General features: G+C 38.1%; 1 protein-coding gene across 1 annotated transcript; it reads left to right on the top strand.

The window, feature by feature from the left end:
• Positions 1–15,413: 15,413 nt before the first annotated feature.
• Positions 15,414–55,840, top strand: nab1b (NGFI-A binding protein 1b (EGR1 binding protein 1)). Its single transcript, XM_060828006.1, has 8 exons — positions 15,414–15,887; positions 22,380–23,213; positions 25,858–25,991; positions 26,106–26,157; positions 30,576–30,695; positions 47,543–47,708; positions 49,962–50,114; positions 53,708–55,840. The coding sequence occupies exons 2-8, from the start codon at positions 22,395–22,397 to the stop codon at positions 53,812–53,814; spliced, it is 1,551 nt and encodes a 516-aa protein (XP_060683989.1). The 5' UTR covers positions 15,414–15,887; positions 22,380–22,394; the 3' UTR covers positions 53,815–55,840.
• The last annotated feature ends 16,249 nt before the right edge of the window (positions 55,841–72,089 follow it).

Genomic DNA, 72,089 nt, shown 5'->3' on the forward strand with positions numbered 1-72,089 from the left:
TCATGTCTGATCTGAATTTCCTCATATCTACTTTTCTGAGTGGACCTTTGATTTCTCTACTGATGAAGAATCTATCCATCTCAGCCTTAAATATACTCAAGGGCCCTGCCCCCACAGCTCTCTGTAGCAAGGAGTTCCACAGACTCACAACATGCTGAAAGAAGAAATTCATCCTCACCTCAGTCTTAAATTGGCACCCTTTAATTCTAAATCTATGCTCTCTCCTCCTGGACTATCCCATAGGGAGAAACATCCCCTCAGCATTAACACCGTCAAGGTCCTTGAGAATCCTCTATGTTTCATTGAGATCACTTCTGATTCTTCTGAAATTCAGTGCATAGAATCTCAAACTGTCTAGCTTTTGCTCAAAAGACAATCCCTCTACACTAGCGATCATCCTAGTGAAACTTCTGTGAACTGCCTCCAATGAAATAATGTCACTCCTTAAATAAGGGGATCAAAGTTGCTCACTGTACTTCATACAGTTTCACCAGCCACCTTGTACAATTGCAGCAAAACTTCCCTCAAACTCCCTTGAATTAAAGGCCAACATTCCCTAAGCGATGGCCAAGTGCTATTACCACCTGACTGTTAAAACACAAAATCAGCTAATGTCTGGGAACCTGGGTTCAAATCTCACCTTGGCAGATGTTCAAACTTGAATTAAATTTTAAAAACGTGGAATTAACAACCTACTATTGACCATGGAACCATTGTTGATTGTTAGGCAGCATCGAAGGAACAGGAAATTCGACGTTTCGGGCCAGAGCCCTTCATCAGGAAATTCCTTCATTCCTGATGAAGGGCTCTGGCCCGAAACGTCAAATTTCCTGTTCCTTGGATGCTGCCTAACCTGCTGTGCTTTAACCAGCAACACATTTTCAGCTCTGATCTCCAGCATCTGCAGACCTCACTTTTTACTTACTAACCATTGTTGATTGCCAGGAAAATCCCATCTGTTTCACAAATGTCCTTTGGGAAGAAAATCTGCCATTCTCACTTGGTTTAGCCTTCATGTGACTCAACTGCCCATCAAGTCACTCATTTGTATCAATTGCTATGAAGTCTCAACAAAGAAATTAAACTAAGTGAACCTGGCATTGAACTAGGCACTGGACAAGATAACAGCAAAAACTGCTCTCTCACCCTGCAAAGTCCTCCTTACTAATATTAGGGGGCTAATGCGAAAAATTGGGAGAGTTGTCTCACAGTCTAGTCAAGCAACAGCTGGACATAGTCATACTCACCAAATCATATCTTATCAGCATCCCCGGATATGTCCTGTCTCACCTATAGGTCAGACCCAGTAGTGGTGGCAGAACCATGATTTACAGGTAGGAGGAAGTTGCCGTGGGAGTCCTCAACATTACCTTTGGACCCCATGAAGTCACATAGCTACAGGTTAAACATTGGCAAGAAAACCTCCTTGATTACCATGTACTGTCCTCCCTTGGCTAATGAATCACTCCTAAATTTTGAGCAACACTAGAAGGAAGCACAGAGGGCAGTAAGACTAGAAAGTGTACTCTAGGAGGGGGATTTCAATGTTCAACACCAAGAGGGGCTCAACAATAGAACGACAGATTGATTTGTTCAGGTTTTAAAGGACATTGCCGCTAGACTGGATTTGCAGCAGGTGGTGAGGGAACCGATATGAGGGAAAAATATACTTGACCCCATCCTTACCAACCAGTAGATGCATCTGTCCATGATAGTATCAGTAATAGTGACCACTGCACTGTCCTTGTGGCGATGAAAGCCTGCCTTCACATTGAGAAACCCTCCATCATGTTATGTGGCATTATCGCCATGCTAAATGGGACAGATTTCAAACAGATCTAGCAATTCAAGACTGGGCATCCATGAGGCACTGTGGGCCATCAACAACAGCTGAATTGTACTCCAGCACAATCTGTAACCTCATGGTCCGGCATGTCTCTGACTAAACCATAACCATCAAGCTACAGGATTAATCCCAGTTTAATGGAAAGTGCAGAAGAGTATGCCATGAGCTGCACTAGACATAGCTAAAAATAAGTGTCTACCTGGTGAAGCTACCAAACAGAACTACTTGCATGCCAAACAACATATACAGCAAGCAACAGATAAAGCTGAATAATTCCATAAACAATTGATTGGCTCTAAGATCTGCAAACTTGCCACGTCTAGTCATAAATGGTGGTGAACAATTAATGTAATGGAGGAGGAGGCTCCTCAACTATCCCCATTCTCAGTGGAAGAGCCCAACATGTTAGTGCAAAAGATGAGATGGAAGCATTTTCAGCAATCTACAAGCAGATGTGCCAATTGGATGATCCATCTCAGCCTCCTCCAGTGGTCCCTATTATCTCAGTATTCAGCCAATTTGATTCACTTCAAGAAATGGTCAGATGCATCGGATACTGCAAAGGCTACGTCAATATGTTATGGTCCAGAATGCTGTTGGGGTCCAGAACATGCCACTATGCTGGTCAAGCTGTTCCAATACAGTTACAACTCTAGTATATACTCAACAGTGTGCAAAATTGGCCAAGCATATTCTGTACACAAAAAGCAGGTAAAATGCAACCCATCCAATCCACTACCCCACCAGTCTGCTCTCGATTATCAGTAAAGAGATGGAAGGTGTCATCAACAGTGCTGTCAAGCAGTACTTGCTTAGCAATAACCTGCTTTTTATTGATGCCCGATTTGAGTTCTGCCAAGGCCACTCAGCTCCTGACCACATTAGAGCCTTGGTTCAAACATGGAAAAAAAGAGTTGAGTTCCAGAGGTAATGCTCAGGGGACTTAATTGTGTTTAGCCCCATTAGTTTGTCTAATACTACTTTACTAGTCATGGTGATGGTTCTTAGTTCTTCCCCTGTATTCTGTAGTCTTACTGTGATATTCACAGTAGGTGGTGAGGGAACCGATATGAGGGAAAAATATACTTGACCCCATCCTTACCAACCAGTAGATGCATCTGTCCATAGCCTTTCTCACCGTTTATATCCCATTTTTTCCAAAAGAAATTCTATTTACATCCCATGATGGGAAAACAAGATGTAATTTTGTAGTAATGCAGCCAACCAATATTACAAACTGAATATGGAAAATGGTTGGCTTTAAAAAGAAAATTACTTTAGTTCCTTGGGGCTGGTAAAAGTTTGGGGTGGAATGCAGGCAGAGGCAATGGGATTTTGAAGATACCTTGCAGAATTTAACTTCAGGACATCTTTAACAAACGCTTTTGACAAGCTTTCCTCATGTCGATTTGGTAGGATAGGAGCTGGGAGCAATTCGCCAGTATGCCTAACATCATGTGTGAGGAAGAGTCTAGGATGCACATGACAGATAGCCACTCCGTAGGGGGTCTTATCATATGTAGATAATTTTGTTGGACCTGGATGAATCTCCTAATCCTCCTAGACCTCAAGCTATATCGTAAAAGATCCTTGCTGTTGGATTTGGCCTTTCTTGCTTCTTTTTACATGCCTAGATTAATGATGCTGAGTGAGTCTGTCTTCCATGAGTTAAAAATGAAAATCCTTCTAAAGAGACACAAACTTCTTACGAAATTTTAAGTGACTGACAACTTCATGTGTCCACCCCTCAAATCGCCCCTATTAAAACTGTTGGGAGTTGGATTTGAGATTTTAATTCTTTATCTTCTCACTTGACTCATCCAACTCACCCTTAAAGATTAAAATGTTTAATCTGCTTATCTCTGCCCATCTTTCATATCCTTTATTCCTGTAAACTCGTTTCTTCAATCTTTTTCATGCCTTTTTATATTAACTTTGTTTCTCTCATTTGTTTTGAAGATAGAACCAATTAGATAATTACTGGAGTGGGACTATTCGGCGCAGCTATTTTGGCGCGAGTGATTCGGCGCGGCCGGTTTGGCGCAGCCCATTTTGGCACAGACTCATTTTGGCGCAGAACTGTTTTGGAGTTTGTTAAAATAAAATGTAACCCATTAAAATGCCATCAACAATTTTGTTGTCAAAATGTGGAAAGGAAAAGTGCACCAGATATCTGCATCAAACACCCACTGAACTGTTACAGCATGGATTAGATGAATAGGAGTGGTGTATCATGATTCTTGCATCAGTTGATCATTCACAATGTCTCCTACAAAAGGCTGCTTTCTGGATTCTAAACATCAGGCTGAATAATATACTAACAAATTAATCTCGTCAGCATATAAAATACAGAGATTAGATTAGATTACTTACAGTGTGGAAACAGGCCCTTCGGCCCAACAAGTCCACACCGACCCGCCGAAGCGAAACCCACCCATACCCCTACATTTACCCTTTACCTAACACTATGGACAATTTAGCATGGCCAATTCACCTGACCCGCACATCTTTGGACTGTGGGAGGAAACCGGAGCACCCGGAGGAAACCCACGCAGACACGGGGAGAACGTGCAAACTCCACACAGTTAGTCGCCTGAGTCGGGAATTGAAGTCTCAGGCGCTGTGAGGCAGCAGTGCTAACCTCAAATATATCAAATTAAATAATTTAACCTGTCGATATTGAAGATTAATATCAACTCCAGTAATCAAATCCAAGCTAAACTTTGGGATAACTGAAATAATCTTCACTCTTATTACTAAACAGGAGTTCTTGAAAATAACTATACTTTCTGGATTCCAAATGTGAGTGCAAACTTTATGCTAAATTGTAAAATTTTAAACTGGATACAAACTATCCATATTTATCTTGGGACACATTCATACATTTTGTTCTGTTCACACCTGCATCTGCTACAAAGATGAAAGAAAGCAATAAAAAACAGAAAGATTATCTAGCATCACTGGAAACAACAATAGCTAACCCAGCCTTGTTTATCCTGGATGGCCCCCTTTTCTGTCATCTGAAGGCTTGCATCAACATTTGGAGAGTTGACCCACAAACTAGTTCAAGCAACAGCCTAACATAGTCATAATCAGGGTTCATACCTTACAAAGACCCAGATAACATCTTCGCCATTCTTGAACCAGCAGGACAGACTCAGCAGGGGTCACAGAGCAGTGGCATACAGTTTTGAGAGATTTTCCCTGAAAGTAACCCAATATTGACCCCAGGCCCCACAAAGTCTCATGGAATCAAGTCGAACAAATGCAAGGCTATCTTCTGCTCATTATTACTTACTTCTTCTTGTTTGATGAATCAGTACTCTTCCTTGTTGAACACCACTTGGGGGAAGTACTGAAGGAATTAGGGCTCAGAACGTTACCTGTGTGGAAGACTTTAATATCTATCAGCAAGAATAGCTCAGTAGCAACACTACTGATCAAGTTGGGTAAGTCCTAAAGGATATAGCTGCTAGTGTGGGTCTGTGCACTTAGTGAGGGAACCACCTCGACCTCAGCCTCATCAATCTACCTGTTGTAAAATCATCTATCCAAGATGGTTTTGGTTGGAGTGACCACTGAACAGTAACTGCGAAATGAAGTATCGTCCTCACATACGTTGTGTGGCACTAAAGCTGTGCGAAATAGAATAGACTTCGAACAAATCTGGTGACTTCAAACTAGGCATCTGTGAGCTGCTTTGAGCCATCAGTACCAGCAGAATTGTATTAAACTACTATCTGTAATTTCAGGGCGACCAAAAGAAACAGCAGTTGAATAACCTGGGGAACCACTTCATCCCTCTTCACCAGAGAGTTAACAATTTAGGGTATCTCATCTAAAACCATAATGTATCTGGGAACCTTGCTTGGAATCTGGTGGGAATGAATTTCATCTGCCACTTGCCTGCCTACTCACTTAGCCTGTCTAAATCTCCTTGAAGATTTTTTTTGCATCCTCTTTACAATACACATTCCCACAAAAATTCGTATCATCTGCAAACTTGAAAAATATTACAATTGACCACCACATCCAAATATAGATTGTGAAAGCAAAGTGATTTGGCCTTTTTTGCTTCTTTTACATGTAGTACCCTTTGATTACAACCTGCCAATCTGAGAATTACCCATTTATTCCTCAACTCTGCTTTCTACCTAACCAACCTTAATCTGCTTGTATATTACTGCCATCCTATGCACTTTAATTTTGTTTAATCTTCTATGCAGAACTGTTTCAAAATCCTTCTGAAAATCCAAACAAACTATATCCACTAGTTTCCCCCTTATTGACTCTACTAATTATATCCTCAAAAAGCTGTTTCTCAAACAGGTTTGTCAAACATGAGATTGACATAAATCTCTGTTGACGCTACCCAACCTATTTTCTAAGTATCCAACCTTTATAATGATTCAAGTATTTTCCCTACTATTGATATCCATCTGACAGGTCTTAGTTCCCTGTTTCCTGTCTCTGTCTCTTTTTCCTTTCTTCAAAATGTGTTGCGTTTAAAATCTTACCTTCAGTGGTACTATTGCGAGGTACCATTGCAAAATCAATAGACTTTTGAAAGCTGGTTATCAATTATTCACAATATGTTGAAAGCCATCTATTTCAACACTTTACAGTGAAGGCTATCATGTCCCAAGAATTTATCAACTTTCTGTCCCATTAATTTCTACAGTATGACCTTTTTATTTATACTAGCTTATTTCAGTTCCACACTCTCAGTGGAGTCTTGAATCTTAGTTATTTCAGGGAGACCTCATATTTTTCTTCTGTTAAGAAAGATGCAGTACTTCCTTAACTTCTCTGCCATTTCTCCATTTCTTATATAAAGAATGACATGGGGTGGATGGTATTAGGGCTGGTTGAGGTAATGAAGTTGGTTAGGTATAGTGAAATGGCAGGAACAATTGGTTGATATGACTGATTATTTTAAACACATTATATTGAAAATAAATATTAACCAGGTTTAAATGAAAACATTTGAGAAAAGCTGCCAAGTGCAACAAAATAACGCATCAGCATACATTCTACAGATAAAGAAGATTTTAACAGTGAAAAGCCCCCATTATTTCCACATTATCTAACTCCAAGAGATATAACATCACACAAACTTAGTCTTGAGGTAAAAAGCATTTATAATGTTGCTTGTAAACTGGAACTTTTATCCAGGATTTTGATAAGGCGCAATATTGGTAGTTAGAAAGTTATTTTCTTTGATTTGTTAGATATTGAAATTATAATAGGCAGATTTCAGGGAAACAATCAGCACAGACAGAAACATGTATGTATGGTCATACTGCCATTTCAGAGACATGGCTGCAATATCTTGAAGTAGTACATTCCAGGATCAAACAACGAGGGAGTTATTTCAGAAATGCTCATATGCAAGGAGACTGGATTAATTCATGATCTCATTGTAAAGGAGCCTCAAGCCAAAACTGATCATAACCTGAGAGAAGTTCACATTCAGCTTGTGGGTAAAATATGTGGGTCTAAAACTAGTGTCTTTAACTCAAATAAGAACAGTTACAAGGACAAAAGGACAGAGTTAGCATAAATGAATTGGGAAAATAGGTTAAAAGGCAGGACAGCAAAGAAACATTGATAGAATTTTAAGGAGATAGCCCTTAAGTTTCAGAAATTATATATTTCATTGAAAAGGAAAAAGTCTTTGAGAAGGAGGCACCATCTGTCATTCACTAAGGAAGTTAAGGATAATATCAAATTGAAACAAAGGCATATAATACTATGGAAGTTAGTGACAGATCAAAAAATTGGACAGAGTTTAGAACACAGTAAAGAATGGCTAAAATGATAAAAAGGGAGAAATTAAAGTGTGAAAAAAAAATTTATAAACTAGAAATATGGAAACAGTAAGAGTTTCTACGTGTTTAAAAATGAGAAGAGTAACTTAAGCCAATAGAGTCGTGTTGTCATAGAGATGTACAGCTCGTCCATGCCGACCAGATATTCCAACCCAATCTAGTCCCACTTGCCAGCACCCAACGCATATCCCTCCAAACCCTTTCTATTCATATACCAATCCAGATGCCTTTTAAATGTTGCAATTGTATTAGCTTCCACTACTTTCTCTGGCAGCTCATTTCATACATGCATCACGCTCTGAATGATAAATTTGCCCCTTAGGTTTCTTTTATATCTTTCCCCTCTCACCTTAAACCTATGCCCTCTAGTCTGGACTCCCCCACCCCAGGGAAAAGACTTTGTCTATTTATCCTATCCATGCCCCTCGTGATTTTGTAAACCTCTATAAGGTCACCCCTCAGCCTCCAATGCTCCAGGGAAAACAGCCCCAGCCTGTTCAGCCTCTCCCCAACCTCAAATTGTCCAACACTGGCAACATCCTTGTAAATTGTTTCTGAACCCTTTCAAGTTTCACAACGTCTTTCCAATGTTCACTTAGAGGGTGAAAATAAGGAATTAATAATGGGAATCAAAGAAATGGCAGAAATATTGAACAGTTATTTGTGTCTGTCTTCACTATAAAAGATAGAAAAATGACTAAGAATATCTGAAAACCAAAAGGTAAAAGGGAAGGAGGAACTAAAACAATCACAAGGAAACACATACTGGAAAACTCCTAGAACTAGAGATTGATAAATCCCCTGAATCTGATGGCCTGCATCCTGTGATTTTAATTAGAAACAGAAATAGTGGATGCATTGGTTATAGCACTTCCAAACAGACTAGATTCTAGAAAGGTCCCAGCAGACCACAAAATAGCAAACATGACACATTTATTCATGTAAGGTGGGACACCGAAAGCAGCAGATGAAAAGGCAATCTTGGTCAGTGGGAAATGTTACTATCTACTGTTAAGATGTATTATTAGGAAACTTTAAAAAATCATACATAGTCCAATCAACAGTCATCATGGTTTTGTGAAAGGACAATCATATTTGATTACTTTATTAGTGTTCCTTAAGGAAGTAACAGCAAGGTACATTAATGGGTTTCTCAGGCTTCAACATATTAGCATGAGGTAACATATTATCATAGATAGGGGATTAGTTAGCTAACAAAGAGAGTCAGGATATATAATTTTTGGGGTGGGAAATTTCAACTAGTGGAATTCCACAAGGATCAGTGCTGGGGCCATTGAGTCATAGAGTCATACAACACGGAAACAGGCCCTTCAGTTCAACCAGTCTATGCTGACCATAATCTCAAACTAAACTAGTCTCACCTGCCTGCCCTTGGCCCAATTCCTCCTAACATTTCTTAATGTACTTATCCAAATGTCTTTTAAACATTGTAACTGTTCCTGCATCCACCACTTTCTTTGAAACTTCATTCCACACATGAACCACTCTCTGTGCAAAAATGTTGCTTCTTGTGTCTTTTTAAAATCTTTCTCCACTCAAAAATATGGCCCCCAGTCTTGAAATTTCCACATCCTAAAGAAAAGACACCTGCCATTCACCTTACCTATACCCTTCATGATTTTAAATACCTATATAAGGTCACCTCTCAATCACCTACACTCCAGTGAAAGAAGTCTCAGCCTCTCCTTATAACTCAGATCCCTTATTTCCAGCAATATCTTGGTAAATCTTCTCCGAACTATCTCCAGCTTAATAAGATTCTTCCTATAACAGGGTAACCAGAACTGGACTCAGTCCTCCAGAAGAGGCCTCACCAACTTCCTGTACAACCTCAATATGTCATCCCACCTCCTATACTCAAAGGACTGAGCAATAAAGGCAAGCATGCTAAATACCTTCTTAACCACCCTGTCTATATGTGACACAAACTTTAAAGAATTATGTACCTGAATCACTCAGTCTCTCTGTTCTACAACAGTACCCAAGGCCCTACTTTTAATTGTATAAGGTCTGCCATGTTTGTTTTCCAAAAATACAATATCTTGCATTTATCCAAATTAAACTCCATCTGTCACTCTCAGCCTATTGACCTAATTGTCAAAGATCTCTTTGTAATCTTAGATAACCTTCTTCACTGTCCACTAAAACACCAATTTTGATATTATTCACAAACTTACTAACCATGCTTTTTATATTCTCATCTAAATCATTTATATAAATGATAAACAAAAGTGGACCCAACGCCGATCCCTATGAAACATGACTGGTAACAAGCCTCCAATTTGAAAAACAAACCCTCCACCAACATTATAACTCCTGTTATTAAGCCAATTTTGTGTCCAATTGACAAGCTCACTCTGAATCCCATGTGATCTAACCTTACTAATTAGTTTACCATGCAGAACCTTGTCAAAGGTGTTACTAAAGTCCAAGTAAACAACGTCTACTGGCTTCAACTACTTAAACCAAATCAAGGCTTTGATTAAAAGGACCAATTATATAATAGCTGAATTTGCTGATGACACAAAGAAAGTAATTTTCAAGAGTGTATATAAAATTCTACAAATGGATTCAGATAGAACATAGAGCAGTACAACACAAGAACAGTCACTTCAACGAGGTCTCCACCGACCACGATGCCATTCTTAACAAATCCTATCTGCCTACACATGGTCCATATCCCTCTATTCCCTGCCTGGTCATGTGTGTCCAAATGCCTGTTAAACACTACTAGAATAACTGCTTCTACCACCTTACTGGCAGCTACCAAGGTGTAAATGCTTGCCTTGCAAATCTTCTTTAAACATTCCCCCTTCACCTTAAACCAATGCCCTCTCGTGAGTGACATTTTCATCTTTGGAAAAAGACTCCAACTGTCCATCCTCTATGCCTCACATAATTTTATATACTTCTATTTGGTCACCCCTCAGTCACTGATGCTAGTAAAACAATGCAAATTTATCCAACCTCTCCTTATAGTTAATATATTCCAGTCCATGCAACAACCGAGCACCTATCCATTGCACCCACTCCAAGACTCCTTGATCAGAACTGCAAACAGTACTCCAAATGAGGCCTAATTAAAGTTTTATACAGCTGCAACATGCCTTGCCAACATTTATACTCAATGCGCTGACTAATGAAGACAAGGATACTGTATGCCTTCTTTAACACCGTACTGAATTCTGTTGCCACTTTCAAGGAGCTATGGACTTATATCCCAAAATGCTCCTCAGAGTTCTGCCATTCACTGTATACTTTCCTCTTGCATTTGACCTCCCTTTATGCATTACCCCACACTTTTCTGTATTAAACTTTTTCTGTAACTTCTCTGCCCAAATGTTCAACTAATATATATCCTATTGCATCCTTTGGCAACTGTCCTCACTGTCTACAACTCCACCAGTTTTTGTGTCTTCTGCAAATTTACTAATCAGACCCACCTGCATTTTCTTCCAAATCAGTTATAGATTATAAGTAGAGGTCCCAAAAATGATCCTCTTGGAATGCCACTGGTCACAGACCTCCAATCAGAAATGACCCTTCCACAACTTGCCTTCTATGGCTAAGTCAATTCTGTATCTAACTTACCAACTCACCAACTTACCAAGTGAGTGGTCAAAAAATTAGCAGATTGAGTATATTGTGGGAAAATATGAGCTTGCTCACTTTGGCATGAATAGAAAAGCAGTATATTATTTGAAATTAGACAGACTGCAGAATTCTAGGGTACATAGTGATCTGATACATTAACGTTTGTATGCTGATTCTAGAGTGACTAAGAAGGAAAACTGACTGTTGGCATCTATTTCAAGGGGAATCAAATATAAGAATAAGGAAGTGTTGCTGCCGATCGGTCTTACTTAGACAAGATCTGGAGTTTGTGTAGAGTTTTAATTTCTTTACTGAAGAAATCCTGTAGTCTAGAGGAAGTTCATTCAACTGATTCCTGGAATGAAATGTTTATCTTATGATAGGTTCAGTAGGTTGGGCTTATACTCACTAAGCTGAAAAGAACGAGATGTACGCTTACTGAAATATATTGGATCCAGAATGAACTTGACAGGGTCAATGCAGAGATGTTGTTTCCTTTTAAAGAGGAGTCTAGAACTAGGGAACTATATGAGTTTACCCATTTGAAGCTGAGAAGATTAGTTTGGATCATTGAATACAATCAAAGTTGATTTGGATAGATTTGATAAATGAGGGAGTTAAGGATAATGGGGAACAGATAAGGAAGTAGGGTTGAGGCCACAATCAGACTGAATAGTGAAGCAAGCACAAGGGCCCTGCTCCTAGTCCTGATTGATGTGTTTTTAATTTTTTTTTCATTTGTTCATTAGAATACAAAATAATGTTTTTAAAACATATAAATATATTACTGGAAAAAGATGTTCACTAAAATAGGAAATGTATAAAACTTACCACATGTATCTTTATTATAAGCTTCTCCAACAGAATGCAATGATCATGACAACAATGAACACCCATTTACAAATACTCCAGGAAGCAACATGGAAGAGGATGTGTATTTTCTAATGCAGGAAGTACACTGCAGTACATCATGGACATCTTCTGTATTTCAGTTTTGTTGTAATCATTTTGGAATTTTTCATTTTTTGTTATTTTTTCTGAAAATTGCAGAGGAATGTACATTGGACTTGCATTAGAAATTTGGCTTTGTATACATAAATTAATTCATGAATGGTGAAGATGTGAATGGCAAACTTTATTATAATTTTTAAAATTCTGTATTCAAAGACCTACTGTTGCAATAAGGATTATATTTTGATTGCAAATATTTTGCCGGTCTCTGCTAGAGTACATAGTGAAAAGCTAAGGCCACAAGACAGATCTTGTACACCACTAGTGAAATTTGCCAATTTTATTATATTTTCATGATTCCTAGAGCCTCCTACCATCTAACCCATTCCCTATACAGGTACAGATTGCTTTCTATTCTATTCTACTCATTTTTAGCAGTCTTTTATATGGATATATATCAAGCACCTTCTGGAAGTTTATATGAGTCATATCCATAGCCATTGACTTATTTACCACATTAGTTTCAATAGGGTCATGAAACATAACTCATACTTTACAAATCAATACTGTCTCTCTGACCAGTTCATACTTATCCAAGTGCTTAATCACTCTGTCCCGAATAATAGATTCTTCTCCACAACAAATATTAAACTAATAGGCCTATAATGTGCTTGTTTATACATTCAATCCTCTGTAAATAACAGAATGGTAATAATAACTTTCTAAATCACAGGTACAATTCCAAAATCAAGAGAATTTTGAAACTTTATCATGTAAGTATCCACAATTTCCTTACTTATTTAATACATTAAGGTTGAAACCATCAGATCCTGACAGAGTCTCTTTTTAATGTAATTATTTATTCCATTTCTATTTTCAAAACTTGTATTAAATTTAGTAAGTTCTTCGACATGAGCTGAAAAAGGCAGGAACATAGAAACAAGATTAGTTAATTCAGCCCCTTGAGCATGATCCACCATTCAATGAGATTATGGTCGCTATGTAGCCTAACTCCATATACTTGCTTTTGGCCCATAAAGCCTTAATACTTTTGCTTAACAAACATTTATCCATCTAGGATTTAAAATTAACAACAGTTCATGCATTCACTGCCATTTGTGGAAGAGGCCCAAACATGCACCATCCATTGTGTGTAAAAGTGTTCCTAACATCTCCCGTGAATGATCTGACCCTAATTATCCTGAAGGGCTTATGCCCGAAACATCGAATCTCCTGTTCCTTGGATACTGCCTGACCTGCCACGCTTTTCCAGCAACACATTTTCAGCTCTGATCTCCAGCATCTGCAGACCTCACTTTCTCCTGACCCTAATTATCAGTCTATACTGCTAGTTCCAGAAACCCACATCAATAGAAATAGTTTATCTTTATCTATCCTGTCTTTTCCTGATAATATTTTGAAAACTTTGATTAGATCACCCCTTTACTATCTGAATTCTAGAGAAATAGGCATAATTTGTATAATCGCTCCTCATAACAATCCCTGGAGTGCAGATATCATTCTGGTAAACCTCCATTGTACTCCGTCCAATGCCAATATATTTTTCCTAAGATCTAGCCCCACCGATCTGCTCACAGTATTCCAAGTGAGACAAACAGGGTTTTGTATAGCTGCAGCATAACTTCTACATCTTTGTTTCTTGATTATGTTCTGCATTTGTTCCTGATGTTTTAAAGATCCATGCACCTAAATCCTCAAGTCTCTTTGGACATTGACTGTATTTAATTTCATACAATTTAAGAAGTACCCTGTTCTATCCTTTTTCAGTCCAAAATGGAGAACCTTGCATTTGCTTACATTGAACTCCATCTGCCACATTTTGCCTGTTCACATCATAAATTATAATGGGATATTGATAGACTATTATCTACACTGTCTACAATACCATTCAGTCGTACTGGTAACCAGAGGTTTAGATTAACAGAAAGATAGTTTTTAGTGGTGCATGAATTGACATTGTAATAGGGACCATGATTTCATAATCAATATTTAAATTATCACAAACAAATGTAATTTTTAAAATCCAAAGTCAACTCAAATTCACTGCTCAGTAATGTCACAAGTAGATCTAAAACAGTGCTCAGAAGTATTTACCAAGATATTCAATAAATGTTATTGCTGGCAGTAATTTATGGCTCACTGTTTTCATCCGCAGAGTTTGCCAAGTTAGCTTCAACTCTTTATTTATAAAAAAAACTTTTAAAAGTCCGTGCAGTCCTGTACAGAGAGGAGGTGGTTTCCACGGTGCTATGAAAGTGAAGACTTTTTCTTTGTAGCACCACTTTCTCTGATATGTTCTTCACCTGTTATATGATAAATAGCAAAAAAAAAGAGGCAATACAATAAAAAGAGCTAGGATCACTAATATGAGACTGACAAGTCCCTGGAATAACAGAAATACGTTCTATAACTTCTGGACTGTGTGACAACATTCATTTGAACATTGCCAGTTTTATCGTCTATAATTTTGTATCGAAATAAAATTGGGGATGGATGCTTTGCAGAATTCCAATGAAGCACTTATGAAAACTCGGTTTGTGGCATTTTCAATATAAGGCGAATTTAACTCCGGAAACATTTCAAAGGGTCCCATCGTCTGCAGCTGTGTGATTCCTCTGGGTGTTTATCAATACAAACGTGGCATGCTACATGGACATCTGTTTCAAAGTCGCCTCTGCAGAAGGAACTACAGAATGAAGACGCACACAACTGCAGAACTGTACATTTTAGTCAGTCGATCACTAGGGGACCTCGCCTCCCCTCCCCCCAAAAATCTCTCGAGATTAGTCCTTGCTCTGAGTGCGAGGTGTTACCACATGTACACTGTTAGCAGATCGACCGTGAGAAAAACACGGCTCGACGAAGAGGAGTGAGTGTGTGTGTGTATATATACTGTATATATATATATTGACTTTCACGGAAAAGCAGGCTTATAAATAGAAGTGATAAGCAGTCCCTGCAGCTAATGTTCAGCTGGTAAGAAGCTGACTTCACTGCATTTCGTCGCTCCACTAGTTATGTTTGGTATTCCTTCCACCAGCCTCCCACGGCCCGCGTCCTCCCACGCCAGGATCTGCGTCACGCTGGCCGTGTGGGAGTGAGTATGAGCAAGACCGGAATATCCCATAGAAGACGGAGGGGGAGGAGGCTGACACACACACACATACATACATACTGCAAAGTTGAGAGCGAAAAAAAAAGAGACAGTGAAGGGGAATAGATATCCAAACACAGCACCGAGAGCCCCGGACTCAAGTTGTGCATCTGGGCTGCTGCTGCTGGCAAGGCGGGAGAGGCGGGCTGCTGTTCAAATGCATCTGTAAGAGTCCGGGCCAGGAGTTGTCTCCCCCGCCTCCCTCCCTCTCTCTCTCTCTCTCTCTCTCTCACACACACACAGACACACACAACACACACAGTCCACCCCCTTCCCACACACCCCACTCCACCCCCTACGCCGGGAGGATTGGTGTGGTCAGACTGAGGCAGCCCTTCTCCTGACTGAACTGTCCTGACTGGGACAGACACACGCACAGGGAAAGAGAGAAAGTTCTCACTGGATTCCAGATAACACACATAGAGACAGAAGACAAGCTCAGGAAGGCCGGCAGCGTACACTGCACCAGGTATGTACCGCCGTCATTTCTGCAGCAAACTCACTGCACATGGGGTTCTTTCTGTCACTTGGACTAAAACACAGAAGATATTGTTAACGTACGCCGACAGTTTGGGTGATGCGTGTTTCTTTGTTTTCTCTCTCTCATTTCGCTGGAGGGGAGGTGGGAGTGTTTAAAATATTTACTTTTTTTTGCTTTCAAATCCCGGCTTGTGCGGTCCTTTATACCGGAAGGAGAGGGTGGATTTCGTATTTGTGTGGGTGATTCCCAAAGAGCTCCAATACTATGGATTCAAGTAGGCGTGAAAGCTGCAGTAGTGCGATGGAGAGAGAGTGAGGAAAAAGAATTTGGTGGAAGAATCGGCTGGATCATGTTTAATTGAAACATTTTATTCGCCAAATACTGCATGAGTGCAAGTTAACACTTTGTCTTGTAGATATATGCATTCGGTTGTACGCTCTACTTGTTTAAAAGTAGTTGCTTTGCTATTGTAAAACCACATAATGTCACACCTATTTCTCTCTCCATAGTTAGTTTTCTTGAATAACTCTTCACAAAACTAGAACAGTTATTTGATGTTCCAAATCCCACCTCTTGATGGTGTGAGGTTTAATGTTTGATAAGAGGATGTTTCAAGAAATCTATCTGGAATGCTTCTTTCAATTTCATCTTGTTCGTTTGAAATGGGTTAGAAAATAATTATACTTCAGAAAGTGCGGGAGAGGCTGATGCCCGAAACGGTGACCGAAGACACTACCCAGTTATTTTTGTCAGACAGGTCCAGCTTGGGACTAGGAGATGTAGTGACCACTGCCTCTGTGTGTTTGGGGTGTGTGGGCGGGCGCTGTGTCAACTCTTAGTGCGGAAGAAGTTTGATTCATTCGTCTCTTCAATTGTTCAATAGCCTGAAACCTCACGTTGGTTAACTTGTATCCAATTCGACAATTAATTCCCACCAACTTTTGAACTGTATTACAAATATTGTGGCACAAGTTGCCGTGATGAGGCTGACCCTCCAACTAAATTGGCAGAAGAAAAGTAAGCTTGCACGATTTACATTCACTCTTCTGAGCGTAAAGAATGGCAACCATACGTGGGTGAAAGTCTCTCTTTCTCTCTCTGTGGAAAGTGGGATGGGAGTGGACAGCTCCAGTTGAACTGAAACAGAAGCCCAAGTCACTCCGATATGCCAGTAAAGTTATCTTGTCCCTGATGGCTGAACAGGGAAGTGCACCATGCAGTCCAGAAGGATCTCGGTTTAAACGTTGGTGCTGAGTCAGCTGGAGACTGGAGGTAGGCGTATTCATCAGCCTTTAATGTCCCTGGGCAAGGGAGGTGAACTCAACACATTTCCACTCCTTGCTATCCAGTCAGCCCTGCTGAAATGTGGGTGACTGGATTTTGGGTGAGGGCAGGCTTAAAGTGAGCTGTCATGTTTCAGGGGAGAGAGGAGATCAAACTAGCTCAGAAAAATATCTAAATGACTGACTAATATTTTATTGAGTCTGCTACAGACATAACAGTAAGCCATTAAAGTTGTCATTTACTACTATGACCAGTTACGACTGGTCAGAGTAGGCCCAATTATAATCTCATGACACCTGAACGGTTTGAACAAAATGAACTAGGTGCAGAAAGCATCAACTTTGCTTTATTATTCATGTTTAAATAAAAGGTGGTACATTTTATTCTATATTTTTATAATAGCAAACTCTGAATCAGTAACATGTTATAATGTATCAGCTAATCTGCATTTTTGCTGCTTTTTTTTTGTCTGAGCCTATTGAGTTTCCAGCTTATGACCTAGAAAATTAAGGAAAATTTAACAGTTCGGTATTGCAGTGTTCTCAAGATACAGCTTAATATTGAGCATTGTACTTGCTGTTCGGCTCTGGCATAAATATCTCAAACTAATAAAAGTAGATGTAACCTCAGTCTCTCGCAGTTAATTCTTATGGTTATATTTCCAACAAATAGGTCCTGTGGAGAGAAAGATAAGTTCTTGTTGGAAAGAACTCTGTTCTGAAGAAGGGTCACTGGACCCAAACTGTTAACTCTGCCTTCTCTCCACAGATGCTGCCAGACCTGCTGAGCTTTTCCAGCAATTTCTGTTTTTATTTCTGATTTCCAGCATCTGCAGCTGTTTCAGTTTTTCGTTTAGGATAAGCCCTGCTTTTTGACACTAAATGCCTCATGTTTGCATTAATTAAATAAACTTTAAAATAATTATAAAACATGTATCTAACACCAAAAATGCAAATGCTTTTGTAACAACAAGTTGTGCTGATATCTAAGACTTTAAATATTACAAATAGTCTGAAAAATTCCTATCCAGAAAACCTACTTGTCATTTTTTTACACAATTGTGCTTATCTGGATATAACATTTTATAATTAAATGTATTATTTTTGCAATGGTTGTGTGGTAGCTCAATCATATGTCTTCCTGTGCCTTGAGATCAGTTTAAGAAAAAACTCCTGAGCTGGAATTGTCCCTGTCCGTAAATTACTTTGTTCATAGTTCAAAACAATCAAGGCTGTTTTTTGCCATTGATGCTATCATCACATGGAATTGTGCAGAGTAATTTATAAATTGAATTGTTTATCATAGAAGTTACTGGAATTTAGTTTTATAGCAAGTCCAAGGAATTGTTCTTCTCTCCTATGAACTGACAAAAGATTTAAGCATAAACTTCCCATTAAGAAATGCTTCACTTTTAATGGTTAATTCTATAATTCTTTAATTAAACTTTACATTTATTTTCCTTTTGAGTGCTTTCTGTTAAATATTCATCCATATTAATCATGCATATATTTTTATATGCTTGATAGCATTGTTTTCTACTTTGTTTTTAGCTGTATTTTTAAAGATGTTCTTATTCACAACATGGTGAATTCATGCAATCCATGGTTTCTTTACATTATCCAATCCACTTGGCATCTTTAGCTAAACACCCGCCTCCTTATCCTTCCCACCACCCACAGCACAGTGTGGTTGATTCTTAACTGCTCTCTGCAATGACCTCACAAGCTACTCCGTTATCAAGCAAATGACTTGCCACCACCTTCCTTAGGGTAATCAGCAGAGTGTTTTTTTGGTTTTAAAAAAAGTCATGAAATGGCAAGCTGTATTGCTGTCTGCCTGACAGACTCCTTTATTTTTGTTTCCTTACCATCTATTCCTACAGATCCCATCATAAATTGACAAATAGCTATGACACAAGGTTATGCACAAAAAGGTTAATCTTCAGCTAAACTAAAATATTTTATATTTGAGAATGTAAGAAATGCTTAGTTGGTGCTAGAAAGCAAAGTTTTCATAATTGGATTTTTTTTCCAAAACCCAATATTTTTCCAGTATTTACATAATTAATGAGGTTTAAACACCAATTCCTGATTCCTGATGAAGGGCTTTTGCCCGAAACATCGATTCTCCTGCTCCTTAGATGCTGCCTGACCTGCTGTGCTTTTCCTGCACCACACTCTCGACTCTGATCTCCAGCATCTGCAATCCTCACTTTCGCCTTTAAACACCAATTGTCAGTGCATTCAATCACGCGAAACTAACTGAAATTAATAGCAATTCTATCAGTATAAAGTCAAAATTGTAATATAGAAATAGGGCATAAATTTGGTAGACTGAATACATTTTAAAATCCTGGGCCAGATTTTGTAATCAAAATAATGGTACTGCTAATTGCACTTAGTATTTATGCATAATTGGTATTAATGCTTCATTTTTAACTTTGCATAAAATCAAGCCTATTGTCTTCACAAAGTTTTCCATTATCTCCATCCTTTAAAGCCATGCTTCCTGAAGGCTGTACTTTGTCTTGAGTCATAGACACATAGAAAATAAGAGCAGGAATAGGCCATTTATCCCTTCAAGCTTGTCCTCCATTCAATATAATTATAACTGATTATCCAATTCAGTACCCTGTCCTGCTTTCAACCCTACCCAAAGACTCTGATTTTTTTTGTCCTAAGGACCATGTCTAACTCTTTGAATGCATTCAATGGTTTGGTCTCAACTGCTTCTTGTGGTAAAGAATTCCACTGTCTGGGTGAAGATATTGCTCCTCATCTTAGTCCTCATCATTAAACTATGATCACTGGTACATTAAAGCTTTTTTTACCAGTGACAAAGAAGAAGTGACATCAGTCAAGATAATATGAAGTAAAGGTTGCAGAGGTAGGAAAGAACAAGTAATAGAATGAAATTATGGTAATATGCTGATGTGTTCAATAGTGGCTAGGAGTGTGACACTTGGCATTAATTTTGGAATTTATTATAAGAAATCTGTTCCATTTCATTTGTCATTAGAACAAGGAACTGAATTACATACGCAGAACAACCTCGAAGCCATGTCCAGTTTTGTTGGCTGCTTAATGCCGCTAAAGCAATGTTCAAACATGTTCATGCTGTATAAGTTGTCCAGGAGCATGTTAAAGTTTGTTACCCATCAAAGATTTGAAAACGTTATAAGTTGCTGAAACTCTGTAGGTTTGATATTTGCAATTGTTTGGTTGGATCTTTGTGATCCTTTTGACTGAATAAAACTCAGCATCTCTATAAAATAGGAAATCTTAAGACCGATTAACTGCGGATGTGAACTCAACCTGACCTACTGTGGCAATGTGCAGTGTTACATGCTTGTTGTAATTTTGAGCTGATGGAAGTGATGTTCTATCACACGGTTGATCCGGAATATTTTCCACTCTTACTGTCTACCATTGGTGTATGATGGAAAGATTTGGAAATTGATAATTAACCAGTTTGGCTGTTATGAATGTACTTCCTTGGCCATCAAGTCCTTGATTTGGGTATTAAGCTTTGAGCTTCTGGCCACATTGGCCCTTGTATACTGACATATTCTGCAATAATTATTGATGACAAGAACCTTATCAGTTTAATGTCTTAGAATTTGCAATGGACTGCTATTGTTAACTGTATTTTATATAAACTTCGAATGAGAAGTTTATACTTTGTCTTGCAACTTTTTACACTCTACAGATCAGTTTGTTTATAAAAGGTGCTAACCATATATATATTTTCTGTCTGAATCTCGACGAGAATAAGGATATATTCTCAAAATGCACTAATGTATCACTTCAGCTGCAATGGTTTTTTGGATAAGTTATTCATGTGAACTCCAGTTGTCTGGCATCTCATATTGAATGTTTAGTGCGTATCCCTTATGTTGCTTAATGTAGTTACTTAGGTGAATATGTTTGCTGCATTAGAATGATCAGTTTTAATCTGATGAGATCTGAGTGGATGATGGTAAGGAGTTTGTAATCCTGGTAGAAGAAGCCCGAGATGATTTGCTGATCTGTGTCTTGTTGTTTCTCATGTACAAGAAGGAATTTTATAAATAGATACAATATAAATAACATTTTTGTCTATTGTTCTTTTTAAGTAAAAGTGTAATTGTGCCTCTTCCCGCAGTTTATGGATAAATTAACAGATTAGTTTTGCTACCCATTTCCATTGCTGTCTGGAATTTAAATAGTGACAGTGATGATAACACAAGACTCGAGGGGCTGAATGGTCTCTTTACTATCCTTTATGATGTGCTTGATTGAGTTGACTATACAATTTGATGTTTTTGGTGACACAGAAGAAATTTAATATTTTTCATACCTCAATAACTTGCTTCATAATAAGCCTGATGGATTTTTTAAAAATGCAAGTTTTATTACTGCTTAGATTTGCTTAATGGGTGCCCATTGTCATGTTTGGTCTGCTTAACATATCACTTTAGAATTGCTGTAGCCAATTCAGAACTTACTGAGATCTTAGAGTTACCAACACCATTTATTTTGCTAACAGCAGTCAATTTTTTTTGTATAAATAAAGGACACCAATAATTGAAATTCCATTAATTTACAGTGACTGGATTTTGAATTACTATGTACGGTTGAAGTGCCCCAAGTTCTGAAACATGTTGAATTGATGACTTTCTGTGATAAATGTGCTTCGTTTGCAGTGCATTGTTCAATACTGCAGCCAATATTGTCATCACGAATATTGTTATAATGAGAATAATACAAAATATGACAGTTTTTGTTCTGGGAGTGCTTATTGTTTCCACTTGGATGGAATCTTATCATTTCTTTATTCTTATATTTATTATAATATACTTTTGATATGTCTTTATATTGGAAAAAAAATCATTTGCATCTCAATATATTGTGTAGGTTAGCTTTAAATAAAGAGCAATGGTAAATTTTAAGAGTATGTATTTTAGTTAGCACTTGGTAGTCCCATGATACATTTGTATCAGAATATAGCATAATACTGTGGCATGTCATCAGGCTGTAAATGTTGGAGAATGTCTATTCTGCAAACAAGAGGAGCCTGTATCATGCCACCTACAGATAGCAGAGGTGGAGTGTGGTATGAATGTATTTAGAATTCACTGTGTAAACAACTGAAGTCTGATGTTTTCCGTAAAAGGTTTTCAACCTCAATTAATTTATTATTTCTTTTAAAATACAGGTGTTGTCTTTTGACATGGCAACTTCTTTACCAAGGACCCTTGGTGAATTGCAACTTTATCGCATTCTACAACGAGCAAACCTCTTGTCTTATTATGATGCGTTTATTCAGCAAGGAGGAGATGATGTGCAGCAGCTCTGTGAAGCAGGGGAGGAGGAATTCCTGGAAATCATGGCCCTGGTTGGTATGGCTAGCAAACCTCTTCATGTTAGAAGACTGCAAAAAGCTTTGAGAGACTGGGTGACAAATCCTTCTGTCTTCAATCAACCACTGAATACACTTCCTGTCAGCAGCATCCCACTGTATAAAATAGCTGAGGGCTCAGCTGCTTTTCCTGGATCAAATGTTAACAGTCATGAAAGAAATAGTAACCTTCGGGAACCTCCTATGAAGTTTCCAAAATGTTTGTCTGTGATGTGTGGTCAGGGGATAGGACCTAACAAGTCTGTCATGGCAGTGAATTCACCACTGCAAGTATGTAGTGAACCACGATTCTGGCAAGGCCATTCCAATACTGAGAGTGAACAGAGTCTTTCTCCTGCAGATCCTGCATCTCCATCTTCACCAAAAGAGAACGGTGAAACTCTTGATGCTGCTGCAGTCATTGCAATTACAGAATCTGTTGAGCGTCTGATTCAAGGCATTCCAAAAGCAGACAGAAATGAAGTTAAAGAATTTTTAAAAACCAATAAGAAGTTAGCAAAAATGATTAGTCACATCTTTGACATGCCTGATGGTGACCCTCACAAAGAAGAAGAAATCCGGAAATACAGTGCGATATATGGTCGATTTGATTCCAAAAGGAAAGATGGAAAGCATCTGACCCTTCACGAGGTACATAATTTTCTCTATCTCATGCTACATTCTTTTATCATGTTCTCTTTACAGCATTTTGTATTCTGCAATCCTTTAGTGAAACAAGTAAAAACCAATATTTCTTTAATGTTGGTGTTTCGCCACAAAAATCAGACAAGTCATGTACTTCTGTATTCAAAGGTGGGCAGAATTTCAGCTCCCCGCCCTAGTTCAGAAATGACAGATCTTCATGCATATGTTCATAGTGGGTGGGAGTGTTGTCTGCCTTGGGTACTCAGATCTGTTACAAGAATGTGCAAAGCAAGTAGTTTAGTCATTAATGTTCTCTGCTTACATTCCAGTAAAAGTTGGGCTGAGAAGTTAACAATAAAAATAATCTTGGTTAACTGCATAGATTCTCAGTTAACTTGTGCCCTAACAAGATTTAGTACACCCTACAAATTAATGACATAAGAAAGTCACAGTTTTGACAAAACCCCACTAATTTGCCTAAAGTTTTGGATATCAGTATTTTGTAACTTAAGTACTTCATGGGTCAAGATTTCATTGTTTCTGAGTGTTTGGTTTCTTTAAATGTGTTAACCAATCACATTTTAAAATGTTTAGAAATTACAATAAATCAAGAAATGTCTTCTACTTTTGCAAATTTATCAATAGTTTAAATCTAGAAGAAAACATTTCTAAAATGTTTAAGGACTTTTGTTTTCTAAATGAATCTTAATCATCTTTGAACAGTTTCTAAGCCAGCCATTTTTCACCATTGCCCAGATTTTACTGGAGGGAGCACATTTCTTCTCATTATTCACCTTTCAACTTGAAAATTGTGTGCCCTATAAGTTGCTGGATGCTAATAGCTTAAAGAGTAGAACAGGAATCTGGACATTGAACAATAGGACCAATAGTCTACTACCTTAACTAATGGATTAAAGAACAAAGAAGGAAGTAGGATAAATTCTAGTGAAGTTTAGTACCGAAAGAGGAAAGTAAAAATTGAGTGAAGAAAGAAATGAGAAATAGGAAAAAACAAAAATCTGTAGAAATGAAACTTCACAGTTGACTAAATTTCCTTTTGGGAACAAAGTTGATTCCTCTGTTAGGAGGTAGTGCTAGCCTTTATGCAGAATTAATTGTCAGTTAAACACAAATTTAGTAATTTCATGAAACTCTGAGAGGTTGAGGGCAAGATACTGGTTTTGCAAAGTTAATAAGGGAGGAATTCAAATTGACCAGTAACTTGCAATGATTTGAAAATCATATGGTATCTTTTCCTTGCTGCAAGTAGCAAAATCATTAACTCCTTTACTCAACAGCAACCATCATTTAAACTCTTGTTATTAATCTGCAAAATCTAGGCAGTTGTTTTTATGAAAGTTATTATGTGAAATTGTTATAATCAATTATAACAAATAGCTATTGCATTTATTTATTAGACTTGTGTAAAACTTTAAAAAATTGAGCTTCATAAGATATTCAATCCATTTCAAATACATTACACTTTGAAGAACTCATCGTTCTTGACCCTCACCTCTCATTAGTCAAGCCAACATTTTAGTGTATATAAACAAAATATGAACAAATATAGGCACACAACATGTTTGTTGCCCAATAATATAGATAAATCCCAACCTTGGAATCCTACTTGCTGCACTTACATGCATGAAAGCAAAGTATTTTTAATCATTGTGCTCAGATATGTTATACCACACCCCAAGGGTAAATAGGACTTGAACCCAGACCTTCTGGCCCAGTGGGAGAGAGACATCAATTATGCCAAAAGACCTCTTAAATAATTTATACATATATGCTGTCAGAAAAAGACTGTCCTGTTAACCATTGTGCCACCTTGCCATGGAAACACAATTGAAGTTGGGTTAAAACAGAAAGTGCTGAAAATATTCAGCAGGTCTGGCAGCTTCGGTGGAGAGAGAAGCAGTGTTAACACTTCAGGCTGGCAACCTTTTATCTGAAATGTTAACTTTGTTTCTTTCTCCACAGATGTTGTCAGGTCTGTTGATGCATTCTAACAGCCATAATGTTTAGCTGCCACGTTATGGGAGTTTGTCGCTGAATGTTTAGTGTTGTATTGTTTGCTTTTATTTTAATTCATTTATCTGAACAAAAAGGTGAGTTTTTTTTCTTGAACACTGTGTTAAAAGGCTTTCTTTTAAAAATGATGTTGCTTCTTTCAGCATTTTTCTTGCTACCCATCCTTCCTTACCTTGAGTGAAATTGAAATCTTATTTGGCCATACAATCGATGCCGTTATTTAACCCAGTAGATTTATTGAGACTTTAGAGTTGAGTTTTGCTGACAAATTGCCCAAAAGGCTCATTGCAGTTTAGCCCAGCATGTTCTCAGGTCAAAGGGGTAATAGATAGCAATTGAAAAAGGGGGCTATGGTGATTCTTTTCCCTGTCCCATTTGCCGATTTCAGTGGTTAAAAAATAAATATAATCATTTTTCTCAAATGTTGCATATCAGGTATGTTGAAATCAGTTATTGATGTTGTAGTAGCCCTTTACCACAGCCCCAGCTGAGACCCACTGACTCATTATAGACTGGGGATTTAATCTTTCTGCTCAGTATGAGTACGCAACTCACTTTTCAATGAAGTGATCCATTAAAATAGCTTTGCAACTCATAATTTGACATTTGCTTACAGTTAACTGTTAATGAAGCAGCTGCTCAACTCTGTACAAAGGATAATGCATTGCTCACTCGGAGAGATGAACTATTTACGTTAGCTCGACAAGTTTCCCGTGAGGTAACCTATAAGTACAGCTATAAAACCTCCAGGTGAGGGTTTCATTTTTAAACTCTAGAAATTTGTATTGGATTTTTTTCCTTTACCTGATATTTCACACTCTCATTGTTAGATTTTTTAAAAGCTGCTTGTGTTTTTAACTGCAGGTCTAGATGTGCAGAACAAGATGACTCGTCTCCCAAGAGAATAAAAACAGAGGTAATGCATGATTCAGTACCTTGTGTTAAGATTTCCTATTCCTAAAAGCCCTTTTTATTAATTGAAGGCATGAGTGATGTGTGCTGATTTGTTATTGTAACTCAGTTACAAGTTGAAGTAATGTCAGGAAGGTTCAAACATTCATGTAATATGCACACTGGTTTCTGGGTAGCACAGTGAAGCAAATATGCTGAAGCATAGTGTCTGAAGAAAAGAACAATTCAATAAACGTATGTTGCCAGTGCTCAAAATGGGCCAAACATGAAGTGGAAATTGCTTTTGTGTATTTTGAATAAGTGGAAAATCGCATTCTTCAAATTCACAGCCCTTTTACTAATGTAATTAACTGTGTTACTATGTATATGACTGTGACTGTTTTTTCAAAGTGCAAATGTGCTGAAAGTGGACTCTGTGCACATTAACTGATAATGTTGGGGCTCACCCAAAAAACATGGGTGTGATACAAATTGATAAAATCAGAAATCCTGAGAGTACAACTGGGGCAAAGGTTACATATGCAATTAAAATGTCACAGTCTACTATGTATAAAGAATACCCCTCTAACTGAATATGTAATTGTCATAAACTGTGGTTAATTCAAAGAACAAAATTCAAGTAAATGTGTTAGTGTTTAAAATGACAGTCACTAATGTCTACTCTATCCAAAGTGTTTATACACATGGATAATTGTTATTTTCTGACTTCTAAAACTGTGCAGTGATCATTCCACAACTATTCCAACAGCTTGTTATCAGTTCCTGTGGGCACCAAAATGAACTGTACCAAAACAACAGACTTGAGCATTTCTTCCTTCAGCATATACGTATCTAAAACATCTTGGACCATTGCAGCTACAATTTAACCAAAATTCATAAGACTACTACCATTTTATAACTGCTACAGATAACCACCTTTGTGGTTTACATGATTTGTTTAATGTTACAATGACCCAAAGTACAATACAGAAGCTACGGAAATGGATGAAGGAAACCCTGAAGGAAAAATTGAGTCTCTCAACATTAAGGTTTACAAAGAGAGTGGCAGAAGGTAGGGACAAAGTGGCTGAAGGATGTGCCATCAATAGTGGAAAAAAGAGATAACAGGAAGTATACTAGCAATAATGTACAGGTTAGAAGGCATGGAAAAGGACAGACACTTAAACAGGCTGCAGAAGTAAGGTGGATAAGACTATTGAGCAAGTTTGCAGACACAGATTTTAAGCTTGATTGATTGTGGAATAGGGAGCTAATGCACGGTCATGATAGAATATGCTTTGTGTGAGGCAGGATATCTTTTAATTCTCTGAATACATAACTGTACATCTCACATCTTTGTATGAGAGTGCAATTTTCCAATTAATTCAATGTAAAGCTGCTGTATAGCATTGCATATGTTGTTGTTTTTTGTTTCTATAAAAACTACAAAGCAATGACAGTATAGCCTTAATAATAAAATGCTTCCCAATATTACCATCTATTTAAGAGACTGGACCCTCTTCTAATGTATATTGAATACAAAACTTGAATAGCCTGAATCCAATGCAAAAAATGAAGGTTTAGAAATGATCAGAAACTAATGCTGGTAGTAACTGTACATAAGATAGCAGACTGGCAGACTTCTAAATTAAGAAGATCTTGAATTTCTCAGCATTCACTGGTCACGGAGTGGAATGTTAAGAAATTTACTCCAAAAAAAAACAAAAGTCAGAGGTTCGTTTATCTGGACTGACTCTAGTTGTAAACTTGTGCTTCTGGCAGTTCATGTTTGGGTAGGTAAAAGAGACGCTTTCCAGAGCCTTGCACTCACTGGGCAGAATTCCATTTCTACTATGAATATCAGCATCATGCTAATAGTAAATCTTAGCAGCCAAGCTTTAAATTCCTATTCTGTTTGATGCACTGTGGTAATCCATGTCTATGTTTACATATGTTAATACTGTTTAGAATTGGAACTGTTTGGAATATGCAGAGCAGGCCTAATTTACTATGCTGTTCTTATGCAGGCTATTTTGCCATACTGTAATACCAGAATGTAAAATCATTTATCTTTGACAGGCTTGTATTTGACAAAAGTCTTCAACTTCTGTAACTGTTGTTACTTAGGTTGGGAAAAAAAATGAATAGTCCCATCACTGGTGTTTATTCTCTTAGTTTAAAGACAATTTGAGCCAATGTCAACAATGTTAGTTTAAAAACATGATCTCACGTTTGACATTAATGCAGTTCTTTGAAGAAAATTGTCAATCTTGCTTAGGTTGTACTCGTAATTGCACTTAGAATACTTTTATCTAAAGGGCAATGATACGTTCAGAGAAGAATAACAAATTGGTGTTCCAGATTAAGTAATAATCTTTAATGATTTTGCTGGAAAAATACACGCCTGTGATATAAGCAGGGGTCAGAGGCAATACAATCTTCATTGTGTAATGTATTAATAGTTTCTATTCAAGATTTGTGCGAAGATTTGTAGCTCGGGTGCTTGTTGTTGTGGTTCTGTTCGCCGAGCTGGACCTTGAATAGTTTCTATGTATGAGTAATATGAAAGAAAATTGTCCATTTGAGAATGAGAAGCTCAGAAACAGGGATTATTTGTGCAAAAATTGCCCTTAGGATATGTATAAGATGGCCCAAAGACCTAGAGTAGGATGCATTGTGTATGAATTGTGGTGGGAGTGGTTTTGACGGGCTCATGGGCCTTTCCAAGGTTTTGGCTGGAGTGTTTTTTTTTATAACTTTAGTTTGCATTCTACCACAAAATTTGTCTCTCGGCAAAATAAATTGGATTCAACGCTTTGTTTCCTGATCGTGAAATACTGCAGGCAGTAATTTTGGATATGCTCACAGCATGAATCCCGAATGAACCCTCCTGTGTAATAACAATTCAAGTCTGCGCTCTGCTCAGATATCAACTTCCTCTTATTGAAGGAAAGATAACTGGCATTGAAGGCAGCCCAGAGAAGGTTCACTAGGCTGATCCAGGTATGGAGGGATTTTCTTAGGAGAGGTTGACTTGGTTAGGTCTTGTATTCATTGGAATTTAGAAGAATGACAGGAGATCTTATTTCAACATGTAAGATCGAAGGGGGCTTGACTGGGTAGATGTTGAAAGGTTGTTTTTCAGTGTGGGAGATTCTAGGATCAGAGGCATAATCTCAGAATAATTTGTTTGTTTAAGACACATGAAGAACCATTTTCTGAGAGTAGAGAATTCATGGAATTTTTTACTACACAGGTCTGTATAGGCTATTTATTAAGTATACTCAAGGCTGTAGTAGACAGCTTTTCAAACAATCACGGAATACAGGAAAGAGTCAGGAAAGTGGAGTTGAGGCTGTCATTGAATCTAGTCTGTCATTCAATGAACCGAATGCTCCTATATCTCATGCATTATGAAAGAGGAATGTAACCATCTATGATGCAAAAGATGGAAATCTAGTTATTGCGCAACAATGTTACAACATATTGCTATACTAAAGTTTATAGACAAAGTATATTTTACGTGACCTCTGCAGCTGTAAATTCCCAATTTGGCTTTTTCTTGTGTTTTATTTAAAAGTAACTTGGCATTCTGAAGGATTTTCGTAAAATTCACAATTATGCTGCAGAATAGAAGCATGATGTATGGCTTCGATTTTCTAGTCAGCAGTAAAAAAAAGGTACCATTCATTTTGGTTACAGCTGTCCAGAGCTATTTTAGGCTCCTTAATTGCAGTTTTTGATTTCTAGAAATCCTTTTCAGCATGGATTCTATACAGGAGATCTCTGGTTTATGTATGTTCGGGAATGCACATTTTATTTCTTCAATCACTTAGATTGAAGATCATGGCTGAGACACACAGATCTAAACCAGGAAGTATGGATTTGATATAAAATGATAAATAGAAAACAAAAGAAAGATCTGATTGAGAAAGAGCAAGTAAAAAATAACATTTTCTGTAATCCTTTTTAAGAAAACTTTTCCAACCATAATTACATTCTAAAGAAAAGCAGCTCTACATTTCTAAAATTGTATTTACAATTAAAGTGTTTGGCAGTAATTGGACTCATCATAACATTTATAAGTTTGCTTACACCTGAATGCACCAACCTTAAATATTTTCCTGGCACGTTCAGTGTTAAATTTTGCTCCTTCATTGCCTGTTATGTATTTTAATGCCAAATCTTTCAATGATGATTCAGTCTTGTGAAGTTTGAGGAAGAACAGGCCAAATCAGACAGCAATCTTGATTTCCATATTTACCAAAGGATATGCAGATGCTGGAAATTGCTGTGCTGTTTGCTCTCTCAAATGAGCACCAATGACTTCACATTTTTAATTTTTTTTTGGCAAAATCTAAGCCATTACCTTTACTGATAACTTTAGTTGATTGATGTGAAAATCCTTTGTGATGATGAAGCAGTTAATGTTGTATTTTGCAGGATGGTTCTGTACATATTCAAGAATCACTGCAGATTTTGCAACACAGACAAGAAACATTAAAAGAGCAAATGGCTGTCGCCAAGATGAAAGGTGATGATACCATGATGCGAAATATTCAGGTAATAAATTGCAAAGTTTTAAAATCTTACAAATTGTATTTGTTGTCAAATCTTTATACTAATAGATATTTAAAACAATAAGTGCCTCAGTCGATAGATTAATCTATGTTGAAGGCTCTAGCCTAGATTCCATGTAAATTTTGATGACTAAGAACTTTTTCTTTTATTCCTAAATGTCACGAACACAGTCATTTTGAGCATGAAAATGATTACAGAACCTTCGCATTTGATTTTCTTGTTAAACTTTGATATGATTTGATAGCATTGCAGTGCCTCTGCAGGACAGTGGATGATGGTGACCTTAATAGTGTAGACCACAAGTTTTGCTTTCAGATATTTATCCCTTGTATTTGAAATCTAGCCTAGTTAGTTACTGCGTCATGATGACGTGTTTCTGCAAGCATTGTACATCCCACTAAGGAGTGAGCAAACAGCAAGTAGAACTGTTCCCATGAGATATGTTATGGCTGCAGCGCTGCAGAATGGTGCAGACAATAACATTTGGGAATATGAATATATGAATTCTACCATTCGATAAGCTCATGAATTTACAAAAAAAAGCCCATAATTAATATATGCCATATCAACCTTAAGTTGTGCAGATATTTGTGTTGTCTTGCGACATGATGTGAATATATATCTGATATAATGCCTTTTTTAAAAAAAAGAATGGCTCTGCTGTTGTTTAATGAGGGGTTGCATTATAAATAAAGCTATTTCCAATACTTCACCTTCACATCCACAATAAAAAATGACAGCTTCTCTTAGCAGGACCTTGGTTGTTACAAATTGGAACATCGAACTTCATGCATGATGAGAACAGTATATTGGTCCACAGAATTAATAGTCACATCAACCTGGTTCCACTTAATTCTTACCTCACTACACTTTGAGGAAGATTAAATCTTTTGCCCTTGAAATACGTTGAATGTTAGTTGAGCCATACAAATACTTTTCTGAGGCAAAATCAGCTATATGTTTAGTATAACAGAATCATTGTTCAGAAGTGGAAGTATTGAAACTTTAGCTTAAAGTGAAAGCCCTCCATCTCCAACCTCCTTAGAAGTGTGAAGATAAATCAAGATACTGTGAAATGGGGTAAAAATGGGTGAGAGAAAAATGTAGAAGAAAATGTCAGAATAATTAGGGGCATTAATTAGTGATTGGAACATTTACACCAACTAATTTGAGCAGCAGTGCTCAAAATGTCTTAATAACTCTCTGTAGTAAAGCCACACACGTGATGGTAGATTTCCAATGCCTCCCCTTAGTATGAGTTTTATATCTACAGATGACGTCAGTTGTAAAATTTGACAAGCAAAGTCAAGAATTAATTAACCTCTATTGCGGAAGAAGGGAAATACAGTACAAAAAAATGCTTTGCCCCTGTTTCAAACTTGCCAAGCTAAAGGTGTCTAGAAAAGTTCTGTTTTGTAAACAAAAAAAAATTGAAATGAAAACGTGGAAAACACTTTATCAGATGACTTCACTAAGTAGATATGTTACCAAGTATGAATGTGATAAAACTCATAAAGAATACTGTTCCCAAGGGTAATAAATAAGTTTACAAACCAATTTGCATTCTGACTGAATTTTGCTTTATTGACTTCAAATTCATTAAGTAAATCTTAAGATAGGTGCATATGTCTTCTCTTTTGAACCAATGCCCAAGTCTGATACATAGTTCAGATCATGATAAAGCAGTTACTGTTGGCTCCTGTGTTTACTGTGCTGAATCTGTGTCTGCTAGCATCAGAGGCCTGCTTCACTTTATTGCTGAGATAAGAAAGCTGGGTTGAGAAGCTGATCCACTAACTCTCAATCTGGACTGAAGAAGTGACAATGTTAAAATATCTGTATTGAAGTTGTTACAGTGTTCTCCATCTATAGTATTGAAAGGCAAACCCAATCAGAGAGCTTTATTGAAGTTAGAAAGAAAGAAAGAAATTTATGAAAATATTAATAAGAAAAACATTCAAGATTTGTTTTCATAAGTTATTACATTCTATCCTCTTTCCTGTATGCCTCAGAATCCTGGTCAATAAGGAAAATTCTATGGAAGAAAATAGAAGCCTTTCAAACGTGGATTCTAAGATCACTAATTAATGCCCCTAATTATTCTGACATTTTCTTCTACATTTTTCTCTCACCCATTTTTACCCCATTTCACAGTATCTTGATTTATCTTCACACTTCTAAGGAGGTTGGAGATGGAGGGCTTTCACTTTAAGCTAAAGTTTCAATACTTCCACTTCTGAACAATGATTCTGTTATACTAAACATATAGCTGATTTTGCCTCAGAAAAGTATTTGTATGGCTCAACTAACATTCAACGTATTTCAAGGGCAAAAGATTTAATCTTCCTCAAAGTGTAGTGAGGTAAGAATTAAGTGGAACACATATACAAACCTTAAGACAAATGTCGAGGTACTTGAAATTGCAAGAGAAAAGACAACTCTTAAAAAATGTCTACAGAATTGAAAATGTCAATATTTTGGCTGTTTGATCAGAGCTGAAAAACTACAGAGGTTACTTTTAGAAGACCAAACAGAGCTACCAGAAAGAGGTATCGACTGATGCATGGTTGGATGACAGGTGTTAGAGAGTGAGTGCAGACGAGTTACAGTAGATGTGTGAGGATGGTGCAAGATAGACAAGCATGGCATACCAAAGACAAGAGCTTTAGTGACAGGAGCAGCAGCAAACTGATCTCATCTAAAACTAATATTCTGAAACACTGGAATAAATTTGAATTATTTATATGCTGCAAGTGTTGCAACTTTCAACAAAATATGTTATCCATGCTCCCAAATATTTTGATTCCAGAATCACATTTCTGTCTTTAGATATGGAATCCTGATATGTGATCTTCAATGCACGGGTTAAATTGAGAAATCCTATTTTTTTATTTGTTTTGAACTCTAAAAACACTTCCTTCAGTTAATCAATGGTCCAGCTGATTGGCTGGGCCAAACTTGGCTGCATCAATTCTGACATCAACCTGTACACGAATATCACAAAAAGCCCATCCCAGGTTTCTACTTCCAAATATAGATGAGATTTATAAGCCATACCCTCCAGGAAAGCTTGAACTGCATTCACATTTTTCATTCTATAGTTTGTTAACCAGCTGCATTCAATGAAGGTGTTTTTATTAGAAGTAGAAATTTAAGAACAGTGAATTGCAAAGACTTACTAGGAAAAATAAATGTTTAAGTTTGATTTAAAAAAAAACTGACCTAACTACTTTAACAAATTAAAAGTAGTTACTGAAGATGTTCTTTATCAAATAGCTCTGATGTTCACTGTCTTGCACTTCTCGGACTTGGTGAGACCTGACCACTCTGATCAGTTCACTGTCAGAGGAATTGTTGCATTTATGTCAACATGGCTTTGTGTGGGAAATCATGTCTCTCAAACTTAATTGAGTTTGTTGAAGAAGTAACAAAGAGGATTAATGAGGACAGAGCGGTAGACGTGACCATTATGCACTTAAGTAAGGCATTCAACAAGGTTCTCCAGGGGAGACTGGTTAGCAAGGTTAGATATCATGGAAGACAGAGAGAATTAGCCATTTGGATACAGAGCTGGCACAAAGGTAGAAGACAGAGGATGGTGGTGGAGGGTTGTTTTTCAGATTGGAAGCCTGTGACCAGTGGAATGCTACAGGTTTGGTGCTGGTCGTCATTTATAGAAATGATTTGGATGTGAGCTTAAGAGGTACAGTTACTAAGTTTGCAGATGACACCAAAATTGGAGGTGTAGCGGACAGTGAAGAAGGTTACCTCTGATTACAACAGGATCTGGACAAGATGGGCCAATGGGCTGAGAAGTGGCAGATGGAGTTTAATTTAGACAAATGTGAGATGGTGCATTTTGGGAAAGCAAATCTTAACAGGACTTATACACTTAATGCTAAGGTCCTAGGGAGTGTTGCTGAACAAAGACACCTTGGAGTGCAGGTTCATAGCTCCTTGAAAGTGGAGTTGCAGGTAGGTAGGATAGTGAAGGCGGCGTTTGGTATGCTTTCCTTTATTGGTCAGAGTATTGAGTACAGCAGTTGGGAGGTCATGTTGCAGCTGTACAGGACATTGGTTAAGCCACTTTTGGAATATTGCTTGCAATTCTGGGTCTCCTTCCTATTGGAAGGATGCTGTGAAACTTGAAAGTGTTCAGAAAGGATTTACAAGGATATTGCTAGGGTTGGAGGATTTGAGCTTATAGGGAGAAGCCGAATAAGCTAGGGCTGTTTTCCCTGGAGGTCGGAGGCTGAGGGATGACCTTATAGAGGTTTATAAATTCATGACGGGCATGGATAGGATAAATAGACACGGTCTTTTCCCTGGGATGGGCGAGTCTAGAACTAGAGAGCATAGGTTTAGGGTGAGAGGGGAAAGATATAAAAGAGACCTAAAGTGCAACATTTTCACACACAGGGTGGTATGTGTGTGGAATGGGCTGCCAGAGGAAGTGGTGGAAGCTGGTACAATTGCAATATTTAAATTGCAATATATGAATAAGAAGGGTTTGGAGGGATATGGGCCACGTGCTGGCAGATGGGACTAGATTGTGTTGGGATATCTGGTCGGCATGGACGGTTTGGACCGAAGGGTCTGTTTCCATGCTGTACATCTTTACGACTCTAATAGGAAAATCATGAAAATTTGCTGGGCTGATATTTAAAATGTCACACTCTTCTAATGAGTCATATCTTTCGGCTGCTAAGGGTGATGACATGTCCAATATGTCATTACAAACTGCAGCTTCCATTGTCACCCAAAAGTGTTGCAACTTTAAACAAAATCAAATCACAATTTAAACAGCTCTGTGGCAGCCTCCTTCTGATTATTTTGTTCACCTTACTCCCTTGTCCATAAATATATATTACACTTCTATTTCTTACAAAAAGCTGCCTCAATGAAGATCTTAGCATCCATGCACTTTATTTCATAGCTAACGTTTCACCTATATTTATCCCACCAACCCATGTTTTGTGAAACTCTTTCTCCCCACAAATAATGGAACAGCTTCCCAAAGTAGGTTTACAGTGATCACTTTGACCCAAACCATTCAAGTTGATACAGTGATGGGCAGAGAATTTAGGGTTAAATAATAACAAAGAGGGCTTTTCTGAAGAATCTTGCCCCAACCTTCCCACTCCCAATATTCTCTACTTTTCCCCCCCCCCACCCCCCCCCCCTCCGAATGCAGGTTTCCTTGGACCGTGTGTAATGTTCAGGTGAGATTGGTGCCTTCGTGCAGTCTTTCACCGTGTCATTCTGACCCGGTTGTCAAAAGGTCACAACAGCAGCCAGGCAACGCTGGCCGTTCAATGCTAACCTGTTTTTTGTAAATTTTGGTATTCATCTCTCAGGAGAGAGATTATTGCCCTAGAAAGAGTGCACCAGTGGCATAAAGGGTAAATCAGACAAAGATGAGTTTACAATGCTTATGTGAAATTGCACAAAATGGTAAATACTCTTAGTGATCTCCATGCATAGGTCGGCATGTGGGGTCATGGTACATTGGAAATAACTGAAACCTGGCTCAAAAAAGGGGAGTTCGTTAACATTTCTGACTGCAGCTGTATTCAGGAATGATGCGAAAATATGGTAGCGGGGAGGGTTGCATGAGAGGCATTATTAAGAAGCCCAAGAAAGAGTTGATTCATTGACCAATGAACAAATTTATTTGGTTGGTACAGCTGCTATATTGCCAGTGTATACTAAAGGCCACCAGTTGGGGTGCAAATTTGCAGACAATTGAAAGAACTGTGCAGGAATTATAGAGTAATGGTGAGGAATATCAGTTAATGTATTAGAAACCTTGAAACAGGAAAATTATGAAGTGGAATCTCTGAAATTATCACAAAAAAACTTTACTGATATATTTTCAAGCAAACAAGGAAGAAAGTATGCATCAGATCTAATTTCAAGGTAGGAAAAGGGGCAAGTAAAGCATACTTCAGTGAGAGAATGCTTGCGAAACAGTGATCATTATCAATAGTTTTAGAGTTAATATTGGGGAAGATATGGAGAAATCAAATGTGAAAATGCTCAACTGAAAGAGAGCTATGTTCTGAGAACTGAAAAGGTGGCTGGATCGGCTGGATCAGGTGGATCAGAATGTGAAATCTGGCCTCCTCTAGAGGTCCCCAGCATCTCAGTTACCCAGTCTTTAGCCAATTTGAATCACTTGCATGATATGAAGAAACAGTTGGAGGCACTGGATACTGCAAAAGCTAGGGACCCTGACATCATTCTGGCAATAGTACTGAAGACCTATGCTTCAGAACTTGTTGCACCCTGAGCCAAACCGTTCCAGAACACTGGCATCTACCTAAAAATGTGGAAAATTGCCCAGGTATGTCTTGCACACAAACAGCAGAACAACTGCAATTCAACCAATTACTGTCCCATCAACCTTTCTCCATCATCAGTAAAGTGATGGAAGGTGTCATCAACGGTGCTATCAAACAGCAACTACTCAGCAATAACCTGTTCACTGATGCCCAGTTTGGGTTCTGCCAGAGCCACTTAGCCCCTAACCTTATTGTAGTCATACCTTGCACAAAAGATGGTGATTGTGATTATTAGAAGTCAGTCATCTCAATTCCAGGACATCTCTGCAGGAGTTCTTTAGCGTGGTGCCCTGGACTCAACCATCTTCAACTGCTTCATCAATGACCTTCTCTCCATCATAAGGTCAGAAGTGGGGATCTTCACTGATGATTGCGCAATGCTCAGCACCATTCGCAACTCCTCAGATACTAAAGTGGTCCATGCCCAATACAAGAAGATCTGGATAATATTCACGCTGACCAGTGGCAAGTAACATTTACATTACATAGGTTCTAGGGAATGACCATTTCCAACAAGAGGGAATCTAACCATTCCCTCTTGACATTCAATGGTATCACCATCACTGAATCCTCCACTAACAATCTCCTGGAGGTTACCATTAGTCAAAACTGAACTGGACTAGTCATTTTAAGTACTGTGGCTATGAGAACAGATCAGAGACTGGGAATCTTGCAGTGACCAACTCAATTCCAGGCTTCGCAAAGACTGTCCACCATCTACACCACGGCACAGGTCAGGTGTGTGATGGAATGCTCCCCACTTCGTTGGAGGAGTGCAGTTCCAACAATTCTAAAGCTTGATAACATTCAGAATAAAGCAGCCTCCTTTATTGGCATCATATTCACAAACATTAACTCTGTCCACCATGAGCATCAGAAGCATCAGAGTGCACTATTGGGGCAACTTTTTCACGCAGAGGGTGATACGTGTATGGAATGAGCTGCCAGAGGAAGTGGTGGAGGCTAGTACAGTTGCAACATTTAAAAGGCATCTGGATGGATATATGAATAGGAAGGGTTTGGAGGGATATGGGTCAGGTGCTGGCAGGTGGGACTAGATTGGGTTGGGATATCTGGTCAGCGTGGGTGAGTTGGACCGAAGGGTCTGTTTCCATGTTGTACATCTCTATGACTCTATCTACAAGATAACACTGCAGAAATTCATCAAGGCTCCTTAGCACTTTCCAAACTCATGATCACTGCCATCTAGCAGGACAGGGACACCAAGTTCATGTAAACATCCCCACCAGTTCCCCTCCAAGCTATTCACTATCCAGACTTTAAAATATATCTCTGTGCCTTCAGTGTCATTGGATCAAAACCTGGAAATTCGTCCATAATGGCATTGTGGGCACACTTGCACCAAATGGACTGCAATGGTTCAACAAGGCAGCTTACCACCACCTTCTCAGGACTATTTGGGGATAGGCAATAAATGCTGGCTGGGCCACATTCAAAAGTGATTAAAAATAGTAAATTAGCAGTGTTAGGGGAGGGGCTTGTAAAGAAAAAAATAGATCATATACAAGCTGGGCACATTGCCTTTCTTTTCCTTTTCATGGGACTGAAAAATGAGAAGCCCCTGGATGATGAAGTACATAATTCTATATGTGCAATCCAGGTGGTATTGACTGTAGTGGAACTGTATGTCAGACACTACATAACAGCTAAGTCGCACATTACTTGATGAAGAATTTAAACATTGTTCTGATGAAGATTCATCAGACTTGAAACATTAACTCTAGTTTCTTTCCATAGATGCCGCCAGACCTGCTGAATTTTGCCAGCAATTTCTGTTTTTGTTTCACTCTGTTTTTTGTGCCACTGCGTAACCCACATGTCTACCTCATAGCAGTTTAAATGAAACAGAAAAGCCTGATAAATGTTAAAATTATAATTCAATTGAAAATCAAGCTGAATGCAGAAAGCACAGGGTATAACATAGAAACATAGAAGATAGGAGGAGGAGGAGGCCATTCAGCCTTTTTTAGCCTGCTCTGCCATTCATCACAATCATGGCTGATCGTCCAACTCAATAGCCTAATGCTGCTTTCTCCCGATAATCTTTGATCCCATTTGACAAGTGCTATATCTAACCACCTCTTGAATACATTCTATGTTTTGGCATCAACTCCCTCCTGTGGTTATGAATTCCACAGGCTCACCACTCTTTGGATAAAGAAATGTTTCCTCATCTCCATCCTAAATGGTTCACCCTGAACCCTCAGACTGTGACCCCTGGTTCTGGACGCACCAACATCAGGAACATCCTCCCCGCATCTACCCTGTCTAGTCCCGTTAGAATTTTTTGTGTCTCTATGAGATCCTCCCTCATTCTTTTGAACTCCAGTGAAAACAATCCTAACCTAGTCAATCTCTCATCATATGTCAGACCCGCCATCCCTGGAATCCTTTCATTCTCAGGTTTTCCCTGGTCAGTTGAATTTACTCTGAATAGCAATAGCACAAGGTAGTTCTAACATTGAAATATACTCAATATTGTTTACTAAATTAAAATACACTACAAACAAAACTGCAAAACATTCACCCTTAGTGTTAATAATTACAAGTGGATCTGTTTCAGTGAACTTGTCTAGCGACCAGACCAGAACAGGTGATGAACATGTTCTGGCCCAGCCATTGGTCAGATGACCTCTCCTTCCTGTGTGAGCTAACTGTGCAGTAAAGCAAACTTTTTTAATGCTCTTTCTATAAAGGAAGCTGTGTTTAAATATTCACATGATGTAGTCTCCCGCAAATGATTAATTTGACCACAGGTATGTGTCATGCTATCCATGTTGGTTTGATCAATTAACTCAATTGGACCTCCTTGCCTCTCCCTGCAAAGAGGCTTATCTGTTTCTTTTCGTAAATTTTGACCTCTTGCTTATGCTTTGTGTCATCAAATCAACCACATGATATTTACACCACACTATTCTATGACTATCACAAATTCAGCTGATAAGTAGTTGACATTATCACATCTGATTCACTGTGTCTGTTTTAAATCAAACTTCAGTTTTTTGAGTTATTGCGATAGTTCAGTCCTCTACTGTTGAGTGACAATACTCAATCTAAACTAGGACACATTCCTTTAGGAAAACGCAGAAACCCTTAAAACTAGTGATATTTTTAATCATTAGGTCTTCACCAGGCTTCATATGTCTTTTTCTCCACGTTTCATTTAACTTCATTTAGGCTAACCCAGCAAAATTTTGATTAATATCAACAAGGAGGAAACTGAAAAAGGAAATAAGAGTTAAAGGAGTGAAAATAGGTTATTGCAAAAACAAATGGGAAAGTATTTTGTTACATAACAAATCTCAAACAAAATAAATTGTCATTTGGAAAAACATGGACTTATAAGTGAAAGGCACAATTATGTGTAATTTTAAAGATCTGATATATGAACATTTCCTGTAGTTATGGCTCCTTTATATTGTCCTGTAATGAGTTCAGATTTGCATACGAATTGACTTGTGAACAGACTCAAGAATGGAACTCGTTGACAACTCTGGGACTACCTGTATTTATTAAAGAAATTTCTGATTGATAAACTTGATCCTCTTTTTCTTTGAAACAATGGAGATTAAGGTGCTGCAGTTGATAGGCATATGGACTTGCAGGAGGCATTTGATAAAATAGGATTTAATAGACTTCTTGGCAAAATAAAACTAATAATTTTAAAGGCAGATGAGTTTTGTGGATACATAATCATCTAAGAAGCAGAATATACTTGTGAAACACTTGTCAGATTGGAGAGAAGTGTGCAGTGGTGATTCTCAAAGATTGTTTCTTAATCCACAGCTATTTTTGTCATTAACAGAATTTGACCGTAAAAAGCATAGTTTCACTGTTTATTAGTGACATGATCCTCTGAGAAGGATTGTTATAGTCTTCAGAGTAACACAGCTTGATATTTACAGCACAGAAGGATGTTATTAAGCAGATGAGTTTGGTAGATCAATCTCATTTTCATTCTCTATTCATATAAACATACAAGTTTATTTTCCTCATACCAGTATAAATTTTCATCTGAACGCATTGATCAACTCTACTGCTCTAGGCAGAGTGTTCCAGGTCATTTCTATTCACCTTTAAAAGAAGGTTATACGTCACATCACTTCTTTTCCTTCTCTTCTCCACACCAACTCCTCCCTGTTTTTGTACTCTACTCACCTATTTATTAAACCTGAAGTACTGTGAGCTTAGTTAACAATTCTCTCTACTTGTCCTGCCATATATAAATATTTATCTCTCACACACATCCCGCCCAGGTATCTCTGCTCATGCCTATCCTTTGAATAGTACCTATATTTTATACTGTCTTCCCGTATTCTTTGTATCAAAGTGTATTACCTCCACTCTTTTTTTTTCAAATTGAACTTCATTTGCCATCAATCCATCCACTCCATCATGCCCTTTTAAAGTTCTCATAGCTTACAATTTTTGCAAGTTTTCTGTCATCCCCAAATTTTGAAATTGTTCCCTGCACTCAAAGACCTAAATCATTTATACATATGACAAATATTCCCAATATCTACCACCTCCTAGTTCACAAACCAACTCCTAGTACCAAAAATGCCCATTAACATTACTCTGTTTCCTATCCCTTGTATTCCATAGCCTGGACGTTTCCTCCCAAGTGTGTTGTGCAACACTCTGTCAAACACTTTTTGAAGTCGTGTACACCAGCTGAATAATCTTTCCCCTCTTCAACCCTCTCTGTTTCCTCCTCAAAAAAAAGCCAACAAGTTAGTTAGACACAAAGTTCCCTTAACAAATCCTTGCTGACTCTTCTAAATCAATCTACATTTTAAAATTTATGATTATTAATTATATTCTGAATAATTGTTTCTAAAGGTTGCCCCAATACTGAAGTTAAAATGACTGGTCTGTAATTGTTGGGCCAATCTTTACAATTTCTTCAAAAGAAGTGTCCTGTTTGAAAATGTCCCATTCTCTGGCGCACCTCCAAATTCAGGGGCAATTGGAAAGTATATGCCTGTGCATCTGTATTTCCAGTTTTGCTTCCTTCACTGTCCTTGGATGCATCTTATTGAGTTATCAATGCCTTATCAAATTTGAGCACTGACAGCTTTACCAATACCTACTTTTAACCAAGTTTAAACCCTTACAGTGACAGGAAGGAGCAGAAATAAGATTGATGTAAATTATTCAGTTAGCGCACAAATTATATCTTGTGCCTCAAAGTGTAAATCCCTTTTTTTTTTGTTTCTTAACTTTCCCCCCACTTTTTTTTGCCACACTCTTACTATTGACGTCTTTATAGAAATCTTTGGGATTTCCTTTTGTTAGCAACCAGTCTTTTTATTATAATCTCTTTTGTGTTACATATTTGCGTTTTGATCTTCTTTCTGAACCTTACTTATTCAGCTTGGTTTTGACTTAATTACATGATAACAGTGAAAAAGACACTTTTTTGTTCTTTTAACCTAATTTCTAACCCCTTTATTATGCAAGGAGCTCTGGGTTTGTTTGTTTTCCCTTTCCTTTTGAGGGATTATACCTTGACTGTGCCCAAACCATCTCCTCTTTGAAGGTAGTCTCTTGTTTAGCTGCTTTTTTTTTTGCATCATCGTTTGGTTCCAGTCCATTCAACCCAACTCTGTTCTTACTCCATTGATGTCTGCTGTTCGCCACTTAATTAGTCCTATCCTGAAATGTGCAATATAATTTTCTACTACGTTCCTAAATCCTGTGAAACAATGATCCATGTCTCATAAATGTTTCCTCATTGATGCTTAATCTATTTGGTATACCCCATGCCCAAGAACTAGGTCTAACAATGCATCCTTTCTTTTTGGACTGAGCACATACTAGTGTATAAAATCCTTCTGAACACAATCTAGAAATGCTTTTCCCTTGCTGCACGTTATACTTCCACTATCCCAGTTAATATACAGGTATTTAAACTGCCTTACTCTCTGATGTTTTAAACCTTTCTGTTATTTCCTTGTAAATTTATTCCTCTATATCCTTCCCACTAGCTGGAGGCCTGTGTATTATACCAAACAATATGACTGCATCCTTCTAATTCCTTACTTTAGTCAAATCGATTCTGTCCTTGAATCCTCTAAAACATCATCTCTCTGCAGTACTGCAATGCCCCTTTAGCCAAAAATGCATCAACCTCTCATTTCTTTCCTATCCTATCTTTTCTAAACATCTTGTAACCAGGAATATTGAGCATCCATTTCAGCCCTTTCTTGAGCCAGGTCTTCATTATTGGCACAACAACATAATCCCATTTGGAAATCAGTGCCTATAATTTCCCAGTGTTATTAACTATACTCTGTGCATTCATATACATTTAACGTAACTCTGATTTAGACTTCATTACTTTCCCTCTTATTCTGACTCCACCTATTAATTTACAGTTCTCTATTTTAGTTACATCTGCCTCTAGCATTTTGTGAATCCTGGTATTACTCTGGAATATTCTTTCCTGTTTCTCACACCCCTGCTGAATTAGTTTGAAGTTTCCATAATTGACTGAGCAAAATATGCTGCAAGGAACTCCAATCTGACGCTGTTCAGGTGCAACTGCCTGACTTGTACAGGTGTCATCTTCCACAGAACAAGTACTGGTTCCCTGGGAATATAAAACTCTTCTTCGTGCACCAGCTTTTCGGCGACACATTCATTTGATACATCATCCTATTTCTGTATTCACTTCTACATAGCATTGAAAGTAATGCAGAGATTACTATTTTAGATGTTCTGCTTGTTGATTTTCTACTCACCTCCTTAAATTCCAATTGCAGAACCACGTCCTTTTTACATATCTTCTAAGTGCCAATGTGTACTGTGACCTTTGACTGCGTACCCTTCTTTAGAAAAATGTTCCACACTTTCTGGGACACCCCTGATCCTGGCACCAAGAAACACCTGTTTCCCTAAGTAAAGAATCACTTGTTAGTACTGCCCTTCTTCCTCCTTCCTGGACAGCTGGTGCCACCTCAGGTGTCATGGGTATTCCTGTTCCCTCTCACCTCTAAGGAACTATTGTCCTCACTAATATCCAGACCAGAAAACAAATTAGTGTGTGGGTCCTCTGGGAAATTCATGCACTACCTACTTGTTTTATCAGACTGCCTGGTGGTCACCTATTTCCTATCTGCCTGCTTGTCCTTAACTTTTATGGTTATTACATCCCTGAAGGTACTATAGTTCTCTGCCTCACAGATGTACTTCAGTCACTCTAGTCACCACTTGAGCACAGAAACATGGAGCTCCAGCCTGTGTAGCCGGTGACAAGAAATGGACTGATTCTGTACATGGACTCATAAATCATAAGCAATGTTTGGCACATCTTTTTGAAGTGTTCTGGTTCATGGCAATACAGAGATTGGAGAGGGAAACCATATTCTGCATGAGGAGCATTGTGAAAGGCCTTCTTGCTCCCTTTGTCAAGCTATGCTGCCCTATTCATTCCATGACCCCACATAACCCTGTACCAATAATGACACTTTCATACCTATTGACCAATTCACATTATTTAAGAATTAAAAAACCTTATAGTGGCAATAGGATTTTTAAAAAATAATTCATTCATTACTTCCCATTTCAAGTCAATTTACTAGAGTGGAGTAAAAGTGTCAATCATCCAGATTCTTAACTGCAGGTACTTGAAATCTCCTAACCTTGTGTAAATAAACATTGTGCAGTTGATAGCAGAGATCAGAGACAAGCAGTCATTCAAGCTTTGTTTTTGCTGGGGATCAGATGTTTCAACAATCAGTGGATTTCTGGGCTCTCAGCAATGATGCTCGTCTGAGAGCTCAAATTCAGCCCAAACTTCCAAGTTGGAGAAGCAGTTGAAGTGGAGACAGAATCTGGCTGTTGAAGTAACTGAACAGATCTTTCAAAGAGCTGGAACAGACGCAATAGCTCAATGTCCTTGTGCTGTGTTTGTGTACTTAGTGGCTCTCCTAGTGCAATGGTTAGCTTGTTTTAACGAGGCAAGCAAAGTGAGAATGAGATATGCCCTGTCCTGTGTAACAAAACATCTAGACTTGACTTAGTGTCTCTTATCACCTATAATTTGAATTTGGTCACACAGAAGGCTGGGTAGATGAACTCGTATAATTATTTCATTGAAGGCATTGGGGCTCAATCTTACAGAATTGCCCTTCCATCTGGGCTGGATTTTGTGTTCCCTGGACAGGAATGTTTTTAGCAGAGTAGCATTTAAAATAAGATGTAGGTGCATAGGTTATCATGTTCTCACCCACACCAAGCTGACCCCCAAATACAAAGAGTGGGTGGATACTGAAATCAGCAGCCTGCACACCATAATTTAAAGAAATCATTATGGGTGAATTGAGCTTGTTAAAATCCAAAGTGATCCAATGTTACTCTATCCATGCCACTGTTGGGGCAGCATTTTTATATTAAAGTTTATATGAAGGAAGAAAGGAGGGTGGTGTCTTTTGCACAGTGAAGTGCCAAACCTCCTCCATGCCTTCCTCAATGCTTGGCCTTTAAAACCTACTCCTTCATCCCCCATGACTTAACTGGGTCCATTGAGCCACCTCCTTGGGACTGGTTACTGGCCCTGGTAGTACCCACGAACAAAATCCGGTCTTGCCAGGGCAGCTGGGACTCCCAGTTAATCAGATTGACCTGAAGAGTGTGGTACTTCAATTTTAGTGAAAGTCCCACTCTATATCATCTTAGCCCATCCATAGCATGTCATGGCTGTACCGCAGGTTCCTTCTCTGTCTGTTAACTGGTTATTGACTTTCCTTCTGTGGTGCAGAGACAGGGCAATTTGAACAGCCTACTCCCTGTTAAATTCTGTTCAGAGTTAATCTTTCAAACCGTTGAGCTTAGACTTATTGTAGAGTCATCGGTCTTAATCTCAAGTCTGTTTTTCTCTTACAGTTGCCTCCTGATCTGTCGAGTGTGTCCATATTTTGTTTTGGTTACAAATGCATCCACTTGGTCTTAATTTTCAAACTGTAAATCGGCATTTGACGGAGTCACTTAAAAAAAATGTTTTTCCAAAGCTTTTAATATTACACTCATTGGGGCAATTTATCCAAATAAATTACCCGTAATTTATACTGTATGCAAGAAGAGTGTTGATTGGTTGGCAAGTGAACTCTGATTGAGGCATTGCACTGGAGAATGCACCAATTAAGCCAGGTAGGTTAACTCAAGTCAAGGTATTGCGCTCAGAAATGAGCTAGCGAATAGTTGTTGCCTATTTTGTTGAGTTCAACTAAGTGCAGTGCATGCATACATTCTTTCCATCTGCACTTGGTATATAAAAATTGGAACCTTAACACCTACCTGAGGTCCTGTTCTTAGGGTTGGATATTGCATGCCCCAACTTGATGTGTTCTTCGTAGGGCCATGTATTATAGGCAGTTAAGCATCCCACCACCTTCCTACTCACCCCTGTGCTTGCCCTCCTCATAGAGAGTGAACAGGCACTGAAATTGGCTGCCTGAAACTATATGCAACTAAATAATTTAAGGAACAATTGAACTTGTTTAAAGTTCATTTGACCCAGTGCCCAGTCCATAAAAAAAAAAGTTGATTGCAAGCAGGAATGGGATTTTTTTTTTCAGAAATGTGTTTAAAATGGCAGGAAGGAGAAAGGTACTAATTCGGAGGGTGACCTTTCCCCATCGGAAACGCCATGGGACGACAGTATCCTCTTCCATGCACTTTAAAAATGCCTACCTTGTTACTCTTCCTAACTTCCTAATCCTTGGCCACAGACCGCTGACTTATTTCACTGCAGGATCCTTCAGGCTTCTTGCCTACAATCATGGCAGTGCCCAATAGAACATTGGTGTGCTGGGATTGTTGGAGCTGCTAGCCAACAATTCTAGAGGCTGCTACTTCCTCTTAGATGCAGAAGTTGCACTCTGCACTACGTTAGCCTGTACACAGTACACAATGGCTGTGGGGAATGCTTCCCCTCCAACTCTCAGCCCGGCTCGTCACCAATGTTTGTTCTGAAGGACAATTTATTTGCCAAAAACATCCTGGCAATTTTCTGCTCCAAGAATAGATTGTACTGATGGAACAAGTCCTAATACCACCTGCACAATTATTTTGTCTCGAGTAGAATACATTATACCTACTAAGAAGAATAAGCAATTAATGAGCTCAGTATTTGATCATGTTATTGTGAAATATGTAAGTTGAAAATTTTTAGTCTTGGAAATCTGGTTGGCATGGAAGAGTTGGACTGAAGGGTCGGTTTCTGTGCTGTATAACTCTGATTCTATGCATACTTTGGGAATGAGAAATGTCCTAGTGTCAGGGGTACATATAAAAAAATTTTCAAAGTGCATTTTGAACGAATGTGGCAATCAATTGAGACCATCCATTATGATGTAGATTAGTTTTTCAGTTCACAGATATTTTTTTAAAAGGAAATGCTGTTTAGAAAGCAAAGGAAATATATTAAAACATCATTAATCTTTCTTTCATTTCTTTTAGGTCCAGCTTGAATCAATAGCTGCTAAGTACATAATGCTTGTACGTGAGCAAACAGGACGGGACATGTTTCAAGTGTCTGAGAGACATCCATCTACCACAGCTTGTAGGTTGTATTCTGAAGAGCAGAATTCAAAAAGCCCTCCTGCAGACATTATGGATGGACAAGGTACACAATCTAATTGGTTAACTGACCACCAAATAAGTCTTCTGCATAAAGCTAAACTGCACACTATATGCTTTTGATGAAATAGGAAAATAACATTTTCCAGCATTAAATCAAAACCAAATGTATTGTGATTTTTCTCAATAATTCACATTTTATTAAATGAATAACTAATTTCAACACTAGTTCTTTTATTTGCTTGTGGGTGTAGCAGCAAACTTCGGAGTGAATCTGACACTTGCCCAACTCTAATCTCTGATTTATGGTGTAAATGTGACTCATTTTTCCCTTAGCACCACCTATAATTTTGGGGTACCGAGTAATGAATGGATAAATTCACTGCAGCTGTGCTCCTATAATTTGCAAAAACAAATAGAGGAGGAAGATGTATTCATGTCCATGTTATCTAATATGGAAACATTTTCTGAAGCTTTATCCTACATACCCAGTGTCCTGTGGTCTTCACTTTATTGTCAGGTTTAGTGTGCAAACAATGTTAGGTGAAAAGGTAAAACCACCATAGCTCTACTGAATTATAGATCTGCTCTCTCATTAGAGAGAGATGACTGGTAGTGATTTAACCTCAAGATCACCATGCCTCAAGTGAGGGGAGAGGTTGGGAACATACACATTAACTGAAATAGAATAATTCCTCATTTCAGGAAAAAAATGACTTTTTGTTTCGGTCAACCTTTACCATTGTTGTCTCTTACCAAATCACTTGTGGTTAACTGACTTGTGCAGTTCCCACAGTACAGGTTTCCTCTTCACATTCATACACATGAGAGCTGAATATTCATCTGCGTATGTTGCATGGCTGGTTTGTTATTCCACAATCAGATTTGCCTTGAACATCATACACCTGCCATATCCACCCTCTTCTTTTTCATTGCTCTAGAATTCCTTGACAATAAACTGCCTTCTCTGACTCTCTAATTTTTCCATTTCCCATTTCTGTTTGAAGCGCTTTACAGTGTTATTCTCAAGGTGTTGTACACATGAAATAAAACTGTATATATGAGTAATTTTGAAGTTTCCTCCTTATGCATAGATCTTTGCCATTTCACTTGTAAGAACTGTATTTGTCTTCTATGTCTCCACCTTAAAATAAGTTACAATTGCATGGCAGCTGGAGACTCTGAAGTGTGACCTGCATCTTACTGCTGTGTTGCACAGCTTGTTCCTTGTTGCACTGTGCTGGCCCCTACGATTTTATACCTCTCGTGTCATCAGAATAAATGGTTACAGGCATTGCATTATCATTTTAGGAGGCACACCTAAAATTGGACAAGTTTGCATTTCAGACCTCCCTACTGTGACTATATGTATGGTAATTAATGGTTGAAGAACTGAGTTTGCCAACTGAGCTCCTAGGCTATTTTGGTATCAATACATATGAGGAACAAATTACCATAAGTTCATGGAGAAACTTTAAATAAAAATAGGGCCTTGTAGCTTCAAAATAAATATCCTAATTACCTTAGCTTTCTATCTCACCCTACTGTTGCTACTATTGCAATTGGCGAGAAAGCAATAGCCATTGTGGCTGGGTGAGTTGACTGCTTAGCTGAGGCAGCAGTTTGTAATGAGAACTGGGAGATGTGATATTGCAAATGCAAAATATAATGAAAAATATTTTAATTGTGCAAACTATATGCTTTGTTAGACAATGTAGAGAATGAAAATCCTGGGAATAATCTACAAAGTGCAGGTTACATCAGCTAAAATATTGTAATAAAACTAGAAAATGCTGGAAACACGTCTGTCAGGCATTGTTTCATGTCGATTGTTATTCTTCAGAACTGTTCTAATGTTAGCACTGGGCACAAGGGTAGGTCATTCAGGCCCTTGAGCTGCTTCATTGTTCAGGTAGATGACAGTTGAGTTGCACTTTGACTTTATTGATCCTTCTTTGTATTTTTGTTTCTTTTAACTCCATCTGACAAATTAGTTCGCTCTCAGTCTTGAAAACTTCAATTACCCCGTGGCTATTTGGGGGAAAACTTGCACATTTTGCTACTTTTGTTGACAACGTGATTCCTGATTCTACTCCTAAACAGTCTAACTCTAATTTTATAATTATGTCCTGTTGTCTTTGATTATCTATCAAACGAAATAGGATAGGTATAGAGAAACTATATTTGATTTGCAGCAGTAATAGTAATTCATTTTTGTTATATTGCTTTCAATAATAAGGTCAACATCAGAATAAGGTCAACTAATTTATGACTCAACATTGTTATTTTTTATCTTCAGCTGAAAAACCACTGAACCTCAGGATTGCTGACCAGCAAAGCCGGCAAATAATGCAGCAAATGGTATCCAGAGAAGATCTACAGCTTGCTAAGCAAGTGTCAAATGAATTAAGCAGACTTTATTCTAGCAATCCAAGAGAGTCTCACTCTTCAGGTAATGTAAATAAGCTGATATGATGCCAGTTAATTAATTGATATTTAATGGATGTAAAATAAGAAATGGGAGCAGGGGTGGATCATATGCTGTTAAACCTGCACCACTATTCTGGATGATCATGACTGAACTTTGGCTTCAAATCCACTTTCACATCTACTCTCCATTCCATGATTTCCCAAAAGGCCAAAAACAAACTGCTGATCTCAGCCTTAATAGAGAAAGAAAAACCAAAACTGTGGTGAACATGGACTTTCAGAAGGCTTTACATATAGAATAACACAGGAATTTAATGAAGAAAATTGGAGCAGAAGGATGGGGGTAATCTGCTGGCATGCTTTGAAAATTGGTTAGCAGACTGAAAGAGTACAGAGTAGCAAGTAAACAGATCATTCTCAGGATGACAGACTCTCACTAGTGTGGTACTGGATTGGCCCTGGGGCCACATCTGTTTATAATCTATATAATTAATTTATATATGGGAATCAAATGTAATATTGCCAGTTTGCTGCTATTAAATTGGGTGGGAATGTAAGTTGTAAGGAAAATTCAAGGGGATTTGGTGAGGCTAAGTAAACATACAGGAACATTTTGGATGGAATATTATGTGAGAAACTGAAATTAATCATTTTGGTGGGGGAAAAGAAAGAGTATTTCTTTAAATGGTGAGAAGTTAGGAAATGTTCATGTTCAAAGGGTCCAAACTGTCCTTGTTCATGAGTTACTTAAAGCTAGAATGCTGTTGTCGAAAGCAAATAGGAAAGCAAATGGTATGTTCAGCTTTAGCACAAGGGGATTTGAGTACAGGAGTAAAGATGTTATGTTGCAATTATATAGAGCCATAATATACATGGAGTATTGTGTGTTGTTTTGGTCTCTGTGCAAAAGAATATTTATCACAGGAGGAGGGCAATGTAGATTCAGCAGACTAATCCCTGCGATGATGGGACTCCTATGATCAAATATTAAGGAAACTGGACCCATATTCTCTAGATTTTCAAAGAGTGAAAGTGTCCTGATTGAAACTTACAAAATCCTTACAGCACCTGACTGTATGGGTATTAATTCACACCAGCAAATTTGTAAATGAAACTTTGAATCAACTTTATATGCTGTATTTGCCCAATGGTCTAAACAGTCCAGTGCAAATCATACTTTCAGTAATATTAAAGGAGCAATATATAAAGAAGAAGGAGGACAAGTGATGTATCTTCCAGCAAGTGAGATTACTGGACTATCCTAAAAATAATTTTGATACATAGAAAACAGTAATAAACAATGAACATGCTGTAATTCTGTCAAAACTGAATCTTTTTGGCAAGAATGAGGGGCAGATTTGCAGAATAAGGGATAGTCCATTTAAGACTGAGATGAAGAGAAATTCCTTCATTTGAAGGTGGTGACTTTTCAGAATTGTCTAGTCCAGAGAAGGTCACTCATTGAGCATGTTCAAGACAGAATGGGCAGATTATTTAATGCTAATAACCTCATAATATCACGAGAGTCTGGGAAGGTGGGATTGAGGTAGATGATCAATCATGATCTAATTGAATGGTGGAGCAAGTTCTTTGGGCTGAATGGTCTACTCTTGCATCTATACTCGTATGTTAAATATGTTCAATGATGGAGCATCTGCAACACTCTGTGCTGGAGAATTCCACAGATTGACAATCTCAGTGAAGAAATTTCTGCCAATCACAGTTCTAAATGATTGGCCCCTTATTCCAATATTCTTGTTGATGTAGTAGTATGGGAAGCAATTTTGTTATCTACCCTGTCAGAATGACAAATTGGGCTTTTCAAGTTTTTAAAAAAGCATTCATGGGAAGTGGGCATTACTGGCTGGGTCAGCTTTTATTGCCCATCCCGAATTACTCAGAGGGCAATTAAGAGTGAACTTAGGGGCAGCACAGTGGCTCAGTGGTTAGCACTGCTGTCTCACAGTACCAGGGACCCAGGTTCGATTCCCGCCTCAGGCAGCTGTCTGTGTGGAGTTTGCACATCCTCCCCGTGTCGCGTGGGTTTCCTCCGGGTACTCCGGTTTCCCCCACAATCCAAAAGATGTGCACATCAGGTGAATTGGCCATGCTAACTTGTCTGTAGTGTTAGGTGCATTAGGCAGGGGTAAATATAGGGTAGGGATGAGTTACTCTTCAGAGGGTCGGTGTTGTTTCCACACTGTAGGGAATCTAATCTAATCAAATATTGCTATGGGTCTGCAGTCGCACAAATCTGACTGGGTAGGGATGATAGATTTCCTTCCTAAAGGATATTAGTGAACCAGATAGGATTTTACAACAATGGATTTTTTTTTAAAAAGCTATTGATTAGTTTTAAATTTCATCTGCTGCTGTGGTGGGATTTGAACCCATGACACAGTCTAGTTTGTGTTTCAGGATTACCAATCTGTGCCATTGCCACTATTTCACCATCTTAATCTGACTGAGATGATTTTCTTTTTCTAATGACAGCTAAAATGACATTCCACGTCCTCCATGTCCCAGAGTCAAAAGCACAATTAAAGTATTTCCAAAATGATTTGGAGTGAGCATTTTATCCTATTATCTCTTTTTGGTATCAGTCAGGGATAGGTCAACTCCTCAGCTGTTTGATTAGATTACTTAGTGTGGAAACAGGCCCTTCCGCCCAAGAAGTCCATACCGACCCGCTGAAGTGCAACCCACCCATTCCCTTACATTACCCCTTTTACCTAACACTACGGTAACATTTAGCATGGCCAATTCACCTAACCTGCACATCTTTGGACTGTGGGAGGAAACTGGAGCACCCGGTGGAAACCCACGCAGATACGGGGAGAATGTGCAAACTCCACACAGTCATTTGCCTGAGTCGGGAATTGAACCCGGGTCTCTGTTGCTGTGAGGCAGCAGTGCTAACCACTGTGCCACCGTACTGCCCACCTGTGCCACCGTTTGCTTAAGGTAGGAATGTGCTCTTAACATTACTGGTATGTATTAACCTCTGCTCTCCCATTCACACCAGTAAATTTGTGAATGAAACTTTGAATCAACTTTATATGCTGTATTTGCCCGATGGTCTAAACAGTCCAGTGCAAATCATACTTTCAGTAATATTAAAGGAGCAATATATATTGATGAAGAGGGAAAGTGATGTATCTTCCAGCAGATGAGATTACAGGACTATCCTAAAAATAATTTTGATGCATAGAAAACAGTAATAAACAAAGAACATGCAGTAATTCTGTCAAAACTGAATCAATTTTGATATTATCAATACCAAAGCCTAATGCAAATTTAAATTAAGTGCATGTTACATAATTGAGACACTGCTGTTCATTTTATTAGCATTCTAAAAATAATGGCATAAACAGTTTATGTTAATATAACATTTTATGTACATTCTATAACTTGTGGTGTGAGGGGGGAGAAAAGGGAGTTTTTAAATGTGGTTAGACCACAAACATTTAAATGTCAACTTATGAGTAAAAGCTACAACCAGTCTACACAGATAATGGCAGTGGAAGCAGACACTATTTCTTGTATGAAATGCATACTATAATTGATGCTTATCTATCTCCAGACTGCTTAAAAAAACTTTTTTTTGTATAACAGAAAACATAGGCACCTTGAAGGAGTTTTGTCAGACAGTCCTAAATCACACAGAAAAGAAGAATGAAGCATTCAAACCTATCAAAATAGAGCCTGAAGATGTCAGATAGCCTTCTCCAGATTTGTCTGTTTCTCAAAATGGCATCAGCAAGCACCCTAACAAGAGCCTTAATGACCAATGTTGCCTCGTCTCTGTTCCATTATTGTGGTTTCTGTTTTGTCAAAGTTACTGTGTACAATGGTTTGATAGTTCAGCAGAAAACTGAATAATTTCCAACCTGGTAGTTCATTGTTGACTAAATGTTCAATAAATACTATAAAGCAGCTGGTCTTAGCAGTGAGAAAAACAGCTGAATGAATAATCTATTTAATGTTATTTAATGATTGGGAATGAAGAAAATGATACCCAGTCTTGAAAATTCTTAATAGGCATCAGCTTAAGATGATGTATTGCTTTTCTCTATAAGCTAGTCTAGCGTATAGTTTAATAAACCCTTATTGATAGTTATATACTTTTTATTCAGATCTAAAATGGGATGCAGTACATATAATATCAAAAACTTTACATGTTTGTTTATCACTAATAAGGGATGTGGGGTGGAATTGGATAAAGGAACTGAGGTTTGATGAACTAATCTTGTTGAGGTAATCCAATATGGGCCACAAAAAAGTACAACTGTTGAATCTCAGTATAATAAAAGGGGAAAGAATGAATGTATGAAAAGTTGCTCCAAATACTGCCAAATATTTCAGGTGCAGTTGCTAAAGCTGTCCACACACACCTGAAGTGGTGATCAGATTTTGAGCATTGTATCTATGCACTTAGTTAAATAGAATAAATGTCAAGAAGTTGCATTTCTATTTAGTTGGTTGGCAGACGAGAAATCAGGAAATTCTCATTCCTAATTAAACTGGGGGATAGGTCAAAACTTGTAACATTTCTAATTAAAATGCAGAATTGCTTATTAGTTATTTCTGTTCATATACATTGTCCATTTGAGGTTTTTACTTAGATTTACTTGTATTACTGCATAGTTTATACTAATATTCTTTTCCCAAAATATTGCTGCATCTCATTCTTTTCTTCAAATGTGATGGGGTACTGATTTTAAATAGTTGATACAGACTTTAGTCAGAAAAGTTGTCTTTGCAATGTTTCTATTGGAAACAGCAGTGATAATGCTGAGATTCAAATCTGCATTAAAGATTTGTAAATTCTATTTCTTTTTGCTTTGTTTTCTGCTTATACTTTGTTCAGTGTGCCTTCTGTCTGAAATCATGTTGCATTTTGGTTGTGGAGAATTTAATTGGTTAAAGTCCAGATATTTTAATCTGGTCATGCAGGCAGCCAAAGCCCTGTAGTATTTTTACTACAGACAGACCATAACTCATTTTAAATACAGCATTAAAGAGGGGACCCCAGATTAAAATGCAATAATTACACAAATAATGCTGATTATTACAGAAGATTCCAATAGCTGATTGTACATTCCTGTTCAAAATGTGTAATTTGACTTTGTTAGCTGCATATTACATTTTAGTCAAAGTCGAGTATCATTTTTATATTACCTGTAGTTAACTGAAGAATAGCTGTAGAGTATTACTCTGTTGTAGTAGCAGATTAGCTCTTAAAGGGAATTGCTCTCAATTCCCTACGGTACAATTCAACTAATTTGAAAACTGTGTTGTACTTTGTTGCCATGAAATGTTCTCTTGAACTTCGACCTGTAATGTACTGATGTTGCTATAATACTGTCTTTAGTATGTCTTGACCGTTAGCCAAAAATATGTTAGAACATAGGTTAAACTGTGCCTCCCTCAACCCTTTTGATCTGTAAAATGTTAGAAACTGTAAAGTGGTGATCAACAGTACACATACTCTAATAATGTAACCAATAATATGTTAGTATTAATGTTTCAGTTTGGAATTCAGTTTAAAGAACATTACAAGGGTCAGAGGATGTCTGGGAGAATAGATTGTTCCAGTGGTCTGTACTGTTTGAAATTGCTACTTAAATAGCAAGGGCCAGTGTTAAATATTCTGAGTGGTCTGAAAATACAGTATAGGTTGTTTGAATAAACACTAATGTATTTAATTTGTTATATAAACATTAAAATATATTTTTGGAGTTCTAATTTGGTGTTCCATGGCTTATTGTGCTTCAGGAGTCTTTTGGTTCTTTAGTAATTTTGGGATATCTTATCTGACATCTGTCAATGCTTTATGTTTGTAATGATTCAGATGCGATTTCTTTGATGGAAAAGTGTAAACATACAATTTTATGGTCCTTTATCAGTTCCGAAAAGAACAACAAAGTTCGAATGTAAAGTAACACAAAGCTCATTCCACTTAGTGCCAGCAATCCATTTTATCCTGATGTTCAAGTAGGAAACATGGCCCCACAATGGGATGAACTTAAGTTTTGTCAGCTAAGTTTGAGCAACATTGAGTTTTTTTTTGGAGAAATCTCCACTGTGAGATCTAGCAAGTTTCTTCCTCATGTGTTTCCAAACTTGTCTTCCCATCCCAATAAGCATCCCTTACGTCCAATTTTGGCTCTAACTTCCTATGTCCTATTCCCAGGGATAACTCAACACTCAGCCGTTTTCCCAGAATTCACCAGCAATTTTTGTACTCATGGCAACTTTATGAGCGCCCAAACAAATACTGTTGGTCCAAAACTCTCCTGCACAGTTTCTGATATTTGCTGCGACAAGGTAGATAAAAGAAAATTAGTGCCTGTTTTGTGGCCAGGGATGTGCAGAGACTGAACATTCACTACTTCCAGGACAAGCAGTGGAGGCTACAAACACCAAACCATGCCAACCTAGTCCAAGCTGCCACCCAGGTCAGTGCAGTCTCTGATCTCTGAAGGAACTGTTACAATACAAGGGATAGCAAGCCAGAACAAATCAGACTTGCTAACAGCGGATCCAAAACAGTGAAATTAAAATATTTAATTGCTCTCAACATTGCACAATTTTTCTAACCAGACTTTATTAAGAGATATCAGACACCGATTTTAAATACAAAGGTTATATAAGATGCACATTCATATAGTACTCACATCACATACAGGCATCACTCACAACTTCCATTTAAAGTTACAACATGGAAACAAACCCTTCGGTCCAACTCGTCCATGCTGACCAATTATCTTAAATTAATTTAGTCCTATTTGCCAGCACTTGACACATATCCCTCTAAACCTTTCCTATTTATATACCCATCCAGATGCCTTTTAAATGTTGTATTTGTACCAGCTTCCACCATTTCCTAGACATTTGAGAACAGCAGTTTAGTATTAATTATTTCTGAACTTTGAATCCTGTTGTGCTACTGTAAATGTAACTAATGATTAGATTCGATTAGATACCCTACAGTGTGGAAACAGACCCTTCGGCCCAACAGATCCACACCGACCCTCCGAAGAGTAACCCACCCAGAACCATTCCTCTCTGTCTAATGCACCTTACACTATGGGCAATTTAGAATGGCCGATTCACCTGACCTGCACATCTTTGGACTTGCTGAGACTAATCTGCTCAAATTCAATAATACTGACATAGATGATCTATTTAATGTGTAGAAGATAGTTGATCTCAAAAGAAGGGTCACAGGTCTTGAAATATTAACTCTTGTTTTCTCTCCAGGGATGCTGCAAGACCTGCTGAGTTTCTCAAGCAATTTGTTTTTGTTTGATAAACTACCTACTTTTAGACCAGTGGGATCTCTTCAGGGGTAGAAAGTACCTACATAAGAGGAACAGGTTCCACCTGAATTGGAAGGCGACCAGTATCCTTGCAGGAAGATTTGCTAGTGCTACTCAGGAGACTTTAAACTCGTAAATGGCAGGGTGGAAGCCATACAGATAGTGCTGAAACAGGTATGTCTGAGGCTGGTACAGTTGAGAAGAGGTCCCAGTCAAATAGTCAAGGCAGGCAAGACCTTGGCAGAGAATGGGGTAAGACTGATTAACTGCATTCACTTCAATGCAAGAGGCCTAACAGATAAAGCAGATGAACTTAGTGCATGGAATAGATGAACTCCAGGCTCCTGGGGTGAGGAGTCCGCATGTTGTGCTGCTACTCCACTGCCATCTTGGAAGTGATAGTTGGGAAGTGGGATGTCTTTAAAAATGAAATAATGAGTGTTAGGAGAAGATACATTCCCGTTAGTGTGAAAGGCAAGGCCGGTAGATGTAGGGAATAAGAACCAGGAGCAGGAGTAGGCCATCTGGCCCTTCGAGCCCACTCCACTGTTTAATAATTACTGTTCAAAAAATTATCTATCTTTGCTTTAAAAACATTCAATGAGGAAGCATCAATTACTTCACTGGGCAGATAATTCCTCAGATTTACAACATTTTGGGTGAAGAAGTTCCTCCACAATTCAGTCCTAAATCTGCTCCCCCTAATTTTGAGGCTATACCCTCTTGTTCCAGTTTCACCTGCCAGTGGAAACATCCTCACTGCTTCTTTCTGATCTGTTCCCTTCATAATTTTATATGTTTCTATAAGATTCCACCCCCATTCTTCTAAATTCCAATAAATATAATCCCACTCTACTCAATCTCTCCTCATAAACCAACCCTCTCAACTCTGAATCAACCTAGTGGATCTCCTTTCTCCAGTAAGGAGACCAAAACTACATGCAATGCTCCAGGTTTAGCCTCTTATCAGTACTCTATACAGCTGCAACTTAACCTCCCTACTTTAAAGTTCAATCCCTCTAGCAATGAAGGACAAAATTCTATTTGTCTTCTTAATTACCTGTTGCACCTGCAAACCAACCTTCTTTCATTCACTCAGAAGGACACCCAGGTCTGTCTGCACAGCAGCATGTTGCAATTTTTTTACCTTTCAAATAATAGACCTTGTTACTATTATTCCTACTAAAATGGATGACTTCACATTGTACTCCATCTGCCAGACCTTTGCCCACTCACTTAAACTATTATCCTCTGTAAACTTTCAGAGTCTTGTGCACTTTTCTATACCACTCATCTTAGTGTCATCTGCTGACTTTGACACACTACACGTGGTCTCCAACTCCAAATCATCTACGTAAATTGTAAACAATTGTGGTCCCAATACTGATGCCTGCGGCCTATCACAAGTCACTGCCAACTAGAAAAGCACTATTTATCCCCATTCTTTGCTTCCTGTTAGTTAACCAATCTACAATAATGCCATGTACCTTTACCTTATATAGCAAGTCTTATGTGCGGCACCCTGTCAAATGCTGTTTGGAAATCAAGATACACCACATCTACTGGGTCCCTGTTTTCCACCGTGCTCGTAATGTCTTTATAGAATTCCAGTAAATTATGTAGCATAACCTTACTTTCATGAACCCATGCTGTGTCTACCCTGTGGGACAATTTCTATTTTGATGTCTTGCTATTTCTTCCTTGATGATAGATTCAAATATTTTCCCCCACTACAGAAGTTAAACTAAACAGCCTATTATTCCCTATCCGTTGTCTATTTTCTTTTTTAAATAGTAGCGTCACATTTGCTGGAACTGCCTCAGAATCTAGCGAATTTTGAAAATTACCACCAGCGCATTTGCTTTTCTCCCACCATCTCTTTTAGTATCCTGGGATGCATTCCATCAGGGTCAGGAGATTTGTCTACCCTTAGCTCCATTAGCTTGTCCAACACTACCTCTTTTGTGACAATGATTTTTTTTTAGCTCCTCACCTACCGTAGTCTTCTTGACATCAGTTACTGGCAAGTTATTCATGTCCTCCACTATGAAGACTGATACAAATTACCTGTTCAATGCCTTAGCTATTTTCTCAATTCCCATTATTAAATCCCCCTTCACATCCTTTAAAGGACCAATGTTTACCTCAGCCACTCTTTCATTTTATATAATTGTAGAAACTTTTGCATCTGCATTTTTATTCTGAACTAGTTTACACTCATAATTTATCTTACTTCTCTTTATTGCTTTTTTGTGGCTTTCTGTTCACCTTTAAAGTTTTTCCAATCTTTTAGTTTCACACTGGTCTTTGCCACTTTGCCTTATCTTTCAATCTGATAGCCTCCCTTATTTCCTTAGACATCCAAGGCTGATTACCCCTTTTCCTACAGTCCTTCCTTTTCACTGGTATATACTTTTGCTGAGCACTTTCAAAAATTGCTTTGGAAGTCCTCTACTGTTCCTTAACTGTCCCACCATAAAGTCTTTGCTTCCAGTCTACTTTAGCCACTTCCTCCCTCATCATATTGTGGTCTCCATTTTTTAATCCCAGGACCTTGGTGTTGGATTTTATCTTCTCATTTTCCATCCGTATTCTAAGTTCAACTATACTGAAATCACACTTTCCAAGAGGATCCCAAACTATGAGATCATTAATTATTCCTGTCTCATTACACAGGACCAGATTTAGGATAGCTTGCTCCGTTGTCCGTTCCATTAATACCGTTCAAGAAAACTATCATGGATACATTCAATGAACTCCTCTTCAAGGCTGGTTCAACCAATCGGTATGAGATTAAAATCCCCCATCGTGATTGCTGTACCATTTTTACAGGCATTAGTTATTTCTTTGGAGTAGGCAATAAACAATGTGATGTTATTATTTGTTGGCCTATAGACTACACCTATCAGTGACATTTTCTTCTTAGAATTTCCAATTTATACCCAAATGGATTCAACCTTATTCTCCATAGAGCCTATAACATCTCTCACTACCACCCTGATGTCATCCTTAAATATTAGAGATACATCCACTCCCATGACCTTTCTGTTTGTTCTTCTGAATAATGGATGACTAGAGAAATTGAGGCTGTGGTCAAGAAAAAGGAGGCAGCGCACATCCGGTACAGACAGCTGGGATTATGTGAATCCCTAGAGGAGTATAGGGGCAGTAGGATTATAATCAAGGGGGAAATGAGGGGAAAAAAGGGGGCATAAGTTAGCTTTGGTAAATAGAGTTAAGAAGAATCCAAAGAGATGCTACCTTAGAGACAAAATAGTAACTAAGGAGAGAATACGAGTCTATGTGTGAAACCACAGGAGATGAGTCAGATTCTAAACAACTATTTCACATCAGTATTTACTGTGAAGAAGAACATGAAAAGTAGCAAACTTGGGGAAATAAGCTTTTGATAAGGTTCCACATGGTAGACTGATCAGTAAGGTTAGATCATATGGGATCCACGAAGATCTAGCCAATTGGCTACAAAATTGATTTGAGGGTAGGAGACAGGGTGGTGGCAGAGGGTTGTTTTTCAGCCTGGAGACCTGAGACCAGCGGTGTGCCACAAGGATCAATGTCTACAGCTTTTTGTCATTTATATAAATAATTTGGATGTGAATATAGGTGGTATGGCTAGTAAGTTTGCAGATGACACCAAAATAGGCGGTGTAGTGAACATTGAGGAAGGTTATCCTTAAGTACAACAGGACCTTGATCAGATAGGCCATTGGGCTGAGGAGTGACATGGAGTTTAACTTATAAAAATGTGAGGTGTTCTATTTTGGTAAGGCAAACCAAGGCAGGACTTACACAGTTAAGGTAGGGCCCTGGGAAGTATTCCCAAACAAGGAAACCTACAGGTGCAGGTACATAGTTTCTTGAAAGTGGAATCACACAAAGAAGCATTTGGCACATTGGTCAGAGCACAGAGTATAGGAGTTGGGACCCTTCTGTAGGAAAGATATTATTAAACTTGAGAGGATGCAGAAAAGATTTACAAGGATGTTGCCAGAACTGCAGAGTTTGCATTATATGGTGAGGCTGAATTGGTTGAGGTTTTCTTCCTTGAGCACCTGAAGCTGAGGGGTCACCTCACAAAGGTTTATAAAATCATAAGGAGCATGGATAGAATGAATAGCGATGCGCTTTTCCCAGGGTAGGGGAATCCAAAACTAGAGGGCACAGGTTTAAGGTCAGAGGGGAAAAATTTAAAAAGGACTTAAGGGGTAACATTTCATGTAGAGGGAGTTGCGTGTATGGAATGAGCTGCCAAAGGAAATGGTGAAAATAGGTATATTTACAACATTTAAAAGGCAGCTGTATATGAATACTAAGGGTTTAAAGGAATATGGGCCAAATGCTGACAAATGGGACTTTGTCAGATTAGGATGTCTGGTTAGTGCAGCCACGTTGGTCCGAAGTGTGTGTTTCCGTGCTGTATGTCTCTATGATAAACTCAGCAATTAAATAATGGGGCTCACGTGGCACAGTTGTCGTGTCCCTACCACTGAGCCTGGAGTCTGGGTTCAAGTCTCCCCTCCTCCAGAGGATGTAATAACATTTTTGAACAGGTTAATTAGAAAATATCTACAAGACCAAGTTCTCACAATGGTGCTATTTTAGAGTATGGCTGCTCTCTGAGTAGGTCATCCAAGTTCAATTCTCAGCCATCACAGTCTGTCCCTTCACAAATCTCTGCATACAGAAACTCCTCACTTACCATTTACTTTGAAATCATGTCCCTACTTCAGAAGCAGAAGGTCTGAGTTCAAACCCCATTGTTTCACAGGTGTGTCATAACATCTCTGAACAGATTGAACAGAAAGCATGTGGAAATGATACCAAAAGTTTTAAAGGCTCTTGTGGTGCAGTGGTAGTATCCCTATCTCTGAGCCAGGTGACCCAAGTTCAAGTCCCACCTGCTCCAGGGATGTGTAATAGCATCTTTGAACAGATGGATAAATATCAAAAAGATGAAGTGAGATGCTTCTGACATCAAGATGTGCCTCACTGGACTCTTGTCCAGTTCTGACATAAATATAAACATAGCCCACATCACTCTAGGATTCCACCCAATATTTCTTCTATACAATATTTTGACTTTGATGTGTGCTTATTATCTACCAGAATGCATGAAATCCTTTTTTAAAAATGCTTGCAAAGCAACATACCTTGTAAGGAAGATAAAAAAGTCATAAAACTCAACAATTTCTAAACTGAGGTCTGAGATCAAGATCACTAAATAAGTTCAATAGAGTTAACATATGCAATTCATCATGTTTCTCTGATGATATTCTCTAATCTAGTGCATTTTCCAGCAAATAAAAATTTTTTTTAAAAAAGCAAAAACAAAACCCAGAAGCATGTTAGGAAGTGAAAACAATTAATTACATCTCAGTAAGTTTAAGCTGGGGATATATCCAATGTCAATCATTTGTGAGAGCCATTTTGACATTGAATGTGACCAACGAAGGCATTTATATTCTACAATAGTGTGGGTTTGCACATATCCATAGGAACTTTTTATTGTTAAATGTTTGCTGCATTGTCCAGACTTGTGCTCTGCAGACAATGGTACAAGCAAATGTTTCTGGTTTTGATAATGATTTGTAACATTTTTGACTTATACCATTATGAGACATGGATTAATCTGATAGCACATTGGGTGGCTGCATCATTGCTTTTCTATAACATAAGACTGTGGCAACATTACTTATATGCGGAATTCTAATGCTTTGATAGGGCACATGGGGAATGCAGCAATGCTCAGTATAAGATGCTCCTTTATCCTGAAAACTGATTTAAAAATGTGTTATAGTGAGTAAGGAATTCTGGTGTACTTTTGTTTAAACAAAATGAATGAGGCTGTCTGGCTCACTGATGAATGCATTTAAAAAGATAAAGGGGATGGGTCAACAAAGAAAAGCAACAGAATGATGCGAACTGTAGAGAGAATTTGATATTTATAACACAAAATTTTAAGGTGATATGAGAGAAAGGACAGGCAGAGGCGGGGGACAGGGATTGCCTTGTTAGTAAGAAATTCAATTAAATCAATAGTAAGAAGTCATGTGGATTCAGAAAACATGGAATCCGTGTGGGTAGAGCTAAGGAAACAACAAAGGAAAAAAGACCTGTTGGGAGTTATGTACAGGCCTCTTTGCGCAATGATGTGTGGAAGAAAGCAAATCAAGAGATATAAAAAGTATGTAAGAAAGACACTATTACAATAAACACGGGGGACTTCAATATGCAAGTGGCCTGGGAAAATCAGGTTGATAGCGGATCTCAAGAGGGATTTGTAGAATGTCTAGAAGATTGTTTTTTGGAGCAGTTTGTGGCAAAGTCCACTAGAAAACAGGCAATTCTGGATTTGGAGATGTACAATGAGGCAGACTTGATTAGGTAGGTTAAGGTGAAGGAACCCCCAGGGGGCAGAAACCAGATAGATATCACCCAGCAATCTGAGAGGGGCAAGCTTGAATCAGATGTAATAGTATTATAATTGAGTAAAGGTATCTATGAAGACGTGAGGGAGGAGCTGTCAGAGTTGCTTGGAATGGGAGCCTAGCCAGAAAGATCATGGAGCAGCAATAGCATGAGTTTTGGAGACACAGCAAAAATTCATCCCAAGAATGAAAAAACATACGAAGGGGAGAACGAGGCAACCATGGCACACAAGTGAAGTCAGGGACAGTATAAAAGCAAAAGAAAAGACATATAATATAGTGAAAATTAATGGATTGGGAGCCTTTAAAAACTAGATGACAACTGAAAAAGCAATAATGGGACGAAGATGAAATATGAGGGTAAGCTGGCTAGTAATATAAAAGAAGATTTATGTAAGAGTTTGTTTTAAACATATAAAAGTATGAGAGAGGCAGGAGTGGATATTGAACCACTAGAAAAGGAGGCTGGAGAAGTAGGAATATGGTACAAAGAACTGGCGATGGAACTGAATACACACTTTGCAACAGTCTTTACAGTGGATGACATCAGTATCATAACAAAACTTCAAGATACAGTCATGGAGCAGAGATGAGTGTAATGGCCATCACTAAGGAGAAAGTGCTGGGGAAGTTGAAAGATCTGAAGGTGGATGAATCACCTGGACCACAATCTCCTCAGCTGTGGTGATAATATTTCAGGAATCACTGGAGTAAAGGAGGTTCCCAAGACATTAGAAAATGGCAAAGGTAATACCCATGTTTAAGAAAGGAGGGAGGCAGAAGACCAGAAACTATAGGCTGGTTAGCCTGACTTAGTTTTGGTAAAATTTTAGAATCCATTATTAAGGACAAGATTGCAGAGTACTTGGAAGTGCATGGTAAAATAGGGCTGAGACAATATGGCTTTGTCAAGGAGAGGTTAAGCCTGACAAATCTGTTAGATTTCTTTGAGGAAGTAATAAGCAAGTTAAACAAAGGAGAGCCATTGGGCGTGATCTATTTGGATTTCCAAAAGGTCTTTGACCAGGTACTGCACAGGAGGTTGCTAAATAAGTTAAGAGCCCACAGGTGTTAGGAGCAAGGTACTGGCATAGATAGAGGACTGGCTGACTGGCAGAAGACAGAGAGTAGGGATAAAGGGATCTTTTTCAGGATGACTGCTGGTTAATGGTGGAAATCTGCAGGAGTCAGTGTCAGGATCACAACTATTCACATTATATATTAATGATCTGGACAAAGGAACAGAGAATATTGTTGCTAAGATTGCAGATGACAAAAAGATAGAGGAACAGGTAGTATTGAGAGTGTTAAGCAAAAGGTTACAGTAAGACTTGGACAGTCTGGAAGGAGGGGCAAAGAAGTGGTAGATGGAATACAATGTGGGAAAAGTGTGAGATTATGCACTCTGGTTGGAAAAATAGAGACACAGGCAAAGAACAAAAGTGGTAACTAGTAGTCAACCCAGGGAAGTGAGGTGCTAGTTTGGGGCAATCAAACAGGTCATTGGGATCCACAATAAGTGAAAAGATACAGACAGGTCACTGATTAAAGGGGATAGGTGTAGCATTATTTCTAGAAGTATTAGAAAGAAAGTTAAAAAATTTTTTTCAACCACAGGGTGGGTTGAGACTGGAATTCCTGACAATATAGTAGCAGCAGAAACTCTCAACTCATTTAAGCAGTATCTTGATATCTACCACAAATGCTTAACCTCCAGAATTCTACAAATTCCTCGTGAGATCCGCTGTTAGCCTGATTTTCCCAGGTCATTTGCATATTGAAGTCCCCCATGTTTATTGTATTGACAAAATGCCAGAAAATGGGAATAATCTGCACAGATCGTTTTTAGCCTGGTGCAGATGCCATGGGTAGAGTGGCCTCCTTTCATCTTTTTTTCTATATTTTATAGATGTTCTGATATCTAAAAAGGAGTGTTCAGTGATGTGAGTGTAAGGCAGGGGAGTCAGTCATGAATTGTTTCTTAGATGATCCAGCAAAAACATGATGGGTTGATAGTTTTTCAGACCCCCTTTGAAAAATTAGATTCTTTAAGACCGCATGCTGCGGTCAGCCTTTTCTGGTGTTTGACAGCCAAACTAGCCATGTTCAAAAGGAAAGGTTAACTTTTAATACCTTGTTATCCAATATCTGTGGAGCTAATGTAACAGTTCCTTAATTCACGTCAAGAATTGTTGACTCATGAGTTGGACAAGATCATTAGAAGAGTCATGTAAGGCTTCAAGTATAATTTGGTAGCAGAAACAATGATTCAACTCTGCTTAGCTCCACAGAAATTGGATAACAAGATATTAAAAGTTAACCTTTTATATGGCTCAGATATGCTGTTGAACTAACCTAAATAAGGAGCTGTAGCATATCCTACTGATGGAACATGCTGTAGCGACCCATGCCCTGGTAGCATAGCAAATGAGTACTATGTTCAGTAGCTGATTGTTTTGGGTGGATTGTTTTCTTCTGAATGCTGTTGAATTTCTTCTCAGTACTCCAGAAGATGATGCATAATCAATCTAAGGCCTGCCTTGCATTTTATGGATAGTGGATTTGCTTTGAGGTATCTTGAGGTAAACAGCTCATCACAGGATACTCAGCTCTGCTTGTATTCACAGTGTTGACATGGTTGATCCAGTTAAAGTTCTGGTTAATGTTGATCACAAAATGTTGATGATGGGAAACTCTATAATTTGGTGCCATTGATTGTTAGGGATTGTTGGTGGCTGGGCATTGCAGATAATGACTGCCTTGTGATGACATAGCATTAATGTTACTGTTAACTCTTGGTTTAATCTACAATACTGTCTGAGACAATTAGCAACTTCAATTTCTGGCAATTTATGAATGGAAGCATGAACCTGTCACAAATACCTTGTCTCTTACAGTCATGGATAAATGTGCTTAGGCCAAATAACATTTTCCTGAGGAACCCCCACTGTGATGTCTGCAGCAGAATACTGTTCTTTGACAACAGTAACCATTATTCTATGTGTCAGGCATTATTTTAGCCATTGGAGAGCTATTTCCATAGGTGCTATTAGCTTCATTTTTTTTCTAGGCCTTATTGGAGCTGATCATGTGATAAACTTCTCTCATTTCTCTCTAGCGTCTAGCTATTGAGCTCATTTATAGATCAAGGCCTAGGACTCTCTTTCCACCACGATCTACCTTTTAAGTGTGAAGTTTACTTTCCTCTTACTTCCTGAATGTTCTCTTTTGTGCTATTATGTGTTGTTGCACCATGCTACATAGACTCTTTGTTCACAGCAATTGCAAATAAAACTGACTATGATCACTTCTTCTGCATTTTGGCACTGGAAAAACTCTCCCTCAAGTGACATAAAATGGCTTCGTTCTGCCATTTGCCACAATATTTCACATGATCACCAAACTGCTCATTCACATCTTTAATTTCAAATCTAATGCCCATGTCCCCAGTAAAACCCTGACTCCACCTCATTAAAGATGTTCCCTTTCTGCAGTGCCATTTCCAATTCCTTAAATCTAAAGGATGAATGTTTATGATGGACAACTGGTTTAGCTTCCCTTTAAAGTCACTAACCTGAGGCGTTGACATTATTTCTCTCTCTATAGCCTGATCTATTAATAATTTCCAGTATTTTCTGTTTTAATTCAGATTTTCTAGCATCTGCAATGTATTTTCCTGTGTAAGACGATATAGCATTTTGTTGCTACATGCTTTGTTATTCACCTGCCAGAATAAATTTCTGTACAATGTGGCCTAAAGTATGTAAACTCAACTACATACAGAGCACATCTGCTTTTAGCCACTTACAAAAGAAACATTAGAAAAAGAGAATAGATCATTCATCACCTTTAGTTTATTGAGTGAGACCATGGCTGAACTGTATCTTAACTTCTTCCTGCTTCCTTGACTCCATGGGTAGAATCTTGCTGTTCTCCTCCATGATAGCTTTGGTGACGGGGGGTGCATGTCATCAGTTAGAAGGGTAAGGACCCCATCACCTTTCCACCTTTACTCTGATTAATATTATGTATCTGATTAGATTCTTCACCAGTAGAATCCTATGGCAGAAAGGCTATGGATTCCCTGCCAGTTCCACTGTCTATCTGAGGCCCATAGGTAGACTACTTATCCTATGGTTCGGTTCCATATTCCCAGTGGCTCTACCATTCGAGAAAGGTGCCACTGGAGTCATTGATCCTGGGGGAAGGTCCACTGCTGGTCCACTAACTGCCAGAGTGGAACAAGAGATGTGGGCCTTTCTTAGAAGCGACACACTTCCTGACTCAAATCTTTGCGTATCCTAGAGAAGCAAAAATCTATTCATGTCAGATTTAAAGATTAATTACAGAAACTATTATTGCTTTTTTTGTGGGAATGAGTTTCGCACTTTAACAACCGTTTTCATGAAATTTTTTTTTTAAAAATGGGATATTAACATCACTGGCTAAACTGCTGTTTGTTGTCCATCCCTACTTTACTTTTGAGAAGGTGATGATGAACCACCTTCTCAGACCACTGCAATGCCATACTAGTATCTGTTGCAGTTTTTCTACAAATGAATGGTTGATCAGCCATTTCAAACAGCAGAGAGGAGTCAACAATGTTACTCTGGATTTGGATTTACACATAATCAGGCCAGGTAAGCAAGGCAGATTTCATTCCATAATGGATATTACTGAAGCAGTTTGACAAGTGTTGATAGCTTCCTGACACCATTATTGAGATTCCTTTTCAATTCCACAGTTAAGTCACTGAAATCAAATTTAATCAGCAAGCATAATGGGATATGAACCCATGTCAGTTGACTATTAGCCTGAATCTAATGACTACTAGTCTTGTGACATTACTAAGCCAACATCTCACCTTAAAATGTTTCCTAACATCCCTTCTAAACGACCTAGCGCAAACTTTAATGTTATGTCTCTGAATAGATTCTTCACCAGTAGAAGAATTTTCTCTCCATCTACCTTTATCAAAAGCTTTCAAAATCCAAAAATATTGAATCAAATGTCTTGGGAATGCAAGTCTTATTTATATTATCTCCTGACAATATAACCTGCTGAGCTCTGACAAAATTGCAGTGAATAGATCCATGTTGCATTCCCACTGAAGTCCCCATCTCCTTTCTCATATTCAATGGCTCAGAACCATAAACACACTCTTGTTAAAACAAGATCTCTAGTCTCCAATTGAGTGTTGAGTTCACTTTTGTTTTCTTGCCAATATTGTTGCCTTTAATGTAGCTCAGTGGAGATGTCAGTTTGGTACAGTGATATAATTCTCATCTCTGAGTCAGAAGGTCATTGGTTTGGGCACACATTATTTTTAAACCTTTTTGAAACATTTTCATACTGAATCTTCAATTCAGAGACATTGCATTTGATCATAAATCTAGCCCCATCTGATTTTTAGAATTGCATGGGTACATGAAAACTTTCAGGAATTGTCACTGATCTCGCCTCTGGCCAGAAGCATTACAATAATTGGAGCATCATTATCAGCCAAATGATCTAAATTGTTGTTTCAGTACTGTTCTGAGTGAATGCTATTTTGTTTTTTCTTTGAGATCTTTTTGGATGAAATGTTAAACAAATGTTCATGTGCCTCTTTAGACAGATATAGAAGAGCTCATGCTGCATTTTTAAAGAACCCTTACTTCTCCTAATGTACTGAGCAACATTAATCTTTCAATAAATTCTCCCCAAAGTATATTGTTATATTTATTTACATCATTTTCTATTCATAAGATTCATTTAGGGTTTAGAAAAGATTTACAAGGATGTTGCTAGTATAGGAGGGTTTAAGCTATCAGGAAAGGCTGAATAGGCTGGGACTATTTTCCCCAGAGCCTCTGATGCTGAGGAGTAACATTGTAGAGGCTTATAAAATCATGGGGGCATAGATAGGGTAAATAGACAAGGTCTTTTCCCTAGGGTAGAGGAGTTCAAAACTAGAGGGTGTAGGTTTAAGGTGAGAGGGAAACTAAGGGGGGGGGGGTGCTTTCTCACACAGAGGATGGTGCATGTATGGAATGAACAGCTAGAGAAACTGGTGGAGGCTGGTACAATTACAACATCTAAAAAGCATCTGTTTAGGTATATGAATAGGAAGGGTATAGAGGGATATGGGCCAAATGAGACTTGATTATTTGCATACGTCCGTGTTGGCATGGACAAGTTGGACCAAAGGGTCTATTTCTGGGCTGTACATTTCTTTGACTCTATTAATAGTAACAACATTTTAAAAATAATGAATCACCTTTGCTCATCCCAAGGGTGTGAAAGTTGGAATTAAAATAGTAGTTATTTCTCTTTGTCATTTCTAGGAAGCTGCTGGAATGTTGACTCCTTCAGAACTTCAGGGCTTATTGTGCATTAGTGACCCTTTAATATTGAGTGTTAACTAGCTATTTCACAGGGCAGATCATTATAGCCCATTATTATTTGTATTTCTAGCAAGCACATGACTAGGTAATAATTCAGGAATTGGAACACTGATCAATTTTCTGCTCTTTAACCATAGAATACTGATATAGAATTCAATGCCTAACCTGAAATCACCTAACTCAATAAAATCTGTTTTCTTCGTAATGTTGTACTAGCAAGAAACTCTGAAAGTTCTGTCCCTGTATTTCTCTCTACATCTGAGATTGGGATGAGTTAGAAATGCTAAGTTCAGACCTTTTGATTACAAAGTTCCATTATTGGAACAACATTAATTTAAATCTTCTTTGATTTCTCATGCCAGACTCTACTTTCAGAATGTTAAATATGTAGTTGCACTAATCTATTTGCTGCAAAGAATCGGCCGAATTTTAAATCAATATAATTTTGTCTTTTTAACCGCATGCTATTGAAGCAGATCCACCAAGAGGTCTCAGACAAATGTGATTCAGAAATAAGCCAATTCTACTGGAGAGTGTCACATTGAAACACTTCATTACATTGAAATAATTTCTCCACTACTCAGGATAATTGTCACTATGTCTTTGTTTTTATTCATTCCTGTGGTGTAGGTATTGCTGACAATACCAACATTTGTTACTGATCTTTAATTGTGCAATAATGACATTGAACTGCTTTCTTAACCAATGCAGTCCATGTGCTGCATGTACATGGATAGTACTGTTAGGAAGGGAGTTGCAGAATTTTAACCCAACACCAGTAAAGGAATTAAGTCAGGATGTTGTGTCGTTTGGAGGGGAACTTACAGGTGGCTGTGTTCCCATGCATTGCCAGCCTTTGTTTTCTAGATAGTAAAGGTGTTGGTAGATACTTTTGAAGGAGTGTGAGTTGCTGCAAGTGCATCAGGCACATGGATCATGCTGCTTCCCCCGTGCATTGGCTTAGAGTGGAGGATGGTGAGATTAAATGTTTAGTGGTGGATAGGGTAGGCTGCTTTGTTCTGGATATAATGTTGAGTTCATTGAATGTACTTGCAGTTGTGCTTATCTAGGTAAATGCAGACTGTTCTAATAGATTCCTAAATTGTGCCTTGTGGATAGTGGACAGGCTTAGGAGTTAGGTTGAGAATTACACTCTGTAGAAATTCCAGCCTCTGATCTGCTCTTGGAGCCAGAATATTTATATGGTTGATCTGGTTAGTTTCTATGTGATCCTCATGATGAAAATCCATTAATGAAAATGTTATTGAATGCCAATCAGAGATGGTTATAACTTTCTTGTTAGACATGGTGATTGACTCTGACTTATCAATCCAAGCCTGAATATTGTCCTGGTCTTGTTGCACTGAACTCTGTATGTTATCAGCAAATATCACTATTTTATGTTGTGAAGGCTTTAGGATCAAACTAGCATTCTACAGAACATGAGCTAATTCATCACTTACATTCTGAACACTATCACATCAATTGTCTAACAGAATTGTATCATAAGAATGTGGGAAGGAAATGGAATAATCATATAATGTTAAAGAAGAGGTATGGTTACAATCTGGGAAGTGATCTCTTGTCATCTTCATATGTATTACTAAGTACTGCATGTAAGATTTAAACTTGTAAATTATTGTCTTTCGAAGTTTGAAGAACACATTTCTATTAATTTTAAATTAAACATACATTAATTTTGAATATTGGTAATTGGATCAGTTCAAAATGCTGCTCTGATCTTCAAAGCAAAAGCTTGGTCAAAATTTTTATCTTCATGTGTGTTAAAATATGTGACACCTCAACATAGACAACGTTGATAAGCATCTCTGTGACT

This window comes from Hemiscyllium ocellatum, chromosome 7 (genome assembly GCF_020745735.1).
Source record: "Hemiscyllium ocellatum isolate sHemOce1 chromosome 7, sHemOce1.pat.X.cur, whole genome shotgun sequence".
Lineage (NCBI taxonomy): Eukaryota > Metazoa > Chordata > Chondrichthyes > Orectolobiformes > Hemiscylliidae > Hemiscyllium > Hemiscyllium ocellatum.

Coding starts and splice junctions, on each gene's coding strand:
- nab1b (XM_060828006.1), top strand. CDS start 22,395: ATGGCAACTTCTTTACCAAGGACCCTTGGTGAATTGCAACTTTATCGC. Junction 30,696..47,542: donor CCATGATGCGAAATATTCAG/GTAATAAATTGC, acceptor CATTTCTTTTAG/GTCCAGCTTGAATCAATAGC. Junction 47,709..49,961: donor AGACATTATGGATGGACAAG/GTACACAATCTA, acceptor TTTTATCTTCAG/CTGAAAAACCACTGAACCTC.